This window comes from Monodelphis domestica, chromosome 7, assembly GCF_027887165.1.
Source record: "Monodelphis domestica isolate mMonDom1 chromosome 7, mMonDom1.pri, whole genome shotgun sequence".
Taxonomy (NCBI): domain Eukaryota; kingdom Metazoa; phylum Chordata; class Mammalia; order Didelphimorphia; family Didelphidae; genus Monodelphis; species Monodelphis domestica.
The window spans coordinates 2,399,237-2,467,681 of NC_077233.1; the positions used below are offsets into that span (position 1 = coordinate 2,399,237).

Genomic DNA, 68,445 nt, shown 5'->3' on the forward strand with positions numbered 1-68,445 from the left:
GAGCCCACCCATGCCTTCTCCTCCTGCAGCTAGTTATTGTCCCAGCTTTCCCTAAGTCTTCCATAGAGGACCCTCCCAGCATGGCAGGCCTTCCTCTGGTTCTCTGACTATTTCAGAGCTACCCAGAAGCCCCACTTAATGAGCAGGAGAGACCTCGGCACGCACGGCATTCAGGCATGTTTTAGTCAGCACAGGGGGCCCTCCATGCACACCTGACAAGTAGTCACCCAGCCTCTGCCTCAACAAGAACAGCCCCCACCACAAACTCGTGACTACAATGACAGCTAACAGCTGTGTCGCACTTGAAGTTCCCCATTAATTGTATATGCATGATCCCATTGGAAACTCTCCAGGGAGGGAGAAGCCAGTCCATTCTCCCTTTGGCAGGAGGCTTTCCCAGGCAACAAGCCTAAATCCCCCTCTTTGCTGCTTTCACCCCCTCTTCCTCATTCTGCAATCTGAGGCCAAAGAGAAGCTAATCCGTGCTCCACTGGGCAGCCCTCAGGACACTGGGGAATCCCTGGCACCCTAGCTCCCACCAGTCTTTTCTTCTCCAGACTGAATATCTCAGTTTCTTCAAGTAATCCCTCCCAAGGCATGAACTTGAGGTCTTTTCCTCTCTGGCCTCCCTCCAGGGAGGTCCTGGTGCATCACCAAAGCTGTCCTGAGCTGAAAGTGACCTCAGAAGTCATCTAGTCCCAACCCTTCATTTTACAGACGAGGAAACTGAGCTAGTTAAGTAGCTTGCCTGATGCCTCACAAGTAGTGATGGAGAAGAGATGAAGTTGGATGAAGTTAGCTCTTCTGACTCCACAACCAGCATGCTTTCCAATGAATTATAATACCGAATACTGGCCATTCTCACTAGGTGATGTCAAGGAAATCATTCTGAAATAGTATTGCAATTGAAATTAAGGTGAACTGAGGCACAAAGTTCCGAGCACACTCAATATATTGGTAAGACTAGCAAGGGCCAATAAATGGTTCTCTTGGCTCCACAGTCAGCCAGACCAAGGAGGTAAAGCTTACTGGCCTTCCTATAGATTGAGGAAGTGCAAGAGAACAAAGAACAGGAAGTATTGTGGACGGAAAACAAGATGATTGGTTACAAAAGCTGAGGTGTTCTGCACGAGGGAAAACAGTATGATTGGGTGGAAGTCTGGGATGCAGGGCTAGCAACAATCCCTCCATCCTTCTGGTTGCTATGGAGAGCTCATAGATGGTGTCCACTGTCACAACCATAAGAGACCAGACTTTCTTAAAGGACAGCCAGTGTTGTGGAGATGACTGACCAGGCTCCCTGGCATCCACCTGCATCTTGCAAGGCCCATTAGTAAGATAACAGGTCTCCCTTCATTGTGCATGGCCAGGGAGATGGGGAGAGGGTCGGATAGCTCTGAATGAAGGTGATTTGTGGGACAGCTTCGCTCAGAGAAGAAAGCTGAACATCTATTCTTCCCTCAGAGATAAAGAGGCATGGCTTGGGCAGTCACCAAAGAGAATCAAACAGAACTGGATCAAATGTAAAACCCTAAGTCAGACCAGATCTTCTCAGTAGACACGTCTTGGGGTTTGGGCCCACAAAAGGTCAGACCTCATCTTCCTCAGAGGCTGCCCAGCACACAAGGGGCAGCCAATTGGAGAGCCCTTGCCCTGGTCTCTGCCAATGAAAGCCTCCATCTGGAGGCACACTCATACATGACTCTTTTCTTTACAGATGCTGGTTTGGCAAAGAACCAGGGAACTATGTGGACTACATCTATCAAGGCCCAGTGATCCTGGTGCTCCTGGTAGGTCCATAAGGAGGGCCCATTCAACATGGATGTCTGAGGGGTGTCCCCATGGTGTCTGACCTCTGAGTAAGATGGGGTGAGGAGTCGCTGGAGGAACCTTCCATTCAGGTTTTCATGGGCTCAAACACTGTGCTCCCTGACATGAGTTCTGAGTAGGAGGCCAATCAATCCATCAGTCATTCAACAAAGATATATGGATTCCCTAGAGGAATGTTGGGTCCTGAAAGAGATGATTAACCAACCTGGCTCTGGCTCTGGCTCTGGCTCTGGCTCCCCTTTTTCCCCTCTCCTCCTCCTCCTCCTCCCCATCTCTCCCCCCCCCCCTTTCCCTCTCTGTCTCTCTTTGTCTCTGTCTCTCTGTCTCTATCTCTGTGTGTGTGTCTCTCTCTGTCTCTCTCTGTCTCTGTCTCTCTTTCTCTCTGTCTCTCTCTCTCTCTCTCCCTCACTGTCTCTCTCTCTCTGTGTCTCTCTCTCTCCCTCTCTCTCCTCTCTCTCTCTCTCCCTCACTGTCTCTCTCTCTCTCTGTCTCTGTCTCTGTCTCTGTCTCTGTCTCTGTCTCTGTCTCTCTCTCTCTCTGTCTCTCTCTCTCTCTCTTTGTCTCTCTCTCTCTCTGTCTCTCTCTCTCTCTGTCTCTCTCTCTCTCTCTCTCTGTCTCTCTCTCTCTCTCTCTCTCTCTCTCTCTCTGTCTCTCTCTCTGTCTCTCTGTCTCTGTCTCTGTCTCTGTCTCTGTCTCTGTCTCTCTCTCTCTCTCTCTCTCTCACCCCCCTCCCTCTCTCTCTGTCTCTGTGTCCCTCTGCCTCTCTGTATGTCTTTCTGTCTCCCCACCCCCATGGCACTCTAGGCTTGTCTTGAACTCCTTTTATGTGGGTCCCTGAATCAGCGCCCCCAGATCTGGCAATCCCGCCAGCTCCTAAGCCACCGAGTTATTCTGTTATCCGAGTTCGTTCCCTCCATCTTGTCCACAAAGACACAGTGAGGGACGCCATCAAGTGCTTTGCTCACATCTGGGTAGAGGCTCTCCACTCTCATCCGCCAGTCTAGCGCCCCCTTCTGAAAAGGAACCGAGGTTTGTCCGGCTTGACTTGTTCTTGGTGCTCGGCTCCATGTCAGCTGTCTCAGGGTCAAGAACTTTGCAGGCACTGATGTTGCGCCCCCCCCCCTTGGGCTTCTGCTCTTTGAAACTTGAGATGTCAGCTAGAGGGCTCACAGGTGAGAAGCAGCAGAGCTGGGGCTCGAACCCTTGTCTCGGGGTGCCAAAGCCAATGCTCCTCCCTGTGCTCCCTCCTGTATTCAGCGCAGGTCGAGCTGAGCCACCTTCCCTCTCGCCTCCCCCCAGGGCGGATGGCCCAAGCCCGGCCCTTCATCTGCTTCTGTCATTAGGGCAGGGCAAGGCCAGCCGCCCAGTGCCCTCTGCTCTCAGCAGCCAGAATGCTCCAGCCAGAGGACGCAGCCCCGATTGGGAGATGGGTCTGACGATGCCCTGCTGTTGGCATCACCGGGCCCTTCCGGGCAATATGCTCTGCCAGGAGCATCCTCTCCTCGGGCCTGCCCGGGCCCTCCTTCTGCCTCTCCCTTCTCGCGCTACTCCCCTCCGCCACATTCCCCTGAGGGTTGGCTGGCACCAGTGGGGAGGGGTGGACGGGGCACACGGATGGGTACGATGGGGGTGGGAAGTGGGGTTGATGTTGCTTCAGCTTTGGAGAAAACCTCCAGTCTTGGCGGCCTCCCGCTTTGCTTTTGTGGACGCACAACTGATAGAGGGAGAGATTTTTTTAATCCCTGCCTTGGAATCTCCATCATAGAACCAGTAAGTGTCCGTCCCAGGGCAGAAGAGTGCTGAGGGCTTGGCAACTGGGGGGAAGTGGCTTGCCCAGGATCATGTGGTGAAGAAATATCTGTGGCTAGATTTGAATCTAGGACTTCCTCTCTCTGGACCTGGGTCTCTACCCACTCTGTCACCTGCATTTTGCAGAAGTTACTGGGAGATGTTGTGCCATTTATAGGTAAAATGCCACTTGCAGATAAAAAAGAAGTGACCAATTCTCACAAGAGTTACATAGTCTTCTGGAATGCCCCCGACAGTATGGGGAAGTACACCTTGGAGGGGGAGAGAGAGAGAGAGAGAGAGAGAGAGAGAGAGAGAGAGAGAGAGAGAGAGAGAGAGAGAGAGAGAGAGAGAGACGGGGGGAAGAGGGAGAGAGAGAGGGAGGGAGGGAGAGAAAGAGAGAGACGGAGGAGAAGCAGAATGGAAAGGTCACAGGCTTTGAAGGGAAGGGGACCTGGGTTCAAATCCTACCTCAGATACTTAGTATATGTGTGACCTTGGTCAAGTCACTTCCCACTCTGCACCAGGGGAGCCAGAACCTTTGCCCTCTGGCTGCCAAGGGCTACTCCAGAACTGCCCTCTGAGAATAATTGTCCAAACCCCACTGTTCAAGCTCAGTCACCTTCTGTAATGTCTATCCCCACCCATCTGTCTCTAGGCTGGCAAATACTAATGTGCAGAGCCAGAGACATGGGGCTTCTAAGTCCTCAGAGACCCCCTCTACAGCTCCCCAGGAAGTGGCCGCCCACCCTTAGCTCGGAGAAGCCCACCGCCTGCCTCCAGTGGTAGCCCAGCAGCTTCTTCCTGGTGTGGAGTGGAAATCTGCCTTTTCGAATTCTATTCACGGGTCCTAGTGGCCAAACAAGCCAGTGGAATCCCTCTCGTACCGAGGAGAAGCGTCCTTCTCCCCAGCCCCAACTCCTCTTCTCTCTTCCAAGCGAACGCCCTTCCTTTCTTCAAGGGATTCTTTCCCAGCATGCTCTGTGGACTTGGTCGGCCTCCTGGGCACCTGCCCAGCCAATCAGCGTCCTGCTGGTCATTTGTCCGGTCCATTTCCTGGGCAGAGGAAACAGAAGGAACCTTAGAATGATGAGGCTCTCTGTCCTCTCCATCAACTCTCCTCAAACTGCCATTCAGAGCGTCGGTCCTCTCCTTCCTTTGACCCTTCTTCTCCCCCTAGTTCCACTCCATCGTGCTTGTCTGTGGTCCTCGCTCCTCCTTGGCAGCGACGGGCCATTCTTGTTTTTTAACCCTCACCTTCCATCTTGGAATCACCACTGTGTACTGGCTCCAGGCAGAAGAATGGTCAGGGCGAGACCATGGGGGTCAAGTGACTGGCCCAGGGTCACCCAGCTGGGAGGTGGCTGAGGCCAGATTGGAACCCAGGACCCCCTGTCTCTAGGCCTGGCTCTCCATCCACGGAGCCACCCCGCTGCCCCCAACAGGCCATTCTGAGCATCAGTACCCCAGAACCAAGGCACAGCTCGGATCCACACTCCCGCCTGCCATTGCTTTCAGCTTCTAAGTGGCCTCTTCATGCGCGCTGGCCTTGGTCCTCCCTGTCGGAATCCTTTCTGCCCGGGTCGGGCCAGCTTCCCTTTAAGCCTGGCATTTCCTTGGGCAAAGGCATCCTTGGTGCCTTGTGGAGCCCCGTGTCGCGAGTGCTGGGGGCACGGAAGGAACGCGGAAGGCCCCCGCCCTGAAGCGCTTCCTGGTGTCCTCTTTGGAAGCCGGGTCTCCGGAAGACGGAGGGCCTCCTCCAGGCTTCCCACCTTCCTTCTCCTTCAGTGGCCCAGAGCCCCAGATGGGCTCGCCCGAGGCTTCCGTCCCTTCGGGCCCAGCGTGCCTTCCTCCTTGCTGGCCACCGTCCGGCCCGGAAGAGCCGCGCCCCTGATCGTTGCCTCGGAAAAAGAAAGTCTCGCCGCTGGGCCGAGCGTGCATTCGCTGGCCGCCTCCGGGGAGGGGGAGGACTCGCGGGCGCAGGGCAGCTCCAGGCTCCCAGATCTAGGATGTTTCAAGAAGTCTCTGCTCAGGCAGCTCCAGGATGCCCCGATGCAATGTCGCTCTGGCTTTCCCTTGGTCAAGTCAACAGGCAAAGGGAACAAGTATGTATGAAGCATCCAGCACTGGATCCAGGGGCGCTGAGGGGGCTCTGAGTTCAAGTCTGGCCGTGTGACCCTGAGCCCAGTTTGCCTCAATCCGCTGGAGAAGAAAGTGGCAACGCAGCGCTCGGCTCCTTCTCCTCTGGGCCACACGCTTTAGCCTTCAGCTTTGGGGGACGCTTCTGGCTCTTTCCTAAGGTGGAGAGAGCAGAAGAGTTAGCGGGGGGCGTTCTCCGAGCCCCTCCGCTCCCTTCCCTTAGAGGGAAGCCAGCCAGAACCAGCACCTCACTGGGCCGGCCCTCCAGACCCAGTCCGGATCTCCACCCAACCCCTTGGGGGCTCGCTTGGTGCCAGGGAGAGGCTCAGCCCTCCCCCGCCCAACCCGGAGGCATGTGGCCATCCTGGGCAGCCTCAAAGCCTCTCTGGAGCCTTTGCCTCCGCGTGCCTCCACACCATGGAGCCAAACCACCCCAGGACCAGCAGGGGCCGCCTGGCAGCCCATGAGCTCTTCTCCGACTCCCCAAGCAGTGGCCCCCCCAACCTGGACTCGGGGACAGCCGCCATCTTCCAGGGCCACCCAAGACACATGAGGAGGCCTCCCCCACCCCTCCTAATTCTGCTTGGGGGGATGGGGAGAAAGGCAAAGCATCTATCAGGCGCCCACTCTGTGCCAAGCACTGGGTTAACGCAAGGGCTTTACAAGTGTTATCTCGCTTGGTCCTCCAACCCCTGGAGCTAGACGCCATCAGATGGACCCTATTTTATGTCATGGAGAAGCTGGGACAGAGCGTAGGGGACTTGGCCAGTGTCGGAACCCAGATTTGAACTCGGGTCTTCTTGGCTTGAAGTCCAGCACTCTGCCCCACCTCGCTGCCTGGGGCCCAAGCAGAACCAGTCCCACCTTCTTGCCCATAACAACCTTTGGGGCATCCCTCCTCAGTCCAGGCCCTTCTCCGTGGAAACAGGGATGATGCATCCCCCTCCCGGCTCCCGGCATGATGCGGTGATGCTTCGCCAGCTTGCCAACCCCTTTCCCTAAAGATGTGGTGCCCAGAATGACCAGGGCGGGGCCCCTGTCACCTCCCCCCAGCCTCAGTTGTCATGAGCTCTCGTGCTGCCCCCTGACATGCCAGGCTAGAAGCTCCCCGTGCCAGCTTCTCCCGTGGCACGCCTTTCCCTCCAGTAGACCTCCTTTACAGGGCAGCAAGTGCAAGGACCGACGTCCTTGCTTACGGAAGAGGCATGGGGGGGGGGGTTCTGTCTGAGGACAGGGGAGGCCTTCCCTGCTCTGGCCCGGGTGGCCCGGCTAGCAAGGCCATAGGCCAGCCCCAGAGGAGTGGAGCCATGGGATTCCGGTGATGGCTCCTGCACGGGCTGAGGGATGCTGGATGCTCGCCGTGTGCTGGCACGTTGAGGCCCCTGGGACAAGGCCCGCACTGGGTGATGCCGCATGGCTGGATCGCGTGCCCTACTCCGGGGGCAGTGAGCAGAGGCTCCTAGGAGTGCTGAGCGAGCCGCTCTGAGCTGCAATCCAAGAGCAGACGGGCATAAGCTGGGGCGGGGCTGGAGGAGGCCTGTGAGAGCAGACGTGCTCCGGCCCTTATGGCAGAGACGGCGCGCCGGGCTCCGGGCCAGGCGTGGAGTGCCATTATGGGCTTGGCGGAGGAGCTGCTTTGCTGGAGTCTTCTGAATGCCATCAAGAGGGTTTTCAACAGAAAAAGGAAGGGGAGAAAGAAAGTGGCCGCATTGGCGAGCCAGGGCGCAGAGCGTTGAGAGCGGCAGGTGTGGAACAGAATGGACAAAGCCCGTGTGAATGGCCAGCCGTTGGCAGGAGACCAAATCCCGGAGGAGAGCCACAAAGCCCACAGACTCGGGAAGAATACGGGAAATCAGCGCCATGAAGTAGGGATGGAAATCGGGGCACCTTAGATAGCCTCGAGACTTCCTGGGATGGAGCTCGGCCAGATGCTGGGCCTGTTCAGTGAGGAGGCGTAACAGGCCATGGAGGAAGCCACGGAAAAGGCAACGGCCTGCCTGCTGGGCTCTGAAGAGACTTTGGCCCCCAGACCCCAAGGCAGTACAGAGAGCACGGTCCGGGGCTGGGCGGCCTCCATTTCCCAGATGTCTTTCCCCTCTTCTACAAAATGCATGACTGGGCATGTGGCTTTGTCACTGCAGCCCCCTCCCCTCCTCAGAAACCGAGTCTCACATAAAGGGAGACCCAGAGACCGAAGGCAGGAGAGACCCAGAGAACAAGAGCAGGAGAGACCCAGAGACAGAGCAGGAGAGACCCAGAGACAGAGCAGGAGAGACCCAGAGACAGAGCAGGAGAGACCCAGAGACAGAGCAGGAGAGACCCAGAGACAGAGCAGGAGAGACCCAGAGACAGAGCAGGAGAGACCCAGAGACTGAGGGCAGGAGAGACCCAGAGAACAAGAGCAGGAGAGACCCAGAGACAGAGCAGGAGAGATCCAGAGACCGAGGACAGGAGAGACCCAGAGACAGAGCAGGAGAGACCCAGAGACAGAGCAGGAGAGACCCAGAGACCGAGGGCAGGAGAGACCCAGAGACAGAGCAGGAGAAACCCAGAGACAGAGCAGGAGAGACCCAGAGACAGAACAGGAGAGACCCAGAGGCCAAGAGCTGGAGAGACCCAGAGACTGAGGGCAGGAGAGACCCAGAGAACAAGAGCAGGAGAGACCCAGAGACAGAACAGGAGAGACCCAGAGACAGAGCAGGAGAGACCCAGAGACAGAACAGGAGAGACCCAGAGGCTAAGAGCTGGAGAGACCCAGAGACAGAGCAGGAGAGACCCAGAGAACAAGAGCAGGAGAGACCCAGAGACCAAGGGCAGGAGAGACCCAGAGACAGAGCAGGAGAGACCCAAAGACAGAGCAGGAGAGACCCAGAGACAGAACAGGAGAGACCCAGAGGCTAAGAGCTGGAGAGACCCAGAGACAGAGCAGGAGAGACCCAGAGACCAAGGGCAGGAGAGACCCAGAGACAGAGCAGGAGAGACCCAGAGACAGAGCAGGAGAGACCCAGAGACAGAACAGGAGAGACCCAGAGGCTAAGAGCTGGAGAGACCCAGAGACAGAGCAGGAGAGACCCAGAGAACAAGAGCAGGAGAGACCCAGAGACCAAAGGCAGGAGAGACCCAGAGACAGAGCAGGAGAGACCCAGAGACAGAGCAGGAGAGACCCAGAGACAGAACAGGAGAGACCCAGAGGCTAAGAGCTGGAGAGACCCAGAGACAGAGCAGGAGAGACCCAGAGGAGGAGAAATCTGAGAAGGGCTCATATCTGCGAGAGAAAGGGCTGATGGGACCACAAGGGCTCTGTTTGTAATAGGGACTGGCCTAAACCAGACAGTGCCTTTCTGCAGGCCAAACACAAAAGCCTGCTGAGAAGAAAAGGGAAAGCAGGAAAGAGACCCACATTGGCCGAATCATTAGCTTCTCCTTTGTTGGTTCCCCTCCTGATCCTTTGGGGATGGAGAGAGTCAGCTTCTTCCCTTCTCCATGGGGTGATGCCACACCAGACACCCAAGGGCAGCGCTACCACCCCCGAGTCTTCTCCTTTCCGGGTTAGACCTATGCAGTGTCCTCTACCTCTTCAGCTCCTTCCCCACATGGGCCGTCCTGCTCGGGACCCCCCAGGCTGGATCTCTGCCACTTCCCCCAGCAGACCGTGAGCTCCCTGAGGCCAGCCATCATTGAGTCTTTGGTCTTGTGCATGATGGATTTGTCCCGCCTGGTTACTTCACTGGCCAGGTGAGCAAGAAGAAGCGGGTGGCTCCAAGGAGCACTGAGGCACTGCTGCTCCCCCACACTGCCAGACCAGCCCCGTGTCGCCCTCCACCTCGGCACCTTTGTAAACAGTCCTCACCATGTGTGGGCTGCCTCCCTCCTTCATTCAGCTTCCTCAGTGCCCAGCCACTGGCAGGCGTACCCAGGGTCCCTCCGTTTGGAAGGGGTGGAGAGATGGCCTCCTGTTGCTCCAGGGGCCTGAGAACGGGATTTCCTTCAGGCCTCTGGCTCTCAGGTGGCCTTGGGAGCCTCCTCCCCTTGGTTCTGATTCAGTCTTTAACTCTCCATAAGTCATTCAACTAACTCCTGGGAAGTTCCTGCTATGTGCCAGGCCCTGGGGACACATTCTTGCTCTGGAGGATTCCCATGCAAACCACTCTAAGTAGAAGGTCCAGAGCAGGGGAGAGTGAATGCCAGAGGAGACACCCGCAGCTGGAGGGTGTATGAGAAGAGCTAGAAAGGCCTCCTGCCCCAGCAGTGCCAGGTTCCAGCGTTCTTCCATCTAGGAAGTTCCGCGTCATTGGCAAGCACTAAGGGTTAGTGTCCGAGCCCCCTGGACCTCTGTGGGGGCAGGGCTTTGGAGAGAGTAGTGGGGCTGCTGTCATCCCTGTGCCCCCACCCCGAGAGCTCGGGCCTGCTGGATACAGCCGCACACACAGCCGCTTCCATCCGTATGCTGAGTGGAGACTGTACAGTGTTGGCTCTCCCAAGGCAAGACCATCTCATTTGGGCTGTTTCCAAGGAAATTTGAAGAGGGGGCCCATGCGAATCACTGGGAGGCAAGGCAAGGCTTCCTGGAGGAGGTGGCCACTTCCCCGAGCCTTGCAGGAGAAGAGGGATTCCAACAGCAGAGGGGAAGAGGAAAAGTATTCCAGACAGGTGTTGGGGGAAGCCTGGGCACAGGCTTGGAAGTGGGAGAGAAAAGCGCTCTGATCCAGAAGCTCATGGCTCACTGGGGTGGGACACAGGGTGTGCTGGGAGATGCCCTGGGAAATGAGCCTGGAAAGTAAGGTTTGCTCCCAGCTGTGGAATGCTCTAACTTCCAAGCCAAGAAGTTTCTGCTTCTATTATAAAGGCAAGTAATGGGGAGCCACCGAGGGCTCTTGAGCTGGGTCATGACCTGGCCAGGCTTGGGCTTCACAACAACTCTGCTGGCAGCGTTTAGGGAGCGGTGAATGGGAGAAGGGGAGGAGCAGAAGCAGAGCGAGCAGGGAGGAGGTCCCCGCAAAGGCCCTAGGAGAGCCTGGACTGGGGTGGGGGCCCCCAATGGAGGGGAATTAAAGGACAAATGCCAGAGATGACATGGAGGTACCAGAGTCTATAGCCTAGTCGGTCGCCAAGGAAGGCTGTCTTGTTGAAATGCTGGTGCTGAAAAAGAGTGTTGCGCTTGGGCCTGCCTGTGACTAGCAAAGGCTACCCAGGGCCCCTCTGTGTGTAGATGGGGGTGAAGAAAGGCGCCTTCTAGCCTCTTTTCTCTCCCATGTCTGTGGCTCCCCCAAAGAGGTCTGGGCCGACAGTGTGGGACACTCAGGGTTAATCCCTCATGGGAAGAAGTTCTCGGCTCACATCCAGAGTTGCTGTCCACATCCGCCTGGGCCTCGGCTCTCCCCAAATGAGCTGATTTTCTCATTGGGGCCCAGGCGGCACTGCCAGGGGCAGCTTTCTTAAATGTTAAGCCGATTCTCCCGGGAAAGGAAGAGACGCCCAACTCTTAAATGCCATCTGAGAAGGTCACTGTGGCTGTAAGGTCCCTTCGGCAAAAGGTCAGGTCAGGTCTGGCCCATGTCTGTGTCTAGAGCTGACGCCTTGCAACTCCACGCATTGTTCCCTTATGGAGGGGAAAGAACGTTCTGGATGGGACCGAGGGGAGGAGGGAAAGGAGTGGCTTCAGGAGAGCCAGCAAACACCGTTAGCAAATGAGGTGATGGGAGCTGGCTGCGGACAGGTGCCAGATTGTGGCCAATCAGCAGAGAAGAGCTCATAATCCTTCTTTAGACCTCAAGAGTTCTCCCCTTGCCTGTTTACCCCAGAAGAGAAGACTCCAGAGTCAAGGCCGTCGGAGGCTCTCCATCCACTCAAACCACAGCTTGTGAGCCCCCACCCGTGTTTTATTAGTCAACCAGAGGACATAACTAGCTCAAATGAAAGACATTTGATGCAATGGCGTAGTCAGAAAAGTGGCAACGAAACATCCCCCACAGCCCTCTCTCGGTCTCTGTCTCTGTCCCTGGGTTTTACATGTGTCCTTGATCAGGACCCATTCTTGCTTCTGCTCCTCTCACTCTGCATCACTTCTTGGAGGTCGTTCCAGTTCACATGGAATCCCTCCAGTTCATCATTCCTTTAAGGACAATAATAGTGCATAAGCATCAATACCACAGTTTCTTCAGCCATTCCCCAATCAAAGAGCATCCCCTCATTTTCCAATTTTTTGCCACCACAAAGAGCACAGCTATGAATATTCTTGTACAAGTCTTTTTCCTTATTATCTCTTTGGGTACAAACCCAGCAGTGCTATGGCTGGATCAAAGGGCAGACAGTCTTTTAGCGCCCTTTGGGCATAGTTCCAAATTGCCCTCCAGAATGGTTGGATCAATTCACAACTCCACCAACAATGCATTAGTGTCCCAACTTTGCCACATTCCCTCCAGCATTCATTACTTTCTGTTGCTGTAATGACTGAACTTTTATTTCAATATAAACATTATTTCATGGCACAGAAAGATTCTCTGGGGTGACAAGTTGGCATTCTGGAGAAGCACAGAGCCCAGAACAGAAGCTGACAATCTGGGCCAGGCACCGTCCATGACAAATTAGTGACAAATCAAAACTTGGATCAAATAGCAGCTGTTAGTTAGCAAATGTCTTCATGTCTCTCCCTGCCCGCTTAGCTGTGAATACTTCTGCCATAGATTCCCAGAGATTTGGGTGGAGAGACAGAGACAGAAAGCCTGAGCAGGGAATCGAATGGTCAGACTGTGCCTCGTTGCCGGGTCGCCGCTAGTCTCTGTCTGTCTTCTTCCTTCCAGATTAATTTTGTTTTCCTGTTCAACATCGTCAGGATTTTGATGACGAAGCTTCGAGCGTCAACCACATCAGAGACGATGCAGTACAGGTAAGCGGCTGCTGTGTGGGCAGCCAGTGTGCTCGGCTCCATTCGTCCATTCCCCCGCCTTGTTGCCAGGTAGGGATGGCTGTTCCGAAGCCCCTGAGAGAGCAGGAAGGTGCTTTGACAGGGCCCCAGTAGAGGAGACCCCTACTCAGTCCCCTGTTCTTTGAGGAGGAATTCCTTAAGCCAAAGCTTAAGCCCTTTTGTGTCTGTCTAGCCAGTCCCCGGTGGACCTAGAACCTTAAGAAGAGGGGAAAGGGGGGAGCTAGATTTGGAGGTAAAGGGTCCACTCTGGCCCAGGGGGTATGCGTGACTTTGTGCAATCCCCTTAACACAATTGGGCCTCTGCTCCCAATTCTACCCAATGGGGGCCATAATGCCTTTGCCACCTACTTAACCTGCTGGATAAGAACAAATGGCCTCGGGAAACCTATGGAAATGGCCACCCGGACCAGAGAAGACCCATGGGTGCACTCTGTTGGGTCCTTTCCCTTTTTCTCAGCTTGAAACACAGCCCCTCGCCCCTTGCCAGCTTCTAGCCCTTTGCCAAAGGCTGCTCGGTGCCCTCCTCCCTCCCCTTGGCCTTTGGGCATCTCTTGTCCAAAAGGAGTGAGTTGGTTAGACCCAATGAACTATTAATGAATGAATGAATGAATGTGAATGAATCCCAGTGGGCTTCAGCTGAATTCTCTTCTAAAGGGAAAACCATATTCCTTTGGGCATCACTGAGTCATGAACCAGGGAGGAATTGATGTCATGGCAGCCCCGTGTGGGCCCTGGCTAGTGGCCCAATGTGAGCACTTCCCCCCTCTGCTGTCTGGGATAATGTGGGGGCTCCCAAGCCACTTGAAGTCACTCTTTGGGCATGCGGAATGGAAAACAGCCGCCAACACTGCCCTAGACCCTGCCTTCCCCCTCCCTTGGGCTCCCCTGACCCCCAGGCTGTCCCTTCTGCCTGACTCCAGATGTTTTCCTCTTCTCACTCCTCTTTTCCCTGGAACTGCTCCCCATCCCCCAGCCCTACACCCAGACCTTGAAAATTCTCCTCAGCCCCTGGACTTGCAAGGTCTGCTGGTCAGCCGAGCAACCAGAGGATGTGGCCGCAGAGCTGCTCTCTCCCACTCCTGAGAGAATCCCTCCTGAGGGCAGCCTTGAGCTGTCCCCTCCATGCTTCCCTGACTGCAAGGTGGATGGACAGACCGATGGATGGACAGACGGATGGGTGGATGTGGATGTATTTCAATCCCAGCGCCCAAACCTTTGTCCAACACTGGCAGTGGGAAGAGCTTGGAACCAGGCACAGTTGGGCACTGAGTGTCACTGGGAGCTTCCTGTCCCACAGCAAGATGGGGCCCAGCATGCCCCGGAGACTGGAAGAGGAAGCTGGGCCAAGGGGGGGCCAGACTGTCCTGCTTGCCCGTGACCTTTGGCCTCTCTGCTCTCCTCCCCCACCCAGAAAGGCGGTGAAGGCGACCCTGGTCCTCCTGCCGCTCCTGGGCATCACCTACATGCTCTTCTTTGTCAACCCCGGGGAGGACGACGTGTCCCAGATCGTCTTCATTTACTTCAATTCCTTTCTGCAGTCCTTCCAGGTCAGAGCCTTGGAGCCCCCGGCGGGGTTGGAGGAAAGAGAAGGGCTGCTGTTGGGCTTGTTCTTGCCCACCCGGCAGGGGAGGGGCCCCAGGATTCAGCTGGGAGGGGAGACGGGGCTGGACCAAGCTGGCCTGAGGCTAGCTGTGCTCTTGTGAAGCCCAGCCAGATGCACATGGTTCCTGGGCACGGGTGCAGACCGGGAGGAGGGGAGGCTGCTCCGGTGCTCTGCCCAGGCGTGTGTACACATGCCCAAATGCAGACTGGCACCAGCTCGGAGAGGGAGGGCCAAGCCCAGCCCCACGGCCCCACGCCTGGACCCAAACTGGCCCCGGCCTCCTGAAGGCAGCCCCTCCCCTTGTCTCGGGTCCTGGCGTGGCCAGCCCTGGGATGGGGCTAGGCCTGGGGCCATAGAAGAGTGGAAGCTGCGCTCAGGACCTTGGACAGCGCCTGGCTGGAACTACCACAGTTCCTACTGAATCTGGGCTGCTGCCTGCTAGCTGCTTGCTGCCCCCTCCGTAGTCCTCCCTGCTCCCTGCCCTCCTCCCCCCTTTCCCATGACCCCTTTCTGCTTGCTGCCCGCTGGCCCCTGTGGCCCTCACCGCCTCGCATCTTCCTCCCCAGGGCTTCTTCGTGTCCGTGTTCTACTGCTTTCTGAACGGAGAGGTGAGTGGCCCGAGCCCCGTCCAGGCTCTTAGGGGAGGGACCGGAAATGGCCACACAGAAGCCGGGCTCCAGACTTCCTGGGCGTCCTGACCAAGGGAGGAAGGAGGCTCGCTGGGGAAGGCGCTGGGAGAGAGGGGACCATGACGTAGTCTCACCTGCTTTGGGAAAGAGGCAGAAGGGCTGAGGCTGAGAACCTGAGAGCTAGCAGGAATGGGAACAGGGCAGTTGGGTGGCTCGGTGGGCAGAGCCAGGCCTGGAGTCACGAGGACCCGGGTTCTTAGCTGGGTGACCCTGGGCGAGTCACTGAACCCCAATGCCTGGCCCTTACCCAGTTGTGCCTTGGAGCTGATACTTGCATTGATTTAAAAAAGGAAGCGCTTTAGCAAATTGAAACCACAGCTGTGGGGCTGACAGCTCCCTTAGAGGCCTCTTTGAACCCCCTCTTTGGTCGGTGGGGAGCCTGAAGCACAAAAGAAGACTTGCCCAGGAAGACAGAAGAGATGGACAAGCCTCTGTCCTTAGCCGCCCGCCCAGGGCTGTCAAATTTCTGGGTCTGAGGCCCCCCGGGCAGAGAAGGCTTCCATCAGATGTATGGCAGCACCCAGAGCTGTGAGACCAGAGCTAGCAGAGACCCCCTCCAAATCCCCCGTTTTACATGTAAGGAAACTGAGGCTGGGGAGGGGAAGGAGCACTGGCAGGGTCACTCATTCAGGCAACAGAAGGGTGGGGAAGAGAGCCCCAATGTTCTGGTTCCCAGCACAGTTGCCCTTGGCTCCATCTTCCTGTTCCCTGGAACCCTGAGCCTTGAATGAGGCTCCCCTGAAAAGGTCCCAGAAGCACCTCGGAGGAGAGCCAGACTGGGCAGCTTCAGGCCCCAAGTCTACTTATCCAGACTGGTTGAGGCTGAAGGCAGTGACATGGAGGGGGAGGCACAGAAAGGGCGGAGGAAGCAGGAATCCCGCAGGCGCCCGCCAAAACCTCCAAGGGCTCCCCAGGGCTTCGAGATGCCCCTCGAGCCCTCCATGGTTGTGGGAGGCTCCAACATAGCCACGTCTGCCAAGCACCTGGCAAACCCTGCAGAAACGGCAGCTTCTGTCATTGTCTACATGGTGGGGAGGAAGTTGGCCCAGCAGATGGGCTCAGACCATAGCCTTGCCCACTGAAGCCTCAACCCTGGAGCCAGGTTGACCGTCACCCCTCTCTCCCCCTCTCTGTCTGTCTGTTTCTGTCTCTCTGTCTCTCTCCTTCTCCCTCTCTCTGTCTCTCTCTGTGTGTCTCTCCTCCCTCTCTCTGTCTCTCTCTCTCCCTCCCTCTCCCTCTCTCTGTCACTGTCTCTCTGTCTCTGTCTCTCTCTCTCTCTGTGTCTCTCTGTTCTCTGCCTCTCTCTGTCTCTCTCTCTCTCTGTCTCTCTCTCCCCCCCCCTCTCCCTCTCTCTGTCTTCCTCCCTTTCTGTCTCTCTCTGTCTCTGTCTCTCTCCCTCCCTCTCTCTGTCTCTCTCTCTCCCCCCTCTCTCTCTCTCTCTCTCTCTGTCTCTCTCTGTGTCTCTCTCTCTCCCCCCCACCCTCTGTCTCTGTCTCACCACCCCCCCACCCCCGCCTCTCCCCTCTCTCTCCAGGTCCGAGCAGCGGTGAGGAAGAGGTGGCGCCGCTGGCAGGATCACCACTCCCTTCGGGTGCGGGTTGCCCGGGCCATGTCGATCCCGACGTCCCCCACCAGGATCAGCTTCCACAGCATCAAGCAGACGGCTGCTGTCTGATGCCAGGCCTTGCTAGAGGCTTAGCCCAGCACCCCCCTCCCCCTTCCCCTCTGGTGATGCTCCTCCTCCCCCTCCCCCTCCCCCCTTGCCCGGGCACAGACAGAGGAGAAAAGGCCGGGAAGGAGAGGGACGCCCAGGAAGTGGGAGCACGCGGTCAGCTCCCAGCGTGACTGCAAAGGGTGGCCCAAACCTGGGAGCCCCGTGAGAGGAGGGCAGGGAAGCCTCATCCCACGTCCCTTCTCTGGGCGGCTGCCTGAGGGGGAGCCGGAGGTCCAGGGGTCAGGCTGGGGGGGGGGGTTGCGAGGGGCTGCAGACGGCCTCCCGCCCGGGCATGGCATCCTTCAGACGGAGACGCTGAGGGGAGCCGGCCGGGGCCACGCGGAGGCTCGGCCACGAAGCTCAGCTCGCCCGGCCCGTCCCGCCGCCCTCTTCCCTGGCAGCGCTGGTTTCCCAAGAACCCCCAGAGATGGGCGGCGCCCCCAGGCCCTGCCCCAGCCCATCTCCTGGCTGGGGGTGTGCAGGAAGGGGAGGAGCCGGAGAGGCGCCCAGCGGGGAGAGGGAGGGCAGTCAGGCTGTGCTGTCTGAACCCCGGGCCGAGGCCCCCGCCAGACCCCCCTTCAGAAACCTCGTCTCGTCTGTGCAATAAACCCGTGTGACGTGTCTCTTGTTCATTCCTGGACCCAGCAAAGGGAAGCACATTCAGAGGCTGGAAGTGGGGGGGGGCTGGGGCAGAGCGGGAAGGTCCGCCCTCCTCCGCCCCCCACTCTTCAGAGGAGGCACGTGCGGGGCTCCCCCAGAGCGGGGATGGCTGGGAGGATCCGGGCAAGCCAAGGCCCAGCGGCCCGACTCCGTCCCGGGCCGAGGAGTCTACAGGGAGGGCTGGGGATGGGGGGGTGAATAGGGGGTCCCGAGCAGGGACTCCTCCTGGGAGAGGCCAGCCCTGAAACGAGGCTCCCCGGGAAGGCCTCCGGGCCCTCCAGAGGAACAGGCTGAGGCTGCCTCCCAGGCTGGCTGCTGGAGGGGCACCGGGGAGGCCGCTGCAGTTGGGGCGTCTGCTGGGAGCTGGGGGGGGGGGGGGGCTGGGCCGCCCTCGGAGAAACGCCGCAGGGGCCAAGATGGGTTCTCACTGGTACCCTGACCCCATCGGAGCGGGTGTCGGCCTGGGCACTGGGCCCCGCCAGGGGAGGCACACTAGGGGAGAGGACGGAGGGAGGGAGGGAGCCTGGGCATCCGCGGGGTGCTGGAATCCACGAGACAGGCGAGAGCTGAAAACCCAGACAAGGGCATTGGACTCGTGAGCACCCTCTCCTTGGGTGGGAGCACCAGGCCTGGGCTCAGGAAGACCTGAGTTCAAATCCAGCCTCAGGCACTGACTAGCTGTTGACCCAGATAAGTCCCTTCACCCGTGTAGGCAGCAATAAAAGGCATCCACAGAGCCCGATGCGTGTGCCAGAGGGAGGGCTTGGGTGGTGTCCAGCTCGACCCTGAGGCCTTTCTGGATTCAGAAGGGGGCAGTGGGAGAGGCCCAGCGGGGCTGAGGGCGCAACAGCAGGCCAGGCAGTACTCTGGGAACAAGAGGGCTCTGAGGCTGAGCACAGGCCAAGCCTGGAGTACACAAACACTGAGGCTCCGTCAAGGCTGGGAAGGGCCTCAGAGGCCACTTGGTGCAACCAGCTCGTCTTACGGATGGGGAAACTGAGTCCCCGAGGCAGGAAGAGGCAGATGGCCTGACGGCAGCCACCCCAGGAAGAAGGGCTGCAGAGGAACGCTCTCCTGACCCCCGCTCATCCAGCCTCTGCCTGCAGTCCCCAGGAAGGGAAGGCCACCCTCTTCCCCAAGGCAGCCCATTCCACAGCTTGTGCTGCCCACAAGTTGGTCTGAGCCTGATCCGGCCTCACGGGACTCAATAGCGTCTTGGGCAACCTTTCTCCTCCCCTTAGAAATGCAGAAGAAAAACAACTGCCTGATCACATGGTCGGGGGGACAGGATTGTGGACAGAGACTCTAAGCCATCACTCCAGTGCAAATATCAATAATATTTGATCCATGTCACATGTAAAACCCAGTGTAATTGCTGTTGGCTATGGTAGGGGGGAGAGCAGGGAAAGAACATGAATCTGAACCATGGGAAAATATTCTAAATTAATTAAATAAAATTTCCAAATTAAAAAAAAAAATCTCCAGGCATGGCACCTGGCGCCCCCAATGGGACCAAAGCAACATCCAAGGTCCGGGGTCCCAGATCACCAGAGCAAAGGGAACCATCAGGAAAAGGCTCACCTAGGGGAAGAATGGGACACAGGGGAGGACTGTGGGGTGTCTGGGGAAGGGAGCCACAAACCATCGCCTGGTGAAGGGAGGTCTGTCCACAGGGGATTGTTATCCACCCAGCTCGGCCTCAAGGTCTCCCTTACAAGCAGGAGCTGGCTGCGCACCCTGGGACTTCCTCTGGCCCCAGAATTCATGACCAAGAAGCTTTGTCTGCATGAAGGGAATTGGGGTTTCCAGGGCTACAGAGGTGACAGTCCTTCCCCGTCATGGATCACTTTCCCCAAGGAAGGCTCTGCAGTGGCCAGGGAATGCCTAGAAGAGGCTGACAGGGGTGGGAGAGGAGCTTGTGCCCATGCCACAAGGTAACAGAAGTGCTTAGTCACAGAAAACTCAGAGGGATCCCAAGAGCATCCTTCCACAGTGAGAAAGCCTTTTCTAGAGGGCAATCCCTTCTTCAGATGAAGACACTGGCCCAAACTAACTGAGCTAAGAAGCACCTGAGACTGGAACTCAGGGCCTCCCAGCTCCAGGTCCAGCTCTCTATAGCCCTGAGCCCCCAGCTGCCCCTTTTCCCTCCCTTCTAGTCCAGTTTACAAGGGCCAGGGGCCACCTTGCCTCCAGATGGGCACTGAAGCCCTGGTGAAGTTTGCTAGATGGAAATAGTGAAGCAGAAGGCCCAACATGGGCAGAGGTGCGCAGCCAGTCCATATTAGGTCCCCACTGGCTAGCCAGCACCACACTGGGAAAAGGGGAGGAGGAAGGCCTAACTGGGGTAGGAAAGCAGGAACAAAGCTAGGGGCAGCTGATCAAGGTCACAGGGACAGGGGAAGATGCGGGAAGGAAAAGGGCTAATGTGGGGGCCTCACAGATAAGGGGGGTTGCAAGGAGCCCCACTGAGTCTTTGGAAGGAAGGCTTGCCGACCCGTAGAGCCACAGCCCAATGGAAGGGCCATCCCTCCCCGGAAGCCTTCAAGCAGAGACCACTGACTGGACGTACTGATGGGAGAGGAAGAGCACTAACAGCCCTTACTCTGGGCCAGCACTGTGCCAAGTATTTTTATAGATATCTCATTGGGCATTTCTAATGCCAAGACCTGTGATCCTGTGACTCCAAGGCCCTGGACTTTCTTCATTGTATTCTTTTTAACTCTTACCTTCCATCTTACAATCAATTCTGTGTACTGGTTCCAAGGCAGAAGAGCCGTAAAGGGATTAAGTGACTCGACCATGTTCCCATAGCTAGGAAGTGTCTAGGATCAAATTTGAACCCAGGATCCAGCTCTCTATTCACTGTCCCCATCATTGTGCTTTGAAGAGTTCAGTCTCTAAGGTCTGCATTTGGAAAGTCTTTGAGTACCAGCAAAGTCTTCCCCACTCCCTCCCCATTGCCCACATGGACCATCTGGCCAGGAGCAGACCCTCTTTTTACAAAAATCAATCTATTTCCTGAGATTTTCTAACATCCTCTCTAATGCTTTTCTTCTCATTATTCCCCCCACCCCCCTTTAGAGCTCGTTTTGCTTCAGCCTGATCGTTCCCCCCACCCCTTCCCTCCCGTTTCCCAGGTGACGAAGCACGTCTTTTTGGCCCTGCTCTGTGTGTATCTGGGTATTCTGCCCTCTCTCCTTTGGTCAGTTGGGATGATTTTGAGGCTCAGGGGTTGGCTGCTCCCCCCACGGGCCTGCTCTCCTCATCCTGTAGATGTCTTTCTTTCAGATCCCGATGATGTTCCATCGTCCCCCCAGTCTTCCTTTCTCCCTTCCCCTCTTCCCATTCCCTTTAAATGGTCAGAGCAGCCCAGAAACCCCTGGCCAACCCTCGAATTAGCCTCCCTCTGATCCCTGGTGATGAGAGTTCTGAGGGGTTACGAGGAACATCTCCTTCCCTGCATTCACAAACCAATGGTTCGCCCTCGTGGCGTCCCCGGGCTGGGCAACAACCTTCCTGCCTGCTCCAGCTCAGGATGGGGTGGCTGCAATCCTTGGGTGGGGGGCGGGGAGGGCTGGGCCTCCATCCGGACTCTGCCTCCCATCCCCAGGCTCGATAATTGTGAGCTCGGGGAGCGTCCAGCACCTGCGGTCAGAAGGGAGCCGTAACGAGCCGACTTGCTCACGCTGTAGAGACGTGGTGGGGCTGCAGAAATAAGTGGCTTTTAATTAATTGGGTCCCTGCCCAGCGCCAGGCCCCGCACAGCCTTTTATCCCTAATGGAAAGTCTTCCTTCCTCTCACCCACAGATGGGCGCCGTGACAGCCACTTCAAAGTCCGAGCTCGCCTGAGCTGGAAATCTCTTGGAAACGGGCCGTGCTGGACCCTTCCCCGTCGATGCGTGTAATTCGCAGGCCGAGTCAGCCGTCCAGATGCCGGGTAGAGGCAGGCCCGACCAGCTGGCTGCGGGCCAGCCATGATCCCGGGTCGTTTGGCCCTGCCAGGAAGGGGGTACGCCGGGAGGGGTATGCTGGAGGAGGGCGCCCCATGAGCCCCTGCTCTGCTCTAAAACGGAAGCACCGGCGGGCTGCAGCCCCCTTGGCCTACCTTCTTCGTCCAGACCGGACACAATGCACCTCGCGGCCCAAGGAAGGCTCCCTCTTTTCCCAACATGCCCAAACAGATGGTGAAGGGCTGACACAGGATGGTTTAGTTACCCAAAATGCTTGCCCTTCCCTTTCGCCACCAACGCGATGAAGTCACTCACTGGCTCTTAATGAAGCTCCGCCAAGCGTGGAGAGCAGCCGTGGCTGGTCTCTGGTGCCCCGCGTTAGCACAGGGCAGCCCAGACTCGCGACCCCCCCCCATGCCAGTCATTGTTCTTCTCCCTCCCAGGCACCCGCTCTTGGAGGAAGGGGGGAGGGCAGGCAAGGCTGGCTCGGGGCTCTCCCACTTCGCCAGCCTCTGCCCCCACAAGCCTTTCCTGCTGAGGTGAGTGACCAGTTTGGCTGAGAACTATGCCAGGCTCCTCCTGCCCTCAGCCATGGAGGAGCTGCAGTGAAGGGGGGCTTCTGCAGCCCTGGGGGAGGGCCTGGATCAGAAATCTGCCATCATGGCGCCTGGGTCAGGCCACCTCTTCAAGACTCATGAGGGGTTTCTTGGCAAAGAAAGTGGAGAGATTCACTATTTCCTTCACCAGTTCATTCATAAGGAAATGAGGCAAAGAGGGCTAAGTGACTTGCCCAGGGTCACCCAGTCAAGGTCTGAAACCAGATTTGAAAGCGGGTCTTCTAACTGCAGGCCCATCACTATCCGCAATGCCACCAGCTGCCTAAAGAAGACTCTGGAGCCTTCAAATGGTGAAAGCCTGGGGGGTCTGGAGGAGGGTCAGACTGCTCAGCTGCAGCCCAAAGAGGGAAGCCATGAAGGCCCGCAGCGGATAAGAACTTCCCAGCAAGGGCTGTCCAATGGGGCAACCTCCTCCCGGGGATCCCTGGCGGGGTTGACCTGAGGTCTTTCCTGTGTTCTGCCTCTGCAGCCGCCCAGAGATGTCTTGCTCATGCTCCTTTCTGTCCTGTGCTTCTCCTCTTCCCCTAGAAGGAGCTCCTAGCACCAGGCCCAGCACCTCCTTCCATCAGGACCGTGTTCACCCGCTGTGGGTTGGGGCCCTTGCTTGGGCCTGTAAAAATGGAGATTTGAACCCCAGACTTCAATCCCCAGAAGTCCTTGGCAGTTCCCAGAATTCCCTATAATCTCACTTGTGTAAACCTTAAAATTTCTTAGACTTATGAATGTTGGAAATTTCACCATTGGGAAATTTCATACTTGGAAAAAATTTCCTACTGATAGTAAGAACTCTATTGGAATGTGTAAACCCTTGGCATGGGAGGGTCCTTCTCCTCCCTACTTAAGACTACTTTAGGACAGAAACCTTTTGCTAAACAATGGAAAGGGCTTTGACCTATGCTTAAGCATAGAACAGGAAGTTCTTTGAGTCATGATTGATTTTAGAATTGATACAATAGAGATACTTGGAATGACAGAACCAGGTCTTGGAACTTACAATCTCCACCCTACTCAGCCTAACAGGATTTAGGAAGGGCTGCAGCATAGATCAAGATTTAATTATTTGAGAATATGACCTACAACAGACATGTGCAAAGGAAACAGACCTCTGGGCGGTCCTGGGTTAAGCTAGAGCCACCATTGGCACAGGGGAGACATCAACAGTGATTGGTAGATGTGAGAACTGAGGGGAGTGGACTTAGATGGTTTCCTTAAAGATAGTGGGGTCTGAGGAGAGAAGGAGGAGAGTTTTTTGCTCTGAGAAGTTTTGGCTCTGAGGAGGTTTTGCTCTGAGCGAGGTAGCTCTGAAGGAGGACTGAGGAGGTTGCTCTGTGGGAGGACCAGGAGAGAAGGCTGGCTCTGAAGGAGGAGAATTCTCTGGAAACATTTCTTGAAAGGAGGCTCTCTTGAAGGTGGAGCCTGAGGCTGGCATGAGAAGCCTTACCTAGAGAGATCTTGGGTGAGTGATAAAACCAACTGACTGATTTATTCATTCTTATTTCTTTCTTACTTTCTCTCTTTTTCTATTGATTAATCAGTGTATTATAAATTAAATTTCTCTATAAAACCAAGTTGGCTTGGTCATATTCATAAATTGGGAATATATTCCCTGGTGACCATCTTATATTTCTATAAAACCAAGACACAGTAGAAAACATATTTCAGCGGTCATAATTGTTATATATTTCCCTTGCTCCCAAACATTTTAATTATCACACTTGAATCGCCCCCACCTGGGCCCAGAACAAAATGGGTATTTAAACTGACTGTACTGCCTGCTGGCTCTCTGCTTCCACTTATAAGCACACGTGGCTCTCAAGATGTAGTAAGTGAATTGTGAATGGGCTAGTGCTCTAGGCACGTGCCTTCTTATTTTGTATTTCTTTATCCTTGATTTCTAATCATCTTTAATAAACCTCTAAATAAATATAATACTTTTAATAGAGAAACTAATTTAATTTTTACAGTTTGGCTAACCACATCGGTTGTGACAAAATACCCTCAATCTTCTTAACTTTCCTAAATCTTTCCTCTACTGTGACTAAATTCAGTTTTAAATAGCTACTGCCTAGATTTTTTTTTTAAGCCAAGTTTCTCCAAGGCTTTTCAGAAAAGCACCTTGATCAGCTCGCTCCTGCCTGCTTGCCACTCACCTGGTCCCAGCCCCTCCCACCAGGTTGCTGCGTGTAATCCTGTTCCCAAACCCGAACCTCCTGGCCCAGCAACTCTAGCCTCCAAGCAGATCGCTCATTGCCCCAGGCCCAGGACTCACTTCCACCAGCTGGTAAAAACGGGGGTGTTTTTTTCTTTAGGCTACAATTAGCCTCCACGTGGACTGGGGACAGGAGATCACAGTGAGGGAGAAAGAGGGAAAGAAGGAAGAGACTTTTCCAAACAGGAACTGACAAGCATGGCTACTTTAAAAGGATATCTTTTGACTGTATTGATTCTTTCACTTAGCTCACCTGGGAGTCAGGAGAGAATTTCAACTCCCTGCAATTCTTTGGCCAAATTTGAGATTCCAAAAACCCACCCTCACTATGGGGAAGCAGCTCAGTGGCTCAGTGGATTGAGAGCCAGGCCTAGAGACGGGAGGTCCTGGGTTGAAATCTAGCCTCAGACACTTCCTGGCAGTGTGGCCCTGGGCAAGTCATTTAACCCCCACTGACTTCTGGCAATAGGCATCTAAATGGATAATTAATTTTTTTAAAAAAGGAACTTTAAAGACTGGAGGTTACATTTTAAGGCATTTCAGACTCCAATGTTTTGTAAAACTCTCTGTATTCTATTGCATTTTACTGATTGTTTTGTTTAAGATTTAACTTTGTGATTTTAAGTTCATATATTACTGCATTCAATACTATCCTGTTACACTGAATCATTTTAATATACTGGGTTTAAACTACTGTTATATTCTGTTGCTTTTCCCCTATAACCCTACTGAACAAACATTATTGAGTAAGCCCATATAAAAACAGCTTTTGTGTTTTGACTTTGTAAATTGTCACAGAGGATAGATGGACTCCATCAGAAAATTGCTACAATTGTATAACCACCTTTGGGAAATTTAATGAGCTAAATATCTCAAATTGATTTTAAGGGGTCTTTAGACATGATTTTTAGAAATTTTCTTAACACTCTCTAGTCATTTTGCCTGCCCCTAACAGGACAGGTAAGGCCCGTTTTAGTAGCTGAAGTGAAATACAATTATAACCCCCACCTCCCACATTTAGAAAAATGTGAACGGAAGCTAGGAAGTTAATGCCAGGGTACCCATGGATGGCTCCCCAAAGAGGAGCATGTCTCATTTAACTCTTCAGCTCACTTTATTTCCACCAGAATGATATCTAGATTTCTTGATGATGTTCTAAACCCAAAATAAGTTTTACTTTGTAAATATGTTTACCAAGGTTGAAAGATTTGCTACATTTGTAAAAATTGTGACAAATATCCATCAGTTCATAGGCTTTTAAAAATTCTATACAGCAACTCATGTAAAAAAATGATAGTTTGTTTGCTATTGTAATTAACTGGGCTATTGATAATTTGGGGGATATTGATACCTACATATTTGTACTACTGTCCTTTATAAAAAAAACCTTGTAAAATTCATTTGCTTGTGCTCACAGTGGATCATAGCCAGATATGAAGAGGAAATGGATCTCATTTCTGGTGAGAAAATTGCATTCTATATTTTCTTAGCTGACACAGTGTCAATGATTATAAGCTACATTTTTGAATTTTTTAAAACTCTTTTATTATTATATTTTGCTTGCATGTGCAATATACTATTTCAGTTTATTTTTTCTCTCCTTTTTATATTTGAAGCACATGTCACAGTATTAAGAACCTAGTGTGAAGGTTGCAATGCTTAACATACGTCAAGATGCAGGACACCTTGTATCCACACTCTTTGTGAAAATACAGACAAGTATCCCAAACTTGGCTCCTATAATCTAGTCCCTTTTCTGCCTTTCATCGTGTGGCGACTTTCTATAATCCTGGCTACAGACTGGGTAAATGCATCATTGCTTAAATCATTTTGATTGGGCCCTGATTCAAGGACCTGTTATAGATTTACTTTTCCTTACTTGGAATTTTTACACATAAGATTTTGATAGTTTCTATTTTCATCCAGAAATTGTCTTTTTTTATTTGGATTTTTCTGATGTCTTTTTAATTTCTCTTGCCAATTGATTCATATACCTCATACCTCAGCCATGCATCCCTAAGTGATCCTGTGTTTTTCAATCACCCTCTTCAAGGGGGGAATGCAAAATATTATTTTAAATTGCAAAGTTTAAATTCCTTTTAAGAAGAATTTTAGGTAAAGAAGATGCTACCTCTCCGAATCCAGAAACTGAACTGTTTGGAGAAGACCCCATGAAGATGCCTGCAGACCACAAGCTGCATGAGAAGATCAAGAATGAACTTTGGGTGTGGTTGATTGAACATTTACTTGTATGTATACTTTCATGACCAAGGGGGCTGCCCCCTAACTGGCTTTTTGGCAACGCGTCCAGCAATTATTGGTTTTGTTCTTTTTTCCTCTTATGCTCACATTATTGTAATCTTTGTTGTTTTCATGACCCTTTTTGGGGAAATCTTTCCCAATAAGGATCAAACAGGGGAATGTAAAAAAGGAGGTTTGAACCCCAGACTTCAATCCCCAGAAGTCCTTGGCAGTTCCCAGAATTCCCTATAATCTCGCTTGAATCTCCACCTGGGCCCAGAACAAAATGGGTATTTAAACTGACTGTACTGCCTGCTCGCTCTCTGCTTCCGCTTATAAGCACACGCGGCTCTCAAGATGTAGTGAGTGAGTTGTGAATGGGCCAGTGCTCTAGGCACGTGCCTTCTCCTTTTGTATTTCTTTATCCTTGATTTCTAATCATCTTTAATAAACCTCTAAATAAATATAATACTTTTAGAAGAGAAACTAATTTAATTTTTACAGGCCTCGTCTCCGGCGGCCGTCGGGCTGTCTGATGGGCATTGGCTGGCGGCCCGTGCCCAGGCTCCCGCCTCTTGGGCCCTTGGGAGGTGCCGGGCGAGAAATGGTGGCACTCGCGCCAGCCCATTGGCTGACCTCCGGTGTTGCTTGTAGGCCGGGGCCAGTCCGGGAGGATTCTAGAATCCCGCCTGCCGGCCCATCTTCTTCCTCAGCTGCCCCCTCCCTGTGCCCCCCCTCCACTGCACCCTCCCTCCGGCTCCCGAGGAAAGCACAAGCCAGAAGCGGAGGCAACCCGCGACCGAGGGCGCTTCCAAGCCCAGCACAACCGGTCCTGGGTTCTGGCCCCCAGGGTTTGTCCAGGCCAGCTGGCCTGCTGGGGGACGTCCTCCTTGTCCACACTGGTCACGGCACGCACTGGAGAGGATGCGGGCGGGGGTGGCACCAGGCAGGCCCCCCGGAAACTCACAAAAAGGCACGAGGGGTGTTGAGGGGTGCTCGAGGCGCCTTCATTAGGGCGTCTCGGGAACCCGAGCGGAGACCGACGGGCCCCCCCTCGTGTCTTCCAAAAGCTGCCCCGAGAGCTTCTGCTGGGACCCGAACTCATCCCCGAGAGCCCGGATCAGCGGCCAGGATCAGGAAGGGGGTTCCCCCTCGGACAGAGAATGGGGCCGTGGCCAGGGGCTCCCCCCAGAGGGTTCTCCGGGAGGCCGCAAGCCCCGGCTGCGCGGCCACCATTCGCTTCTCCCAGGCCAAGCCCCCGAGCTCCAACCCGGCTTCCCTCCCCTTCAGGCCAGTCGGGCCGGCGCCCCCAAAGGGTCAGGCATGCAGGGGGAACGTGGGTGCCCCACGAAGACCCCAGCGAGCTCTGAGCCCCTCCCCCACAGCCCAAACGAGGTCGGGAAGACCCTGGTCCCTGGAGCTTCCTGGTCTGCAAGGCGTCCAGCAGTCCCCGGGGCCGGCCGCGTGTCGGGGGAGAAGGGAAGCCGGAGCCCGAGAGCCCCCCCACCATCCAGGCCTTTCCAGAGGGGACGGGCACCCCGGAAAGCCTGCCTGCCCCAACGGGTGGGGTGAGGGGCGGCTCGGACCCTCTCCCGCCTCACCTCTGCTCGCTCCTCCCCAGGCCGGGCGGAGGCGCAGCCCGACAGACACAAGCAGACCGAGGCAGCCTCATCTGTTCCACACCTTTAATTTAATCGTCATTCGCACATGGGGAGACCCCGGCCCGAGGCAGACGGTCACATGATAGGCGGCGACGGGGCGGCAGGGCGGGAGAAGGCGGCGGCCGGAGGCCTCAGTCCTCGATCGCCTCCTTCTTGCCCGTCTCCTGCCCCTCGAACAGAGGGTACCTGGCCTCCACGTCGGCCCAAGTCATGGTGCCGTTGGCCAGACTGCACACGACCTTGGGAAGCTCGGAGATCTGGGGCGAGAGCAGGGAGAACGCGGGGCGTCGGGCCTGAGTCGGCTCTCCGTCCTCATGGGGAGCCCTCGGGGGGCCGCAGACCCCCCGCCGGCTCTCCAGAAGCCCCCTCGCCTCGGCCACCGCCCCGCCCCGCCCCCAGGAGCCCGACCGGCCCGGCTCCTCCCCCCGGGAGCCCCCGCGGCCACGGCAGGGAGCTACCTCGGCGCGGATCTGGCGCATCGAGTCCCGGTCTCGGAGGGTGGCCGTGTGCGGAGTCTTGTTCACGGTGTCGAAGTCGATGGTGATCCCGAACGCAACCCCGATCTCGTCCGTCCTGGCGTAGCGCTTGCCGATGGAGCCCGACGAGTCGTCCACCTTGTGGGACACCCCGTTCCTGGTCAGGGCTTCGGCTGCCGGGGGACACGCAGAGTGAGGACCCGCCACTGCGGCGGACCACGCCAGGGAGCCCTGCCACGTGCAGGGGAGCCACCAGGGGAGCCCTGCCACATGAGGGGGGGCCACAGCGGGGCCCTGCCACGTGAGGGGGGCCACCAGGGAGCCCTGCCACGTGAGGAGGGGGTCACTGGGGGAGCCCTGCCACATGAGGGGGGGTCACCAGGGGAGCCCTGCCACGTGAGGGGGGCCACCAGGGAGCCCTGCCACATGAGGGGGTCACTGGGGAGCCCTGCCACATGAGGGGGTCACTGGGGAGCCCTGCCACATGAGGGGGGCCACAGGAGGTCCAGACATGGCTATCACAATGGCCCATCCCCAAAAGCCTTGGGGGATAGCAGCAGCCACCACCCAAGAGGGCCCAAGACATCCCCCAAGGGAGGTTCAAGCTCAGGCAGCTTGCACACTTGCACACACACGCTTGCACTCACACGGTCATGCTTACATCACTCATGCTCACCCACACTCACTCATTCTAGAAAGTCCCTTCCTAAGCTGGCACACTCACCCTCACCCATGCACACTTGTACACACTCACACTCATTCTGGAAAGCCCCTCCCCCGAGCTGGCACACTCACAGAGCTCCCTGACGAAGGGCGCGAACTCCTGGTTCTGGCTCAGCGGGAGGACGGAACACTTGTAGGGAGCGACGATGGCCGGAAAGCTGAAGAACTGGATGGAGCACGAGGGCCCCTGAGTGCCCGGCCCACACCCACTGCACGGGGAGGGCCTCTGGGGGGCTCAGGCCCGCTCAGAGCGCCCCGGCTGGGCCCCTCCGGCACGTCAGGAGGCGCCCGATGCCCAGCAGCAGAGGCCCCGGCCTCCTCCCAGCGTGTCAGGCCCTGCCCCGAGGGCGACGACGAGATGCGGGCACCCACGGGGGAACCGGGCAGGGATGACCAGCGCTGGGCACCCGCGGGGGCCCCGACACAGAAAGGCCGCAGAGGGACGAGGCAAGGCCTGTGGCAGAGCCGGGCCGACGTCCCCAATGAGCCCGGCGGCTTGAAGGCCACGGCCAGGGGCTGAGCGTGTGCCGGGGAGACGCCCCCCCCCCCGGATCCCGCCTGTGAGCGCCGCAGGCGTCGAGAACCCCCCTGGGATGGCCCATCTCCCTGCCGGGGATCAACGCTCCGGCGAGCCCCGGAACCCACCGTCCTCTGCTCGTCTCCCTCTCGAACGCGGAACGTGTGCTCGAACACCGTATACATGATCCTGCCCAGGCCGAAAGAGGGCTCGATGACGTTGGGGACGATCTCCTCAACTGGAAGGGAGAGCACAGCCCCCCTCAGGACCACGGGAGCCCCCCCAGATCATGGGAGCCCCCCCTTACCCTAGGAGAGCCCCTCTCAGGACCCCAGGAGAGCCACCCCCCAGGCCATGGGAGCCCCCCTGGACCCCAGGAGACCTCCCCCCCAGGGCCACGGAAGCCTCCCCCCGGACCCCAGGAGAGCCCCCTCAGGACCCCAGGAGAGCCCCCCCAGACCATGGGAGCCCCCCCAGACCCCAGGAGATGCCCCCCTCAGGACCACAGGATCCCCCCCAGATCATGGGAGCCCCCCTTACCCTAGGAGAGCCCCCCGGACCCCAGGAGAGCCCCCCGAGACCATGGGAGCCCCCCTGGACCCCTCAGGACCCCAGGAGAGCCCTTCCGGCCCCCCCTCTCAGGACCAAGGGACCCCCCCAGACCACGGGAGCCTGCTTCCACGGAACAGCCCAAGAGGAGCTGGGCCAGGCCTGGGCAGGGCGCGCTCCCCCTCACCGTGGAGCGTCTTCTGCGAGCGCTGCACGCTGACCATGTCCTTGGTCACCTGGAACGTCTTCCCCTCCGTCTCGATCGTGAATTTCCTACGAGAGCCCGGCACGCGCCGCGTCAGCGTGAGCAGAGACCCAGAGCTCTGTGCGTGTGTGACACATGGGCGTGGAAGCGTGTGCGTGTGCGACACGCGTGTGAGCACGCCCGGGCGCCCCCGTGCCCGCTCACCCCTTCTCGTGCAGCAGGCCCTCCATGGCGGACACGAAGGCCTCGTCGCAGGCGGCCAGGTAGTCGAGGACGAGCCGCGCGTCCTTCTTGTAGGTCCGGCCGATGGCGGCTTTGCTCGCTTCGAACTGCACCACGTTCACCGTCCTGTGAGGCTCAGTCAAGGAAGCCGCCTGCCCGGCGCTGCGCCCCGTGATTTATGCCCCCCCCGCCCGGGGCCTCCCTCCCGGCGCCCCCGAGCCCGAGGCAGGATATGGGCTCCCGGAGCAGCTTCTCCGCCACGAGCGGGACTTTGGTGGCTCTCGAGTGGCACGTGAGGTCGTAGCAGGAGCGGTCGGCGCAGCCCACGATCTCGATCCAGCCCTGGGGAGAAGCGCCCGCCGCGGCTCACCACCCGGCCCCCCCCGGCCGGCCCGGGGCCCCCGCCCGGCCCGGGGGCGGCTCTACTCACGTAGGACGTCCTGGCCTCGGCGTCCCAGCAGTCGCAGGCGTAGTGCGCCATCTCGTTGTCCATGTGCTGCCGGAAGCGCAGCCGCTCCGCGCACACGCCGGCCTTGGTCAGGAACAGGTAGATGCGGCCCAGGAAGTAGCCCAGCACGGAGTTGTTGATGACACCCTGGAGGGAGCGGGGGGCCGGGGGGGTCAGGGGGGGCCTCTCGGGCCCCCCCCACGGCGGCCCGGCAGAGCCCGACGGACACGTGCAGGAGCCGCCCCTCACCTGCTCCACGGCGTCCCCGAGGCGCATCTTGTGCGCAGACTGGCCGCTGAGCTGGGCCCGCGCCGAGTACAGGCAGAGGCTGAGGTCCGCCACGCTGTCGAACTTGGGGTGCTGCTTCTCCTTGGGGTCCACGAAGTGCTCGATCTCGGCCATCGTGAACTCCCTGGAGGCAGAGCGAGAGGCGGAGCCTCGCACCCAGGACGCGCCGGCACCGGCGCCAACCCCCCCATCCCCCGCCGGGCGGACCTACCGGACCCGGATCAGCCCCGAGCGGGGGGAGATCTCGTTCCGGAAGGAATTCCCAATCTGGGCGGCGGCGAAAGGCAGCTTCCCCTGGTTGAACTCGAGGAGCCGCTTGAAGTTGAGGAAGATGCCCTGCGCGGTCTCGGGCCGCAGGTACCTGGGAACGCAAAGGCCACCCGAGCGTCGGCCAGAGCTGCGGGTTCGAATGCCGGCAGCACGGCCATCCCCCCTTCGAAGGCCTTTTCCTAAGGGAACCGCTTCCTCGTCAGCCACCCCCCAATCCCGGCCGGGCCACGCACCCCGGCATGTTCCCTCCGGGCCCGATGAAGGTCTTGAACATCAAGTTGAAGGAGGCCGGCGGGGTCAGGTCGTTGCCGGTCAGGGGCGACTTCACGTTGTAGTTCACGAAGAGGTCGGCGAGCTCCTCCTGGCCGTAGTTGTCCAGCTGCGAGGCCACCGAGGGCCGGCGGTTAGTTTCAGAGGTCCATCGAGACCGCCCAGCCCCCCCGCCCCCCCCCCCTGGCCCCCAGGCCCCCCCCGCCCTCCAGCCCCCCCCCCCCCCCCGAGCGCTCGCCTGGATCAGGACGCCTTCCATCTCGGACCTCTTCTCGGCCGAACACTTCTTATCGGACATCAGCTTCTGCAAGTGACCTGTGAGCGAGGAAGGCGCCCGTCGGTCTTCCTGCCTGGAGGAGGAGGCCCCACAGGGAGGGGCTGGGCTGAAGGGGGGGAGAGCGGGAGGGGGCTCCGCCCCATCCATCAGGCTGGAAATCAGACGGAAGACAGCGAGCACGAGCGAGCTCGGCCCGTGCCCCCCGCCGCGTCCTCCGGGAGGACACCCCGAGAACAAAGCCGAGGGGGGCAGCTGGGGGAACCTGGTTCTGGCCCCCGGCCCAAGCCGTACTTTTCAAGAGATGGTCGGCGCGGAAGCACTCGCCGCTCTTCACGTCCTTCACCATGAAGTCGGCGAACTTGTCCACGTGGCCGGACGTCCTGAAACGAGGGCCCCCGGCGGTCAGCCACGAGGCGGTGGGGGAGCCCGAAGCCCGGAAGGCGCCCCCCGCCCCCCCCGCCCCCCGTACTTGAGGACGGGCTCCGGGGTGAGCATGGTGCAGTCGATCTCGAGGATCTGCTCCTCCTGGATGAAGTGCTGCCGCCACAGCTGGATGACGTTGTTCTTGAGGGCGCAGCCCACGGGCCCCAGGTCGTAGAGGCCGCTGACCCCTGGGGAGGGCCGGCGTCAGCCAGGGAATTCCGGCTCCCCGCGGGGCCCCCACCCCCTCCCCGGGGAAGGGACCGCCCGGGCAGGCCTGGAGAGAGGGGAGGGCCCTGGGCGGAGACTTGAGGTCAGCAGCTCCAAGGGTGGCTTCTGGCATCTGGGGGAGCAAATTCTAGCCACAGCTAAGCGGCCGCCCGGAGTCGTCCCGAGGCAGAGAAGGGCTCGGGGCCAGGCGGGGCAAAGCATCGGAGGGACCCCGGAACCTGCGACCTCCCGTCTCCAGGCCCAGCTCTCTGGCCACCCTAAGCTACACCGACGGCCTGCCAGGCTCTGGGGAAGTCTGAGCACGCTACGGTCACTGGAGACGGCCCAGGGGGCCAGCGAGCCGAGCCCCGGCCCCTCGCACTCACCTCCGTAAATCGCAAAGGCCTGGTCGTAGAAGAACCTCCGCTTCAGGGTGTCCTCCATCTTGACCCGGTCAACAACGTCATCTTTGGGCTGCAGAGCCAACTCCTAGGGGAAAAGGAGGAATGCTATGAGGGCTGGCCTGAGCCCGGCCTCCGGGCCGCTCCCCTCCCCAGTGACCCCCGAGCCTGTAGGGGAGAAGAGAGTCCACGGCCGGCCCGAGCCGCGGCACACACAAAGGCCTCTCACACCGGCCACCCCCGAGGAGCTTCCCTCTCCCTGGTTCAGCACGGCCCCACCTGACACCTCTCACGGGAGGACCCCAAGGGTCGCTCCTGCCTCAGACGTGGCCCTGGAGGGCACTGGCCGGCCTCACCTTGGCCTCAAGGATCCTCTTGCGTGCCTTGAGCTCAGCCACAGCTCTGTCGATGTCGGCCTGGGGCGCTTTGTCATCCTTCAGCTTCCTCACCAGATCCCCCTATGTGACATACAGAAGCGGTCAGCCCAAGGGCACATGGGGGGCACCAATGGCCCATCATGGCTGGCAAAGGCAGAGTCAGACAGTGCCTGGTGAGGAAGTGGGTACCAGGGAGCCAGAGGAGGGCACAGCATGGCTCTCAGAGCCTGATCTCACCAGGTCTCATGGTCTCTAGGCACTTGAGGGGAGAAGGCTGGGAGTGACTTGGGGGGGGGGGGAGTACTTCACAAGGAGCTGTGGAGCCCACAAAAAGAGAAATGATGGTTGAGACAGACTGCACCGATGAGGCAGGAAACATCAGGTACCACTGCCCCACTCACGAAGCAGGGATGACCCACAGCAAGGCATGGGGCCCAATCAAGGCAAAAAAGAAGCAGCCCTCACTTCCAGAACTGAAGCTGGGAAGCCCAAAGGGGTGAAGGGGCTATTGTGCTGAAAGGAGTGATGAACTGGAGGGATTCCATGTGAACTGGAAAGACCTCCAGGAACTGATGTAGAGTGAAAGGAGCAGAACCAGGAGAACATTTACACAGAGACAGACACATTGTAGCACAATCGAAAGTAACTGACTTTACTACTAGCTACAATGCAGTGATCCTGAACAACCGGGAGGGATCTATGAGAAAGAACACTATCCACATCCAGAGAAAGAACCGTGGGAGCAGAAACACAGAAGAAAAACAACTGCCTGATCACATGGGTCGATGGGGATATGATTGGGGATGTAGACTAAACGATCATCTTAATGCAAACATCAGTAATATGGAAATAGATCTTGATCAATGACACATGTAAAACCCAGTGGAATTGCATGTCAACTACGGGAGGGGTTGGGGGAGGGCAGGGAAAGAACATGAATCTTGTAACCATGGAAAAATATTCTAAATTAACTAATTAAATAAAATTTTCCCAGAGGGGAGAAGGGAGGCCAGAGAGAGCAGGAAGAGCATGAAGAACATCCACAGAAAGCACCTCAAAGCCTGAGACTGGTGGAGAGATGTCCAAGGAGCTGTGGACCCCCCTCTCACCCTAAGCCCCCGCACTACCACAAGGCCATACCCTGCTTTGGTCTGCACAGAGACACATGCAGATAAAGACACTCAGACACATCCTGGCTGTGTGACCCTGGACAAGTCACTTCACACCCACTGGCCAGCCATTACTCCCTCCTGCCTTGGAAGCAATAATCAGTATTGACTCTAAGACAAAAGGAAACGCCCATAGGCAGGTTAGCAATGGTCTCTCTTGCGCCCCCTCCTCCTGAAGGGCAGGGGGCTCCCTTTAACATGGCATCTCTGTAACCCCAGAGCCTGGCTTTCAAGAGATGGTGGGAACCAAAGAGAAGGGAACAAAGAATGGCCACATGTGGCTCTCAGGCAAGAAAAGCCCCATCCCCCTCCTCCTGTGGGGAGCCTATAGGTGAGGCGCACTGCCCACACTGTCTACACTGGCCTTCCACCTCATTCTCTCTGACTCTGTTACGAGGGATGGTGCCCTGGGGGAGCTCCACTGAGAAATGGAAAACCACTCTCAATCTGCACCTCGACCCGACTTCCATCTGGCACTAAGGAGCAGCAAGGGGTCAGGAAGAGCTCTGACCACAGCCTGGTCCAGGGGAGCAAGGTGAGAGGACAGGGAGAGCACACGCCACATAACAGCCTCAGAAGGGTGCCGGGGCTAAGCACCAGGTGCTGGTGCAGGGGACACTTCCTCGGTCCCACCTGGCATCACCAGCCGCCCAGAATCCAAAGGGGAATCACTCGTCCAGAAGTGCTGGACCAGGCGGAAGCTGCAGAGGACCGCACTCCCCCTGCAGTTCTTCCTCACCCCCAGGGCAGTCAGATCCAGACTGCATGACACCCCAACACAGCCCTCAGGAGGAGCCTCACACATGCTGGCCAACAGAGCACAGACTGGCCTTCAACAGCCCCTGCCCAAAGTCTCAACTCCTTTGGAGGCTTTCAAAGGCCTCATCTCCAACCTGTCTCCAGCCTGCCCCCTTCCTCTGGCACATCCTCAGCTTCTTTGACCCTAGCATCCCCCCAGGGTCTCATTCTGACAGCCTGCCATCTCCCCCTTCTTTCTTTCTTTCCTTCCTCCCTCCCTCCCTCCCTTCTTCCTTTCTTTCCTTCCTTCCTCCTCTTTTCACCCTCCCTCTCTCCCTTCCTCCTTCCTCCCTTTCTCCTCTTCCTTCCCTCCCTTTTCTTTTTTCCTTCCTCTCCCTCCCTCCCTTTCTCCTTTTTCTCCCTCCCTCCCTTTCTCTTTTCTCTCCTTCCTTCCCTCCCTTTCTCTTTCCTTCCATCCTCCTTTCCTTTCTTTGTCCATGTCCCATCATCTCTGTCTCTAGGATGCTCCCATCCCACCAAGCTCCCAGATCTTGCTTCCAAGTCCAGCTCTCACTACCAAGCCCAGAACCCACAGAGCCCTCAAGTCCTCGGTGCTTCTGCAACAACTCTACCCTCGTACCCACAATTAAGAACTAAATTATAGACGTCCCTCGCTTTATATGCATCCCAGAACAGAGTGCTAGCTGCCACTGACCCTCTTCCAAGATCAAAGTGCCCAAGAAGCAGGCTCCAAAGCCTCTTCCGAGAACTCTGGGAAGGAGGCATGCTTATGATCCCCATTCACAGATGAGCAAACCGAGTCTGGGGAAGTCTGAACCAGGAGACGATCAGAGCTCTTCCTGACTGCAATCCAATATGCTTCTTCCTACAGGTCCTTTAAAAGCTGGACTAATGAATGGGATGTGGAAGGAGTCCTGGCACCAGAATCTAAGGTCTTGGGTTCAAATCCACTCCACCTATCTGAGGCCTTGAGGCCTCTCTGGCCCAAGGGTGGTAAACTTGGACAAACCACCCCAGAGGCCTCTTGGGGAGCTGATCTTCCCCCAGTTGGCAGCCTTTTGGAGAAGTGTCTTCTGGAGAGCCAACATTTGGGGGTGCCAGGAGTCCTTAAAGCCTCCCCCTCCTAATGACAAAGAGTTCTCAAGGGCTGCCATTCCCAGAGAGAAGCTGTTCTCTAGGGTAGAGGGAGACGCCTTAAGTTTCTAATGAAAAAAGCATCGGCAAGAAGGAAGCCTCCAACCTCCGCCCTGGCCCGTCCTTCACAATCCAGGGAGGCAGGAACAGACAGGACGGAGAGGGCCAGGAGCCTCCGCAGGTCTAGAGCTGCCTTCCCAGAGTGCCTCCTACGTCAGCTTCTAAGCACGTGAAGAAGTGGGAAGAGCTGATTCTGCAGAGCCCAATTCCTCCCTCACAGAGTCTGTCCTTCAAGGAGATGTACTCAGTGCGCAGGGTGGGCCAATGAAGGGCCAGCCGGCACCGGCTCAGCTCGCCTCATTCCCAGGGGCCACATCTTCATCATTTTCAATTTAAGTGACTGCTTTTCCCCAAGTTGGCCACAAACAGCTGGTCTGCATTGCAGGCACAGGCTAACGTGGCAGAAGGAGGGATTTAAATGCAATAAAAATTTTAGGGAAAGAAAATCCCGTGCCGCCTTCCAAAGGGAGGAGAATGAAAAGCAGAGTCACACGGGATCGCCAAAGAAACCCCGGCCAAGCCTCCTGACTGAGGAGTGGATCTTCACTCAGTGGCACCCGGCAGGGCCATGGGTGAGAAGGGCAGACGGGTTCCCCCCGTGGCCTCTACTACCAGTGCTGAAGAAAGGGGGACCACCGGGAAGGCTGCAGAGCTGACACGAAAGCAGTGGCCTTCCCAGCCTGCCGTGGAGCAGGGTTGACTCCTGCTGGTGCTGCAGCCTCAGCCTCAGAGGCTATGACCCTAATGAATTGTTGTTCCCAGGGAGGACCCACCCTGTTATTAGATTGGGCAGAAACTGATTGCATCAGGCATCTACCTCCCCAGGAGAAACCAGTTTGAGTTTGGGATCCTAAATGAATTGGGCTGTAGGTATCTTCCGATTAAGAGCTAGCCACATTTTGCTGTGTTTCCAGAGGCAAGACTGGGGATGGGATTAAATCCCCTTACCCAGGTCTGATTACAGAAAGGCCCCCTTAGAAATGGCTATTTGCCACCTAGACCAGACTGAGGCACTGCTTTTAATTAGTTCCAAGATGTTCCTTCCTAAGACGGGCAGAAAAGCAGCCTGGTATAGTGGAAAGATGGGAAGTCTAGGAATCACACCCGACTCAAGTTCTGCATTTATCCAGCCCTAAAATCTCTGCAGCTCTCTAGTTTCAAATCTCTATAAATAACTACTGGACATCTTGAAGCAATGGTCCACTGCCACCTTCAATCAAATATGCCCAAACTGACCCATTCCCTTTCCCCTCAAACCCTCCTCCCTTCCTCATTTTTCTCTTACTGTCAAGGGATACCACCATCCTCTCAGGTACCCAGGCTCACGTCCTAAGTGGTAACTCCCCTCTCTCTCACCTCCCAACTTCCCAGATCCAAGCACTAGCAAGGGACTCCACCTCTGCCATCTCTCTCATCCATTTCACCTCTGCCACATCCCTCCTCAATTTCATCTCTGCCACATCCCTCCTCAATTTCATCTCATCTCATCCATTTCACCTCTGCCACATCTCATCCATTTCACCTCTGCCACATCCCTCCTCAATTTCATCTCTGCCACATCTCATCCATTTCACCTCTGCCACATCTCATCCATTTCACTTCTGCCACATCCCTCCTCAATTTCACCTCTGCCACATTTCTCCTCAATTTCACCTTTCCAGCCTCCCTCCAATAGACCCTTCTCTCCTCTGAAACTGTCTCTACTGGTACGGGCCCTTATCACCTCATACCTGGATCATTGCAGTGGCTGCTGAGGTTCTGCCTATCTGTCTCTCCCTACTCCAGTCCATCCTCCATCTAGCCACCAAAGTGATTTTTCCCAAAGTACAGGTCTGACTATAAAATCATGTTTGGCTTTTAAAGTCCTTCAAAATCTGGGCCCTTCTTACCTTTTGGGTCTTCTTACACCTTAGACATCCCCAAGCATTCTGCAACAGTAACCCTGGCATCGTTCATCTTCCTCAAACAAGAGATTCCATCTTTCAGCTCCAGACATTTGGCCAGGAAGGCTCCCCACTACTTTACGTCTCAACTAGAATCTCCTCTTCTACAAGAAGCCTTCCCCAGTCCTCCTGAAGTCAACTGTGTCTCCTTTCAGTGATGACTCCCAGAATACAGGGGCTGTCTTGTTGGCATGGTATCATTCCACACCCCCCCCCAATTATTGGACTGTGAGCTCCTGCAGAGCAAGGACTGGCTTCTGTCTTTCTTTATATCCCCTTATATCAGCATAGGGTCTGGCGCATAGTAGGCTCTTAATAAATGCTTGTCCACAGACTAACAGGGTGACTGGGGCAAGGAAGAACCTCAAAGTGCCCCAGGAAACTCTCTAGCCTTCCCAGTTGCAGGGGAAGTTACCCACTAGAACTTTATGACTGAGAGTTCCCCAACAAGGAGTTCCCCAGCTGTATGGTGACGTCATAGGCCCAGAATGCAGATCAGTGCCCCCCTCCTCCTATCCACAACATCTGGACCCTTCCTGAGTCCCAGCTACAACAAACCCCAACATTTTTTTAAAGTCCCATAGTCACACTTTCCACTGGAAATTGAAAAATCCCGCTAATTCCTGACCCCTTGATTAGATGAGATTCCAAAAAGTGGTGGGGAGGAAGCATGGAGCCCCCACTTTCAGGGACAAGGATGGCAAGAACTTCAGGGCAACCTCATCACTAAGAAGCCTGGCTCATGTGGTTGCCTCTCATTCGGACTCTGAGGGACCCCTGGAATTAGATGGGTACCTGAGAGAGCATGACAAGGGAGGCTTAGAGAAGGAAGTGCCACAGCATGACCCCAGAGCCTGATGCCCGTGGTCACCCTGCCCCATGCAACTGCAGGTGCCCATTTATTTGCTGATCTCTCTCCCACTCCCACTCAGTCCACAAGCTCCTGGCAGGTGGGACCCACTCTTGCTCTTTCCTGGCATCCCCAGCACCCAGCAGGATGTGTGGCACACAGTAGGTGCTTAATACACTCTTCCTGATTGAAGGAAGGTAGGTGGCTGCCTCCACCAATGAGGAGAGACCTGGGAAAAGGGCAAAACCCACTAGCAAGCTCGTGTAGGAAAAGAGGGTCAGAGTCACCCAAGAGGACACAAGGTCACAGAACTCCAGGGCAGAGTCTTACTTGGGAGCTTGCAGAGCCCAGGGGCTGGGAGCTAGGACTAGGAGGGCAGGGAGCCCACACTCAGGGCTCATACAGGGAGTCTGCCTGGCCCCAAGGGGGTCTGGGAGAAGGAGGGGACAGGAGGGGAGGAGAGGGGGAAGCCCCAAAAGGCCTCACTGGCATTGTCTCCCTTTACAGGAGGGAATTGATGGCTGGGATGAAGGGACTTCACAGAAGGAATCTGGACACAGAGCGAAAGAACCAGCAGGGCCATCCAGTCCCAGCCCTCAAAGGTCCTGTCCAACAGAAGTGGACACTGAGGCTCGGAGCAACTGATTCAAAAGCTCAGTCCTAGGGCCCGAGTCTGGTCGGGTCTCCTCACTGTACAGATGAGGAAACTGAGGCCGGGGGGAATGATATTCCTTCCTAGGATCCCAGCCACCGCCTCCCTAGTACGAAAGGGTAAACTGAGGCCCGAATGGCTGACACACACACACATTCTCCTCCCGCCCCCATTGTCCAGGGGTAGACCGAGGCCCGGTCGGCTGACCACCCACTCTCCGGACATACAGAGAGGTAAACTGAGATCTAGGAGGCTAACTACAGCCCCCTCCCGCCCCCACTGCCCAGAGGGGTAAACTGAGGCCCAGGGGTGGCTCACCTGCTGCCGCACGGCCAGGCGGAAGGGGCCGAGCGCGGCCTCGGTCTGGGCCTGGGCTCCGTCCATGTTGCTGCCCGACGGCCGCGCCCGCGAGGAGGCGGCGGAGGAGGTGGACAGGCGGACGTGCGCGGGGTCGATGACTCGGAGCAGGGGGCGCGGGGCCGGTGGATGCAGTCGCTTCACAGCCGGCAGCACCGGCAAAAGCAGCAGCAGCAACGCGCGGCGCGATCGCATGGACTCGAGGGGGCGGAGGGGTGCGGGAGGGCGCAGGGCGCATGCGTGGCCTGCCCGGCTGATGAAATCCACGCCGTGGATCCGCCCCACTCCTCCTGCGCCTGCGCCAAAACCGCGGCTTCGGCCCCAGAAAAGCAGAGGAAAGACAGTGTGCGCTTGCGCTCTACGGAGTCCAGCCCACTGAGCCCTCGGGATTCCCTCCCCCAGCCGCGGCCAGCCTGCGGGCCTCAGGGCGCAGTCGCAAGCCGGCTAGTTTGGAAAGACTGGGGAGAAACTGACGCGGGGCGGGGCGGAGCGATGTTCTCTCCCGGGAGTCTACTGCCTGGGGCTGAAACTTCGGGTCCGAATCTCAATGACCTCCTGGATCTAAAGAGTGGAGGCCGCCCGAGAAAGCCTCTGTGGCACGTGACTCTGGGTCTCGGTTTCCACATCTGGGAAAGGATTGGACTTTCCCCCTATCCCTCTAAGTCCAGGAGCCTGGGAGGGCGCCCGAGGCACTGGGGCATCACCCAGGGCTCCCAGAAAGTGAGCTCAGGCCTCTACCGACCTACCGCACCAGCTAAGGCTGACACAAATGAAAAGGGAAAGGGCCACTTCATGACCAGTGAAAAGGAAATGAAAGCAACAGTTTAGGCAGCTTCTGGCCAATTCTATGCTAAGCAATCTGATGCTCTGAGCCTAGAGGATGAAATGGGCCAGAAGGAAGCCAACACAAATGGTCCTATTCCCTCCCACGTTCCCTGTGCCTTTAATCATATCCCTGCCTCCTCCTTGCCTCTTAGAAACTCCAGGGAGGGCTAGCAAGAGCCCGGGTGGGATCTAACACTGCATCATCAAATAAGCCCCATCTGGCTAGCAGTGCTGCCCAGCCAGGAAAAGATCTGGCCAGTCTAAGTGGACTGCAAGTTCCCTACAAGTTGTCAGTCTAGTGAGGCCTCCAAGAAAGCCCTGTGGTCTTCACCAGTGGAGTAGTACTTTTTTCCCTACAGAAGTCCCACTCTGATGATTCATCAGAGCAAGCCAAAACCCTTTTCTGGGAGCCAGTCTAGCCACTCAGAGAAGCACAAGAACCAGTGGACTGGTTGCTTGGTGGGCCACAACTATTCATGAATGAGAATTTTGAACAGTCCTTGGATCCAGGCCGGCCCTTTCTGCTTCTGCAATGACTGGCTGGAAAGGCACTTAGTGGAGGGGGCCAAGAATCACAGGCAATGTTAGCCTGCCCATTGTCCTCTTCTTTAGGTGCCCCCTTATCCCCACTTCAAGGAAGTGCCTGTATACTCCCTGTTTCCTGTTAGTTTACCAGGGTGACAAAACGCTTCTTAATTTGCCACTGAGGGAAAACTGAGTTTTTGTACCAAAAAAATTCCAAGGGGTTATTTCATTCTCTCCTGGAAGCTTGCAGAGGGAGAAGGAAAAGGACAGAGATCCTCTGATCTGAGAAATTGGCTCCTCCCCTGGCTTCCATGGGGTTATGAACACATGGCTCTCCTGTTTTCTAGATTTGTTCTTTCCCCAGTAGAAGTGACTGAGTATTTGGAAACAGCTGGTTACAGAAGGTCTAGCAACTCAAGTCAGTAATAGAGTCAGCCTGGAACCACAACAACCAAGTCCAATGAGGAGTCTGGGGAAGATGGGGTGCCACACCTGGGCCACCTTCATGGCTTTGTCCAGGAACAAGGTGGCGGCTCAGCTGAGGAACAGAATAGCACATCCTTTGAGTATACCATACCTAGAAGTGAACTTGTTGGCAGGGTGTGCCCAAAGGGAGAAAAGGGCTCCACAAGTGCCCTATAGGTGTGTTTCAGGCTTGAGCCCAGAGATTAAGTGTGTGCAGGAGGGTGGGTAGACCCAGAATGGAGGGATGTCAACCACTGTGGTCTCTCCTGTACTTTCTGAGCAGATATCACTCTGTAAAAGCTCATTATTTGTGTGTGTGCTTGTATGTAGATTGATACATAGACAGACAGATAGGTAAGTAGGCAGACAGAAAGATAGACTGACAGACAGATGATAGAAAGACAGACAGACAAAAAGACTGACAGGCAGAGAGACAAAGAGACAGAAAGTTAGATAAATAGGGAGAGACAGAGACAGAGAGAGACAGACAGAGAGAGAGAGACAGAGACAGAGACAGAGAGAGAGAGAGAGACAGAGACAGAGAGAGATATAGAGACAGAGACAGAGAGAGGAGGGGGGAAGAGAGGGAGAGGGAAGGAGGGAGGTAGGGAGGGAGACAGAGACAGAGATAGAGACAGAGACAGAGACAGAGAGAGACAGACAGAGAGAGACAGAGACAGAGACAGAGACAGAGAGAGACAGAGACAGAGATAGAGGGAGAGAGACAGAGACAGAGACAGAGACAGAGACAGAGACAGAGACAGAGACAGAGACAGAGGGAGAGGAGAACTTTGAAAAACACAGAATCACTAAAGTAGTTAGAAAGACCAAGTCTTTAATCAAGACAAGAGACAGTGCTCAAGATTGGCCACCACACAAAAAATGGAAAATGAGGGGATGTCCTCTGATTGGGGAATGGCTGAACACACTGTGGTATCTGATGGAAATGGAATACTATTGTGCTCAAAGGAATAATAAAGTGGAGGAATTCCATGGGAACTGGAACAACCTCCAGGAATCCATGCAGAGTGAAAGGAGCAGAACCAGGAGAACATTGTACATAGAGACTGATACACTTGTGGTACGATCAAATGTAATGGAATGCAATGATCTAGAACAATTCGGAGGGATTTATGAGAAAGAACACTATTCACATCCAGAGAAAGAACTGTGGGAATAGAAACACAGAAGAAAAACAACTGCTTGATCACATGGTTCGATGGGGATATGACTGGGGATGGAGACTCTAAACCATCACCCTAGTGCAAATATCAATAATATGGAAATAGGTCTTGATCAATGATACATGTAATACCCAGTGGAATTGCACGTTGGCTACTGGGAGGGTGGGGAGAGGGAAGAGGGGAGGGAAAGAACATGATTCCTGTAATCAAATAATAATGTTCTAAATTGACTAAAGTTTTCAAAAAAAAATGAAGATAGAGCTAAAAAAAAAAAGATTGGCCACCACATAGAGTCAGAACTTGCCCTAGGGAGGTCCCAGACTGACCTTGTCTTAGTTTCCGAAGTACCCAATGATCAAATCTGAAGTGCCCTTTTGTCTTAGAAGTTTCTCCCATTGTTTCAGAGGTTTCTCCCAAGTGGTAAAGCCCTTGGCTGGAATGATCCTCTTCTATTCATTGTAAAACATCAGTCTCTCCCAAGTGATCCATCTCTGAACTCATTCTCTCTTTGTATAATATTCCCGTCTCTGTCGGTCCTTTGATCCAGCCACTGCTGGGTTTATACCCAAGATAATAAGGAAAAAGACTTGTACAAGAACATTCATAGCTGTGCTCCTTGTGGTAGCAAAAAAACTGGAAAATGAGGGACTGCCCTTTGATTGGGGAATGGCTGAACACATTGTGGTATATGATGGTGATGGAATACTATTGTGCTGAAAGGAATGATGAACTGGAGGAACTCCATGTGAACTGGAAAAACCTGCATGAACTGATGATGCAGAGCAAAAGGAGCAGAACCAGGAGAACATCGTACACAGAGACTGATACATTGTAGCACGATTGAATGTAACTGACTTCACTACTAGCAGCAATGCAATGACCCAGGACAATCCTGAGGAACTTAGGAGAAAGAATGTATCCACATCCAGAGAAAGAACTGTGGGAGCAGAAACACAGATGAAAAACAACTGCTTGATCACATGGGTTGATGGGGATATGATTGGAGATGTAGGCTCTAAATGATCACCCCAATGCAAATAATCAATAATATGGAAATAGTTCTTGATCAATGACACATGTAAAATCCAGTGGATTTGCTTGTTGGCTATGGGGGGGGGGGGGGATGAGAAAAGAACATGAATCATGTAACCATGGAAAAATATTCTAAATTAATTAATTGAAAAATTTTCAAATAAAAAACAATAATAGTATTTCTGTCCTTTATTTCTGGATTAAAACCTGTCTCCAACCCTTGTAAAAATGTTGATTCCTTCAGGGAAGCGTGATTATGTCAGGATTCTCCTATATATAAGGGGTGTTTCTGTACCTTTTGGGGCATTTGGCTTAGGTCAGTGACTCAAGGCAGTATCCCACATTACTCTGTAAATCTTTGCAGGGCATTGCCCCACATTTCTCTGTATGTCTCTCTGTCTCTGTCTCTGTCACTCTCGCTCTCTGTCTGTCTGTCTTTCTCTGTCTGTTTGTCTGTGTCTCTCTCTCCCAATAAAGCATTGCATTTTAAGTAATGGTTTTCCCTGGTCTTGTTTTGAAAAGTGACTAAAGAGGGTACATCTTGATATTTCAAGGCCCCCTTAAACTTCCACTTCACGAAGTGGGAACTGCATCTTAAAGGAAGATGGTGGAAGAGCAGCTAGGTGGCTCAGTGGATAGAGAGCCAGGCCTGAAGATGGGAGGTCATGGGTTCAAATGTGGCTTCTTGACACTTCCTAGCAAGCCACTTAACCCCATTGCCTAGCCCTTCCCACTCTTCTGCCTTGCAACGAACACTCAAAATTGATTAAGGATTTGGGTGGGGTAAGAAAATGGTGGGCAGGAGGGTGTGCATTTCAAATAGGGAACAGCCAGGGCAAAGACATGGATATGGAAGAGGGGGAATTCTACAAGAGGGACCAAGAAGAGGCCAGGTCAGCTCCCACCCTGAAGTCCCTTAAATTGACCTTAGTGGGAGAAGGACAAGGACAAGCCCCACCCCCCCTTTCTCCTGCTCATCGTCTCCCTCTTGGCCCACTCAGCATAAACGTCCAGAGCTTCAGCAGAAGACTCGGTTGTTGGGTTTGCCATAGGAGCATTTCTAAATGTGACCGTAAATCAGGGTGGGGGGTGGGGGTGTATGGAGGAACCTAGGACAGTTTAGGCCCACTGAGGAAAAGCAGCCATACAGACATGCTTGCAGGCTTGCCTGAGATTCTTGGCAAGGCCAGCCTCGACTCACAGCTGTGAAGTGCCTAAGCTAAGGAGGGCCCTGGGAGGATCCTCCTCAAATGGTCATCATAAGACCTTGGCCTACTCCTTGTTGTGAAGACCAAAGAGGCTTTGGGAAGCTCATCACCAAACGACCCAGACTTTCCTTTCCCCAAGCGCCTCGGAATGGATCGGTGGCCACTTTTCCTCAGTTGCTCGGGTTGCAGAGGGGCTCTCCAAGCGTTTGGGGGGTCTTTTCATAACCGCTATTCGGTGGGAAAGAAAGGCCTCCTACTGATGTCATGCTTGGGGCTCTCCTTCCCAGGAAAACCTTCGTCTTTGTCATAATGAGCGCAGTTGAGCTTTTCCTGCTGGGAGCCTCTCTGGTCGCCCGCTCCGGCTGCTCCTGCTCGGAGCCGGGCTCTTTGTAAGCTGACACTCTCACCGAGGCTGCAATGGCAGGAACTGGCCCCGGACCCCTGGCCCTCCCGGTCAGTCGTTCATGGCCCCGCAGGGGTCGGGGCCCACCCAGCAAATCAGGCCTTCGTTGATTGTTTGGTTCGCGGTCTGCCATGGGCCGAGGGCTACTGGCTGTCTGGGGCCATGCAAGCCGGGCGGAGGCCATATTTGACCTGCCGGCCTCAGAAGCAGCAGAGAGAATGCCAGGGGTTCAGATCGAGCCTAAACTCTGTCCTGGGCGCGCCTCTTTTTCTTTTGGGGGAGTAATTGTAAAGCATGGCCGAGGGTGCCCCGGTATACGGCCCCACCTCAATAACTGGGCCCCTCCCGTTGGGGGCGGCTCAGTGGACGGGGAGCCGGGCCCAGAGACCGGAGGTCCCGGGTTCCAATCAGGCCTCAGGTACTTCCCCGCTGGGTGACCCTGGACAAGTCCCTTGACCCCCACGGCCCAGCCCTCACCACTCTTCTGCCTTGGAGCCAATACACGGCATTGATTCTAAGCGGGAAGGCAGAGATTTAGCCCAACAATGAGAGCTTCCTCTCCCAGACTGCCCTCCACTGCGATGATGTTGGGGCTGCACGGGGCCGCCTGCTGGGCCTCTTCTTCCTCGGAGAACGGCTGCCATTGTCGGAGCGCCCCGGAGGTGGAGCTCTGAGTGTGCCCATTCTGGACGCCAGGAAGGGAACTGGCCCGGGAGGACCTCGGGCGCAGCGGCCTCTTAGCTCCTGGGCGGCCGAGGCCCTCCCAAATCCCCTGAAGGACCACGCGGGCCGCCGCAGGGCTCTGTCCGGCTCCCCTGAAGCCGGCTGGCTGGCTAGACGCTGGCCAGGGTCCTTGCTGGGGCTCCCAGGCCTGGCCGCCATCATGGGCTTCGCAGGGCTTCCCGGCCTCCTTGGGCCTCCGGAGGGCCTTCCCTGGGCAGGGCTGGCCCGAGCCGAGGCACTGGAGGCCCCTGCGCAGCATTCGGGCTCCTCCCTTCCCCCAAGCTCTCTGGGGCTCCTGGATGGCACAGGGTGGCCCATGGCACCGCCCCTTCGGGAGCCTTTGGGCACAGAACCTTCCCCCAAGCCCGCCTGCTTGGGAAGCTCCCTGCGAGGCGAGACCTTGGACAAGTCACTCCGGAGCCCCACGCAGTGTGTTGGGACCTGGCGGGCTGCAGGGAGGGACTTGGCTCGAGAGCCTCTTGGAGCCAGAACCGGCTGCGTCTCGCCAGCAGGGGGCAGCAGGAGCTCGCCGATCGGAGCTCAGGCCTCCAGCCTTGGCCTTCTCCCAGCAGGAGAGGCTGCCCTGGGCCTCTCCTCCCCACAGAGGAGCCCCGCCTGGTCCCTCCCAGGTCAGCCCCGAGGCGGGGGAGGGGGAGGGGATTGGCGCGCCCCCCCTGAGGGCGGGGCAGAAGGGAGGCCCCCCCCAATCCCGAGCCTGGAGTGCCGCCTCCGGTCCAGGGCTGGCACCTCCTCTACCTCCCCTGTGAGCCCTCCAGGGCCCACCTGCGCCCTTCATCAGACCAGCCTGCCCGCCGAGGCCCCGAGTTCCAGTTCTACTGTCGGCCTCCATTTCTTCAGCTCGGGCGCTCGCTCGGCCCCTCCATCCTCCTCCCGTGCGCTCGCGGGTCTCAGCTCTTTGGTGCGCGTCTGCATGAAGTGAGGCGGCTCTTCTGGACCTCAGTTTCCCCCCCCTGTAAAATGGGGCTGGAGCCATTGGCTCAGCGAGCACCTGCGCAGCGGCCTCTTCTAGGCAGGCGCTAAGGATGCTCAAAGCCTCTCGGAGCAAAGGGGGGGCCGAGAACTTGCACTCCACGGAGGGCCCATCTTCCTAGTCCATTTCCCCCAGTTACACGTGGAGTCCGGTTCTTGTCTGCCTCCCCTTCCGTCTTGGGCCGGGCCATGGGGTCAAGGGACTGGGCCAGGCTCACTCGGCTGGGAGGTGTCTGAGGCCACATTGGAACCCGGGACCTCCCGGCTCTAGGCCAGGCGCTGCCCCCCTCATCTCCCTGACAGCTTTCTTCTCCCTGGGTCAGGAGCCCCTTTCTCGGCAGTCGAGGCCTCGGGGCAGCCCCCCAGGGCGCCGTCCTTTCAGGAGGGGGGAAGCCCATCAAGCACACAGGGAGGTCAGCATCCAGGGCAAGCCTGGCCTCCTTCTCTCGGCCTCCAGCTTTGGGTGCAGAGCATAGAAGGGCCCGAAGGCTTTTGGGTCTCCTACCTATCCATGAGCCTAGACCCCGAGGCCATTCAGACAGGGCAAAAGGAAAGAGCAACTGAAGATCTGAGTTCGAGTCCTGTTTGGACAACTCTCTTCGCCCGCTTAGGTCTTTGCTCTTGTTGTTCAGGCCCGTCAGCTGTCTGACCCCTTGTGGCCCTCCTTTGGGTCCCCATTTCTTTCTCCAGCTCGTTGGACAGAAGTTGAACAGGGTCAAGGGACTTGTCCAGGGTCTCGCAGCTGGGCAGCATCTGAAGCTCAGCCTTCCTGACTGTGCCGCCTGGCCCTCCCCGCCTCTTGACAAAGGGGCCAGAGAATCGCAGCCGAGGAGGAGACGTGCATCTGGGCACACGGTGGGTCACCGGGAGGCTCCCACCTAAAATCCGAAGAGCCTCTCCTGCCGCCACTTCCTGGGCCTGTCCAGCCGCCTGGGCCGGCCCTCACCTTCCCCACCTGCCTTTTGGGGCCAGAGCCACCTCCGACCACCGTTCTGGAAAGGCTGGTCTAAGGCAGCCGGACGGGCGCCGGGAGGCCGCCTCCCCCAGGCTGGCCTCCTGGATCACCCTCCGGCCTCCGACTGTCTGCAGCGACGTTTCTGTGCTGGCCTGTGAGGGGGGGCCCCAGGCTCGGCGGCCCAAGAAGCCTGGCCAGCAAGTCCTGCTTGCCGGACCTACGCTTGGGCCTCCGTCTTCTCATCTGCAAAATGGTCCGAGAGCCGGAGGGAGCCGGAGCCCAGGGAGGCCCCGGGCGGCTGGCAGCCCCCATCGCAGCCCAGCCCAGCCTTGGGACTGTGCAGGCACTGGGGGGGGGGGGGCGGCCCCTGCTCCCTCCCCCCCACGAGCCCAGGGCAGCGCTGCCCGGCCTGCTCTTTACTGCTTTCCTGTGCTCAGTCCTTGGCAGGAAGCCTCAGCCGAGGGCTATCGTGGCCGGAGAGCCATCAGGAACGCAGTGACCATTCTAGAGTCGGGCGCCGAGCCCAAAGGGCAGACAGGACGGTGCCTGGCTGCCCGCCTTAGTAGTCCTTGACAGGGCCTCTGGGCTGCCCCCTCCCTGTCCCTCCCTGCTCGCCCCTGCCCCTCCCTCCCTGCCCCTCCCTGCCCCCCCTGACTGCCCCTCCCTGCCCGCCCCCTGCCCCTCCCTGCCCGCCCCTGCCCGCCCTGCCCCGCCCTGCCCCTCCCTGCCCCTCCCTGCCTGCCCCTCCCTGCCCCCCTCCCTGCCCCTCCCTGCCCCTCCCTGCCCGCCCTGCCCCTCCCTGCCCCTCCCTGCCCCCCCTGACTGCCCACCCCTGCCCCTCCCTGCCCGCCCTGCCCCTCCCTGCCCGCCCCCTGCCCCTCCCTCCCTGCCCCTCCCTGTGCCCCCCCCCCCGTCCCCCCCTGACTGCCCACCCCTGCCCCTCCCTGCCCGCCCCCTGCCCCTCCCTCCCTGCCCCTCCCTGTGCCCCCCCCCCGTCCCCCCCTGACTGCCCACCCCTGCCCCTCCCTGCCCGCCCCCTGCCCCTCCCTCCCTGCCCCTCCCTGCCCCTCCCTGCCTGCCCCTGCCCCTCCCTGCCCCACCCTGCCCCTCCCTGACCCTCCCTGCCCCTCCACTGCCAGTCCAGGCTCAGCCCTTCGGATCTGGCCCAGGGAGGCCCGGCTAAGCCTCGTCCGCTTTCGAGTGAGTCTGAGACGGTCCCGACTTCCCCCAGCGGGCCGGAGAGGGGACAGACCGCGCAGAGGCCGCCCTTGGCACCGATGCCCATCGGGTCCTGGAGCTCCGGCCCAAAAGCCGGCCACCTCCTCCTGCCCAGCCCGAAGGACGTTGTCTCGGCCCCCTCCCCCGACCCTCCTGAAAGCTGCGGCCGGGAACCGGGTCCACACTGACCTGCCGGCCCTCCCCCGACCCTCCCCCAGGAGCCGATTTCCCCAAAGGGAGGGAGGGGCGCCTCGATTCTGGGGTTTGGGCCACTCCACACATTGGCCCCCCAGAAGGCCCCCCAGTCCTGTACTGGCCACCGTGGCAGGACAGCCACCTTTGCCTTTCCGTGACTGCCCCAAGGCCGCCTGGTGCCCTTCCCTGAAGGGCCTTCCATTTAGACAGAGATCGAAGGCCATCGCCCATCCGTTCTCTTAGTCCCGGCAGGCTTCCTGGAGGAGGAGACAGGCTGGCAGGAGCAGCTTGGATAAAAGAGCAGAGAAGGCTTGGCATAAAAGCATCGTGCCCGACAATTAAGACACGGGCAGAGACTGGCACTGAGGGGGCGAAAATCTCTGATTCCCTGTTTCACCCCATCTGCACCCCCCAACAGGCAGGCGCAGAGCACGTGCAACTCAGTCAGGAGCCAGGCACGTAGGCAGCCGACCGCCCCCTCCTTTGTGCTCTGACGGGCCTTCTCGAGGCTTTCCCCTTCCCCCTCCTTCGCCCGAGCTCCCACACGCCTCCGTGCTCACCCGTGCCCTCCCCTGGAGTGCCAGCAGCACCCCCGGGCAGCCCGCCTCTTCCTGAACGAATGGCACCCCAGTGCGAGCCCGCAGAGGGCAGGACAGCGAGCGGGCAGCCCTCCGGGGGGCACCAGGGCCTGTTGGTGCCCGCGGGCACGTCAGGAAAGCTCCCTCGTCCGGCGTGGGCCGGGGGCTCCTCTGGACCCGCTGCTGGGAGGCAGGACATACGCCCCCCCCGGAGCGCCACCAGCGTGAGAGGAGCCCCCGCTGCCCCAGGCTTGGCCACCCCCGTCTCCCACCGTCCCCCACAAAGGGTCGGCCCCCCACGGTGCTCCCCCCAGAGGCAGGACATCCGGGGAGGCCGGAGTCTTCAGACAGCCAAAACGAGAAGAGGTTGTGGATTAGGAAAAAAGCCAACGACAAGCCGCTCTGTGCCAGCGTCTGTGTCCGTCTGTGCCCGCGGCTGGCGCCTCGTGAGCCCTTGATGAGCTCGGATTGATGGATTGGTTGGCTGGTTGGCTGGGGGACGCCCAGCCCTGGCTGTGTGTAAGACACACCACAAACACGGTGACTGGCCGGACAGTACCCTCGAGGCAGGCTCTCTGTGCCAGGCCCAGAGGGGCTTCCCTAGGGCAGGAGGACCACCCAGAAGGGCAGAGATGGCCGGAGGGGCTTCCTTTAGGTGGGAGGACCACCCGGAAGGGCAGGGATGGCCCGGAGGGGCTTCCCTCGGGCGGGAGGACCACCCGGAAGGGCAGGGATGGCCCGGAGGGGCTTCCTTTAGGCGGGAGGACCACCTGGAAGGGCAGGGATGGCCCGGAGGGGTTTCCCTCGGGCGGGAGGACCACCCGGAAGGGCAGGGATGGCCCAGAGGGGCTTCCCTAGGGCAGGAGGACCACCCGGAAGGGCAGGGATGGCCGGAGGGGCTTCCTTTAGGTGGGAGGACCACCCGGAAGGGCAGGGATGGCCCGGAGGGGCTTTCCTCGGGCGGGAGGACCACCTGGAAGGGCAGGACCTCATGGCTGAAGAGGCCTCACCTCCTCGCGCTCGGCCCCAGAGCGGGAGGGCCAGAGAGGCAGGTTTCCATTGGAGGCCTTTCGGTTTTGAACCCTCCCCTTCCACCAAAGAATCGATGCTGTGGCCTGGCTTTAAGGCAGAAGAGGGGGGAGGGCTGGGCCATGGGGCTGCCTGAGGTCCCACAGGTGGCAAGGTCTGAGGTCACATTTGAACCCTGGACCTCCGGCCTCTAGGCCTGGCCCACAGACCTCTGAGCCACTTTCAAAGCAGTCCTGCTTGTGTGGGATCCTCTGCAGCCTCCCTTCTGCTCGGACGGCCCGCTGCTCGCCTCTCTTCTTTTGGGGGGGCTGCCCTGTCCCCCCTTCTCCCCCCTCTGGAAGAAGCCCCCCATGTTCTTGTCCCTGGGGCTCTTCCTGGCAGGTGTCCCCAAGAGGCTGGGCGTTTCCTTCTCCAGCGCCCTTGACAGATGAGGAAACTGAGGCTAACGGCTCACCCAGCGAGGAAGTGTCCGAGGTCAGCTGTGGGCCTTCCTGACTGGGCCGGGCGCGCCCCCCCGCCTCTCCGCACGTCCTTCTCACCCCGCGCCAAGCCTCCAGGCCCGGCTCTCGGGCAGAGTGGAGGCCCCGAGGCCGGGGGCTGAAGCGCTGAGCCCCGGAGCCCCGAGAGGGCAGGGAGGAAGCCCTGGCCCCGGACGGCTCCCAGGACAGACCCCGGGGAGGCTGGAGGCGCCCACAGGCCCAGGAGTCAGGCTGAGGCCCAGAAGCTTCCCCGGCCATTTGGCTCAGGGGCCCTCCGGGATCTGCGGGGACGGAGGGAGGAGGCGGCCGGAGGTGGGAAGGAGGACGGGGTGAGCGTGCGGCAGGCGAGCAGGCCGAGGCACGCCAGGGAAAGCGCGCGGTGGCCCCCGGCAAGTCCCCGGCCACGCCCGTGCCCCTCCTTGCCCCCCCCCCCCCGCGCCCCACATTCCTGGGAGCTCCTCCATCGTGCCGAGGGCTGCCCGAGCAAAGATCAGCCTCGGCTCTCTGCCCGGAGCAAGGAGGCAGCGGGCGGCCCTGCTGGGGCTCCCAGGAAGGCAGGGCCAGGGCGAGCCGGCACGTGCCGAGGAAGCCTGGCCAGAGGCCCTGCGGCCAGGCCTCGGCCACACGCTGCCCCCAGGTTCCCGGGGAAGGAGCCGGGGAGCAGCCCCTCTCCTTGGAGGCAGACGAGGCCACGAGGCCGGGCCGAAACTCCTTCCAGCTCTGGCCGGCCGGCCCCTGAGGAGGGGCTCCGGGATCGCACCCGGGACCCGGGGCTCTTCAGCCAGAAAATGCCCGCGGGAAGGGGGAGAAAAGGCTCGCCTCGACCCCTGGGGTGGCGGGCCTGGGAGCCGGCTGGGGGACATGGACGAGGGGCCCGCAGGCCCCTCAAGAACGGCCCATTCCTCCTCTCTTCCAACCAATGACCAGCCTCTGCCTGAAAGCGGCCTCAGAGGTCACAGTGGCCAAGCCCCCAAACCCCCAGTCCCCCCAGCCCTCAGCCCCCAGCCCCCAGCCCCCAGCCCCCGGCCCCCCCCAACCCCCAGTCCCCCCAGCCCCCAGCCCCCCAGCCTCCCCAACCCCCAGTCCCCCCAGCCCCCCAGCCCCCCAGCCCCCCCAACCCCCAGCCCCCAGCCCCTGGCCCCCAAGCCCCCTAGTCCCCATCCCCCAAGCCCAGCCAAGAAGGCCGCACGCACTCCCTTTGAGGAAGAGCAGGCCCCAGCTGGGGTCCCAAGACCCCTGTGCACGGGCCCCCCAGCCATCCCCCAGGAAAGCGAGGGAGGCTCCGGAGGGGGAGGCGAGCAGAGGTGGGATCCCTGCGGGCCGGGCCAGGTGGCCCCGCCTGAGAGCACGGCCAGAGGGGGACGACTGTCTCTTCGGAATCCCAGAGCTCTTCTGGAAGGAGCCGGCAGCGGCGGCCCCCCTGGGCCCAGCACGGTGGCCTCCCAGGGCCTCCACGCTTGGGCGAGCCTCTTCCACTCCAGTTGAGCAGGTCCAACTTCCTGTGGCCGGGCCCCGGGTCAGCGTAGGGCTCAGGGGCTCAGGTCAGGGGAGGGCCTCATGCGTAGGCCAGGCCAGGGCAGCCTCCCTTCTCCCCCAGGCTACAGAGGCTGGGCCTCCTCACCCCAATGAGGAGAAGCCCTGCCTGGAGGCAGGGGGGTGCACTGTGTAGCCCAGCAGGCTCCTTAGAGCAGCAACACTTGTCGGGCCTGGACTGGGCCTTAGGGATCCTGGGGGTGAAGCCCGTCATTTAACAGATAAGCAGACGGAGGACCAGGGAAGGATGACCCTGGAGGTGGGGACGGGGACAACGGAAAGAGGACTGCTGCTTGCTTACCTTCACCTTCTGTCTTGGAATCAATATTGGCTGACAGTTCCAAAAGAGCGGCAAGGGCCAGGAATTGGGGTTAAGGGACTTGCCCAGGGTCACACAGCTAGGAAGTACCTAAGGCCCTACTTGAACCCAGGACCTCCCATCTCAGGGCCTGGCTCTCTATCCACTGAGCTACCTCACTGCCCCCGTCTTCCAGTATTTTGAGGAAGGATTGATCATCCTTGCTCCACTTGGCCCCAGAAGGCAAATTCAGCCTTGATGTCCAAAATTACTTATGGCTCACAGAGGGAATGAGCTCCCCATCACTTGCTAGTTTTCTGATGGGAACATTTAGATGCCTAAAAACATTGCTCCTACTCATCCAGCAGAAAGAGGGCTCCAGCCTGCCTCCTCCCTGTCTTCCTGTGTGCTGGAGGGCCTCAGGTTTCCCTGCTGTAAAGAGGGGGCTGGCCGAAATGGCCTGGGCTCCCCTCCAGCTCCGAGGCCAGGATCTGAGCAATGGGCTCTGAGGTGAAGCCAGGGAAGCCAAAGGAGCCTTCATCTCCCGCGGGGAACCGCCCACGGCTACAGCCTGGCCCCTCAGCCTGTCTAGACAACTCCCCTGGCCGCAGATACACACTGACCTGGATGGTGATCTCAGCCGCCAGGCCTCCACTAACAACCAGCAGCTGCCTTGGGATCTCAGAGGTTCTGCCCAGGGAGGGCCCCCACTTCACAGGTAGATGGCTCCTGCGGACAGGGGCTGAGAAGGTCATTGCCACACAGGGAAGCGTGTTCGGAGAAAATCTCCCTGAAAGGCAGATGGGGCGGGGAGGGGAGGGAAGTGGAAAGGACCCTGAGAGGAATGGTTTGGGAGGCCCTTCCACACATTTTAGCTTTCCACTAAAAGTCAAGGAAAAGCCGAAGCTGTGAAAGGGGGCATGAAAGCCAGCCAGGTTCATGAGTTGACGAAAAGAAACATTGGAGGCCATCAAGTCCTACCCTCTCGTTTTAGGCAGGAGGAGAGTGAGGTCTCAGGCAGCCAGCACCTTGGCCAGTCACCCAGGCAGCAAGTGGCAAAGCTGGGATTCAAATCCAGCCTCTCACACATGATCCACAGAGCCTATCCTGGTACAGCTTCCCCAGGGTAGGACGGGCTGTTCTGGGCACACGTTGCCCTCCAATATGGCCTGAGCAGGATCGCCAAATGGCCAGTCTCCAATCTTCGGTCTACTCTCTCTTTGTGACAGCTTTCCAAAGAGTCGCCCACCTCCAGATCAAACTAGATAAAAGCACTTTTCACAGCAGCGAAAAGCCTAAGGGAAGCCAGTGTTCGCCAAGGGAAGAATGTCTGAACCAGAAACAAGGAACCGGGAGAATTCCGAGAAGCATGGAAGACCTGCCTGAACAGATGCAGTGATGTCCTCGGGACCAGCAGAGTAAAGCTACCAGCAACTCTGTCTTCAAAAAGAAAACACGGAGGGAGTCTGGCTGGGTGGTGGGAGGGACCGTCTCCACTCTAGAACACACACACCCCTCTCCTCGTCAGAGAAGGCAACTCCAGGAACTAACAAATGCACAGCTTTTCGCTCAGCTTTTCTTCTTACAAAAGCAGTGCTGGGACGGGGAAGGTACAAGATGTCAGAAAATGACAGAGATGTAAAGAACGAAGGCATCAGTAACACTTGGCTGCAGTTCTTTTTCTCCCACTGTATGGCAGCTTAGACCTGCTACCACGGAGCTTCCAGCTGGCTAAGTCTGGCAGGGATTGTTTCAAGACATCCCCAAACTCAGATGTTCATAGTTATTGTTCAATGGTTCGACTTTGTGACTTCACAACAACCCTTGGGGACAAGAATGATTATAATCCCTGTTTTCCAGTTGAGGAAACTGAGGCAGAGAGAAGTGAGGTGTCCAGTAAATATCTGAAACTGAATTTGAACTCAGGACTTCTTGACTCCAGACCCAGTATTCTGTGCACTGTGGTGCCACCACCTAGGCTGGGAAGTCCATCATCCAACATTTTGCTGGGCTGAGCCCTCCAGATTAGGGACCAGGGCTATCCTGGTGGCTCAGTCCTGGGTCAGGGACCAGGCCAGGATAAAGTCCTACCCCTTAGCCCCGGGATGGGGGTGGCTCTGTCCTTGTGGTCTGTTAGCTGACCTCTGCCTTAATCCCACTCTCTGCCAAATAGCCTCTTCCCTGCCCCCTTCTCTCCAACAGGGGCTCCAGACCCCCACTGCTGCTCTGTCCACACGTGGCAAGTACCACGGTTTTTTCTTCACATTCCTGGCTCCCAGCAGGTATCATAGTGCTTCGGCCGACCACTCTCCCTGCTGGACTTCGAGATTCTCCCCATGAAAGCCACTGTCCCCCACGGGACTCTGACTGTTCTCCAGGGCGCCCACGCTCTGAGTCTACTCTACTGTCTGCGCTTTGCTGTCTCATGTCTGCCAGGAAGGTGTGGAGGTCTCCCCCTCGTAGCTCCCAGGGGTCTCCCTACTCTGAAAGCGGCCGATCCCTGCAGGCCTCGCCCTTCCCACCCAGGAGCAGGGAGGGGGCTGCTCTCCTCAGAGAGAGAGGGAAGTGACAGCACCCTGTTCCCCGGAGCCCGGCTCTCATCCTTCCACTGGGCCACCTGGCATGGGGAGCGGGTGCCGTAAAGGCTGCTCTCACCCTCATTCTGCTCTCTGGTGGAAGGAAATGAAGCATCTCCACCACTGCCACGTGATGGCATTGAGTGAACGGGGCGCCTGGGAGCTCCTGAGCCTTAGTCTGCTGACTGGCCCTTCACCGGGCCTTAAGTGCTTGGGAAATGGGAAGGAGCGCTGCACGGGGGGCCACGAGACAGGCACTTTCCAAGTCGGTTCATTGGCTACCGGATCCAATTGTGCAGTCAGGGCCTGGCAGTGACCCTGGCTGGAGATGGCCTCGGGGCCCTTTCCCCAACTCTCCCCCCATCACTATCCTAGAGAAGACACGCTTGGACTCCAGTATACCTGTGGGAGAGAGAAGGGCTGTCCACAAATGTTGGGGTATCCACTTGTTCCCTGGGCAAAGGGAAAAGAGGACAGAAGTCTTCAGGCTTTCATGGTGGCAGTGGGAGGGTTCCCATGCCTAAAGATCCATGATAGAAAATGGAGCTTCAGGAACAGCTAAGCGATTCAGTGGATCAGTGAGCCAGGCCTGGAGTCAGGGGATCCTGGGTTCAAATCCAGCCTCTGACACTTTCTAGATGTGTGATGGCGGGCAAATCACTTAACTCCAATTGCCTAGCTCTTCTCCTTCTTCTGCCTTGGAACTGGTACTTAGTAGACAGAAGGAAGGAAGGAAGGAAGGAAGGAAGGAAGGAAGGAAGGAAGGAAGGAAGGAAGGAAGGAAGGAAGGAAGAAAGGAAGGAAGGAAGGAAGGAAGGAAGGAAGGAAGGAAGGAAGGAAGGAAGGAAGGAAGGAAGGAAGGAAGGAAGGAAGGAAGGAAGGAAGGAAGGAAGGAAGGAAGGAAGGGAAAGAAAAAGAGAACTGAGCTTCATCTGTGGCCAGAACACAGGAACTGTGACCTTCAGAAATTTTCCTAAGGAACCAATGCCCACAGAAATGTCCACTTGGATGACCCAAAATGAATCTGCTCTTCTGGAAAGCAAGGGGAAAGTGAGTACCAACTAGGTTGTGAGCATGAGGATCTCCCCTAGGCCCTGGTTCCTCAGAGTCCCAGAGGAAGCCCACACAGAAGGAACAGGAATAAACAGGCCGAAAGGCTCCTACCTGTTCAGGGTCTGGATCCACGTGGCCCAGGGCTCATTCCCGTGGCTGCCTTATTCTGTTTTCATTGTACCAGGGACCAATTTGGAGATTTTTCTCTCCACTTTCAAAGGGTGTGGGGGTCCCATTGTAAGACTCTAGACCCTCAATCATAAGCATTTCTGTATGTTACCAACAAAACACAGCAGGAATAGACTGAACAAGAAATCCCATTTAAAATCACCCCCGAATATATAAAACACTTCAAGGTCTCCCTACCAAGACACTGCAGAACTGTGTGGCAGCAGTTATGAAACGCGCCATCCAGAAATCAAGGTAGACCTACATGCCTGGAGAAGGGCTCGCTGCTCTCAGGTAGAACAAGACAAAATAATAAAAATGCCAACATTGCCCAGTTATGTTGCTCATTCGATGCCAAACCAAGCCACGTTGTAAAGTATGACTTTGTAGAATGAAGAACAGCAACCACAGAATTCATCTGAAGAAAAGATCTCCAGAGAAATAATGAGCGGAAGCCAGCAGGGGGAAGGAAGGCCCAAACTCCCATACAAAGCAGTAGCATGCCAGGGTTCTGGCTCAAAAGGAAAGTCTGGTCAGGGGAGCAGATGAGGTTCATGGCACAATGAGGCTCCCAGAGCAAGGAGTCCCCCCAGCCGGCTACCGAGCCACGGACTTGTGATTATTCAGCCAAAACTGTTGGTCAAACTCGAAAGCCGCCCGTAGGAAGGGGATTGAAGCACTTTCTCCAAAGGCTCCGTCATAATGAAGTTAGCAGAGCAGGGAAGGCACAGCAACAGACAGGAGGCTAGAAGGGAGAGGACCGGAGAAGAGGGAGCAACCCAGCCTTAGTGCCCGTCATCCCGAAGTTTCCACACAAAGCCACCCAGGCAGCTGCAGGGAGAAGGGAGACGGTCCACAAGCAAACGCCTCGGTAGCCAGTTCCTGTAAGAAAGGGTTCGTGCCCAAGATCCGTGCCTGATTCCCATTCACAAGAATAAGAGCCATTCCCCAGTGATAAATGGTCAAAGGCCTGCAGCAGACACGTTTCATCCAAAGGGAACAGGACCAGGAAGCCAATTTGTACGATGCCAGCCATGCTGTGCGGAAACACCTTGGAAAGCCCGGTCAGCACAAGGACCAGCCGTGCCTGCACAGGGCTCACCTTGAAGCCCGCCCGTCCCCGGCCTCCCAGCGGACAGCAGAAGGCCAATGTGGGAACTGCGAAAAGGCCTCGATTTCCCTTTTGCCTTTAATTGCTGCGGGGAGGCAGGAGGGAAAGAACAGACGGCGGATAGCTGCGGTAGGGTGAAAGCCCAAAGAGTCATGACGCTGGGTAGACCTTCTGACTACCCTGGAGTACCACTGCCAGGCTCCCTTCCCAAAGGGACCGAGCAAACGGGGAAAGAGCTCATCGCTATGCAAGATTTCCAGCAGCTCTCTTCATGGCGGCCAAGCCTGGCAAACCGAGGGGACGCCCCTCATTTGGTGATGGATGGAGGGGACGGAGCACTCCTGCTTCACTGAGACATGACGAACACGTTCATTTAGGAGGAAGAACCCCATGGGAAGACCTACAGGAAACGATGAAGAGCCGAGCAAGCGGAGCCAAGAGGACGTTCTAGGCGGCGACTGCAGTAGCATTGGAGGGTGACTTGTGTCAAGCAGGACGTCACTCCCTAAGTACATGTGTCCTTGTTGTCTAATGGGCGAGGGGAGGAGGGGCTGACCCGAGTATTTTAATATAACAAGCAAATAAATACATTTAAATTTGAAAATAAAAGAAGCCAAATCAAATCAAAAGAAGACGCAAGGCGGTGACTTAGTGGATAGAGCCCTGGGTCTAGAGTCAGGAAGACGTGAGACCAGATCTGGATTCGGACACTTACCAGAGGTGGGACCTTGGGCAAGTCACTCAATCTGTTTGCTTTAACCCACTGGAGAAGGAAGTGGCCAACCCCCCTTGCCCAGAAAGCCCCAGGACAGCCTGATCTATGGGACCAGGAATAGTTGGAAGTGACTGACAAGGAGCACAGAAAAGGACGTGATCTAAAAACCACAGCAATTCTGGGGCGATCTGGGCCCCAAAGAAAGGAAACGTGCATTTCTGGCCTGTTTCTAGAAGCTCCACAAACCCTCTGCAGGAGAGGAAGCCCGGCTGGCCCCTTCCCTCTGCCTCCCTTGGGCTGGGAGGGAGGCCAGGCTGGGGGGCCCTGTGGGCAGGAAGCTGGCTCCCCCCGTGGTGTGCCGAGCCTAGCAGGACAGGATGGCCATGGAGCTGCCGACGACAGCCGAGGCGGGTGCAAGAGCAGACTCCCCGGAACCGCTCCTGGCGGCTCGGGCCCGAGAGCGAGGGGGAGCCTTGAAGAAGCGGGCCTGGGTGCCCGCTGGGTGCTGGGCTGAGCCCAAGGGGACACGTTAAAGCAGGCGGCCAGGCCCTGCCTGCCCCCGAGCCTTCCGTTCCAAGGGGCAGCTGGGAGAGCTGGGGAGAGGGAGGGCACGCGCGGCAGGTGCCCTGGAGGCCCGGGCACGGCTGGAACAAATGGGTCAAAGGCAAAGCTGCCCCCTCCGAGCCCCAGGGCCGAAGGTGCCGTTGCCAGGGGATCCGACGCTCGAGATCCGGCCCCCATGGCGGTCTGTCGGAAAGGAATGTCGAATCGGCCCAGCCAGTGACCAGTCTGAGAACAAACAGCCCAGGGTGGGGGGCATCTGATGGGGCCGGCAGAGGTCAGGCCTGGGAAGAATCTGCGCCAGGGCTGAGCTGGGCTTCGAGCTTCTCCCGGGCCTCCCAAGAGGCAAGAAAGCCCTCCGGCGGGAGTGTCAAACCCAGACGCCGGCCCAGGACCCCAAGAGCCTTGGGAGATACAGGGGCCGAGCCAACGGGCATGACTCGTGAAATCGGCCGGAAATGGGCCGATGGTGCCCCGGCGTCCAGAGCAGGAAGCCCTGCGAGGCTCTGTTAAGGGGAGCGCTCGGGAACACTTCCTCCAGTAGGGCTTCCCTGGGAGCCCGAGCCCCGCTTCAAGGCTGGTCCAGGCCATAGGCTGAGGCCCAGCAGTGACAGAGGCTGCCCACAAGGGGGAAACGGCCCCACAGCTCTGTTTCACCCCCCCATGGGAGTCAAGTCAACAAGGATTTGTTATGGGGGAAAGCTAGGAGGCAGGAGGTCCTGGGTTCAAGTGTGACCTCAGACACTTCCCAGCCGTGTGACCCTGGGCAAGTCACTCCACCACCATGGCCAATTCCGAGATGGAAGGTCAGCGGAGAACAAAACCAGCCCAAGTATCTGCTGCGGCCTTGCTGTGCGCCAGAGCCCCGGCTGACTTCTGGGAGTCAAACACGAGGGGAAGAAAGCCAGGCCTAGCCTCCTCCTGGGGAAACCCCCCACAAGAAGGGAGCTGGTGCCGGCCCCTGGGAATGCTGGGAGAAGGCCGGGCAGAGGACTTTGATTTGGACAGTCTAAACACGAGCTCGAGGGGGAGGACGCTCGTCCAGTGGCCAGGCCAGAGACACAAACCGCGCTGCACGGACGGAGGAGCCGGCCACCTCCCGCACGGCAGAAGCCACCCACGTGGACCCTAACCCTAAATTCGGGCTCCCGGCTCCTCCCCAGGAGGGGAGTGCGAGGGCTCCCAGCGCCGGGCCAGGGCGGGCCCCACAGCAAACGCTATCAGGTGCAGCGCGGCAGCAACAGGCTGGGGGAGTCGAGGGACACTCGGTCTTCTCGCGAGCAATGAGGACCCATCGCGGCCGCTTGGGGGGAAGCTCCAGCCATAACTCCATGTGGCTGACTGGAGAGAGCAGGGAGTGAAGGAGGCGCCCAGGGAGTCCACAGGAGCCCGGGCCCGCCGTGCCACGAAGCCTTGCCTTAAAAGAGGGCCGGGACCGGCCACTGGAGCCTCGGGCCATTCCCTCCTCAGGGGCTGAAGGCGGAGATAAAGGGGCTTGGCCAGGACAACACGTGTGAGCGTCTGTGGCTGGACTGGAACACAGGAGCCATCCTGCCGAAACTGCCCTGGTGAAAGAGACGGCGTGGCTGGTCGCCCAGCAAATGGGAAGACAGCGGAAAGCAGAGGCCCCTCCGGCAGCCTCCAGTGACAACAAACGATAAATGGAGAACGGAAGCCGTAACTTGGAGGATCGCCGTTTCCTGAGGAAGTTTAGTGGAGGCCCATCAGTTGCCTCAGCAAGGAAATGGCCAGAGCCTCTGCCACAGGTAGTAGCAACACTGGCACCCGGCAGAGGTTCAGCGAAGAGCGGAGCAGTGCAGAGGAGGCCGACGGAGCGACCTCGAATGATGGGGGAGTCGTCTTTGGAGGCTGCGGGGGGCCTCGAGCAGGCCTGGTCCCCCAAGATCGTGCAGGGTGAACTCAGAAGAGCAGCTAAGAGTGCTCCGACCACGGGCCATTTTTCCCCGGGGACGCCACTAGCAGCTCGGACAGAGAGCGAAGCCAAAGCCCTGGGGCATGTAGGTGGGCTGGGGGTGCACCCTGCCCTTTCCCAAGCCCCGAACAGCCTCCCAAGTTCCACTGGTGAAGGTCCAGAGAGTTGAGAGTCCCCTGACACACCCTGGCTGGGGGCCTGCTTTTTCCAGGTCCAGCACTCACGAGGTGGTGGGGGTGGCCTGAGGAAGGCCTCCTGCAGACGGTGCCCTTTGCACTGGCTTTTCCAGATCATCTTTCAATTAAGAAGCATTTCTTTGGGCTCCTTTCCCTCCCGCTCCCTCTCCCAACTGGAAAAAGAAAAAAGGAAAACCCAACACCCTTGTGACAAGTCCCATGGCCGCCATTTCCAAAAAGGTGCATCTCCTTCCGCATAGCAAGCCGAGCAAAGATGGAGGCACCCGGGGGAGATACCAGGGACCTGCTTCTGGGAGGACATTCTGGGCTCTCCTGCCATGTGCGTGGGAAGATCCTCTTTCCAGGGGGCACAATGGAGAGAGTGCTGGCTTTGAAGGCAGGAAGATCCATCTGCCTGAGTTCAAATCCAGCTTCAGATACTTCTTAGCTGTGTGATCCTGGGCAAGTCACTTCACCCTGTTTGCCTCAGTATCCTCATTTGTAAAATGAGCTGGAGAAGGACATGGCAAACCAATCCAGTATCTTTGCCAAGAAAACCCCAAATGGGGTCAAGAAGAGTTGAGTATGATTAAACAACAACGTCTCCTTCAATTGGCTGAATTGCTGAAACTGGTTGTTACATCTGATTGCACTCACACTCTCTGTCTCTTCCTCCCTCCCTCCTTCCCTCTCCCTCCCTCCCTCCCTTTCTCTCTCCTCTCTCTCTCTCTCCCTCCCTCTGTCTCTCTCTCCCCTCTCCATTTCTCTGTCTCTCTCTCCTCTTTTTTTCTCTCTCCCCCATTTGTTTCTCTCTCTGTCTGTCTGTTTGTCTCTCCCCCTCTGTCTCTCTGCCTGTCTCTGTCTCTCCATCTCTTCTTTCTTTCTCTCTTTTCTCTCTCTCTTCTCCATTTCTGTCTTTCTCACTCTCTCTCCCTCCTCTGCTTCTCTTTGTCTGTTTGTCTCTCCCCCTCTGTCTCTCTGCCTGTCTCTGTCTCTCTTGTTCGCCTACACCAAGCAGGCAGGGGCAGGACGCCTTCCCACCGCCAAGGCCTTGGCATTTTGGTCTGTTTCACTCATCTTTTTCAATTCTGGGCGCAGACCTGGGAGCTTGAGGATTCCAGGATGCTGGGCCCAAGGCCAAGGATGCTCTGAAGCTGGAAGCGGGGGGAGGGGTGGGGTGGCCGCTCTGTAGGAACGGAGCTAAAGTGTAATCTCTCCCCTTTTCACTGGAGACTGAGGGGGTTTCGAGGGGTTCTGCCCTGGCCTGGTAGAAGACGCTTTTGTAGATCTTTGCCATATCTTTGAAGTAAATAGTCTTTTCTAAGTGATGGTCTGGCTGTTCACTGCTTAGCTGAAACAGGGTGCTTGGACCCTTGAAATTGTGGGAACACAACTGGCGGGACTTTAGCCAACAGTAGAAACAAGAGATGTTCCCCCTCCCCCAGCCTTCTTAAGGGTAGGGAGACTCCTGGGGAGGAGGGAAACCTAACTGACCTGGTCTTCAGGCAGTGGGGGTCAAAGCAGGGGCTGGGAGGAACCAAGATGGCGGAGAAGGCCGGGCCCGTCTGATTTGTACCGAATCACCCTGAGAAAGCAATGTGCTACCGCCTCAAAATGAAAAAGACGAGGGAAGGAATTCTCCAGCCCCAAACCACTTAGACGGCCGGCATCAGGGATCTAGGGCAGCTGGGCAGACCCCACGGAGGCAGCCGAAGCAGCAGTCGAGGCTTCTGGAACTCCCAGCCACAGATGGGGAGGGAGGTCGGACAACTGCTCAGGGCCCCTTTCCTGGCTCTGGGTACAAGACTCTCGTCACTTTGCTCGTACCCCAAACCAAGTGGCAGCCGTGGGGCCCAGCCGCAGGGTGAGGAGGAGCACTAGGAGACAGCAGCCCTTGCAGCCCCAGGGGAGCAGGGAGCCTGGTTACAGTCCTGAGGGGTAAAAGAGAGCTTGGGGTCACTCACAGAGCAGAGGACGGGCCCGCAGAGTAGCCGACACGCTCTCCTTGTGTCACTCCACTTTGGAAGAATGGAAAGCAGAGAGACGCCCCGATCCAGCTCCGAAGGGGGCTGCACAAAGAACCTGAGGCTTGGACCAGTGCTTCCTTCACCTCAGGTACGGAGCCCAACGTGAACAGTTTTTCAACTAAAAGAAAAGAAAAAGGCAGAAAATGAGCAAACAATAAAAAAGGAAGAAACTCACCTAGAAAGTTCTTTTGGTGACAGGGCAGATTCAACCTCAGAAGAAGATAACAGTGTTACCACTGCTGCATCCAAAGCCTCCCCAGAAGAACACAAACACTCCCAGAGCCAAAAAGAATTCATGGAGGAGCTCAAAAAGGATTTAAAAATTTTTATTTATTTCCTTTGATTAAGTATTTTTCCATGGTTACATGATCTATGTTCTCTCCTTCCCCTCCTCAAGTTGACATGCAATTCCACTGGGTTATGCATGTTATCACTCAAAACCTATTTCCATATTATCCATTTTTATAAGAGAGTAATCTTATAAAACCAAAATCCCAAATCATATATCCATATACACAAGTGATAAATCATGTGTTTTCTTCTGTGTTTCCACTCCCACAGTTCTTCCTCTGGATGTGGATACATTCTTTCTCTTAAGTCCATCAGGATTGTCCTGGATCACTGCATTGCTACCAGTAGCAAAGTCAGTTACATTTGATCCTGTTACAATGTATCTGTTGTTCTCCTGGTTCTGCTCCTGTCACTCTGCATCACTTCCTGGAGGTCTTCCCAGTTCACATGGGATCCCTCCAGTTCATCATTCCTTTGAGCACAATAATATTCCATCACCAACATATACCACACTGTGTTCACTCATTCCCCAATTGAAGGGCAGCCCCTCATTTTCCAAATCTTTGCCACCACAAAAAGTATAGCTATGAATATTTTTATGTAAACAGGTCCTTTCCCATTAAAAAAAAATCTCTTTGGGGTACAAACCTAGTAGTGGTTTGGCTGGATCAAAGAGCAGGCACCCTTTTATAACCCTTTGGGCACAGTTCCAAATTGCCCTCCAGAATGGTTGGATCAATTCACAACTCCACCAGCAGTGCATTAGTGTCCCAATTTTGCCACATTCCCTCCAACATTTATTATCTTCCTTTATTGTCATATTGGTCAATCTTCGAAAAGGATTTTAAAAATCAAATGAGAGATAGAAGAAAAATTGGGGAAAAAATGAAATTGTCATAAAAAGAGTCAACAGCTTGATAAAGGAGGCACAAAGATACTAAAGAAATTTAAAAAAAAACAGAATAGACCATTTGGTAAAAGAGACACAAAAATCCAAAGAAAAGAAGGACTTCATAAAAAGCAGAATTGGCCAAACAGAAAAAAGATATGCAAAAATGCACTGAAGAGAGAAACTTCTTGAAAGATAGAATTGGCCCTTTGGGAAAAGAGGTGCACAAATTCATGGAGGAAAAGAATTCTTTACACAGTAGAATTGGCCACATGGAAAAGGAGGTACAAAGCTCACTCAAAAAAAAAATCATGCGTTAAGAATTAGGGTTGACAGGAGAACACGGTTCACAGAGACAAATACACTGTGGTATAATCGAACGTAATGGACTTCTCCATTAGTGGTGGTGTAATGTTCCTGAACAATCTGCAGGGATCTAGGAGAAAAAACACTATTCATAAGCAGAGGACAAACTGTGGGAGTAGAAACACCGAGGAAAAGCAACTGCCTGACTACAGCGGTTGAGGGGACATGACAGAGGAGAGACTCTAAATGAACACTCTAATGCAAATATTAACAACATGGCAATGGGTTCAAATCAAGAATACATGTGATACCCAGTGGAATCATGCGTCGGCTACGGGGGGTGGGGGGAGGAAAAGAAAATGATCTTTGTCTTTAATGAATAATGCATGGAAATGATCAAATTAAATACTATAAAATTAAAAAAAAAAGAATTAGGGTTGAGCAAGTACAAGCTAATGACTCCATGAGACACTGAGAAACAATCAAAGTCAAAAGAATGCAAAAATAGAAGAAAAATGTGAAGTATCTCATGGGGAAAACAAATGACCTGGAAAATCAATCCAGGAGAAAGAACTCAAGAATTATTGAACTACTTGAATGCCATGATCAAAAAAAAAAAACAACTTAGACACCATCTTTCAAGAAATCATCAAGGACAACTGTTCTGATAGTCTAGCACCACAGGACAAATAGAAATTGCAAGGACCTACCCATCAGCTCCTGAAAGAGATTCCCAAAGGAGAACTCCCAGGATTATTATAACCAAATTCCCAAACTCCCAGGTCAAAGAGAAAATATTACAAGCAGCCAAAAAGAAATAATTCAAATATCATCGAGTCACAAAATAACACAAAACTCAGCAGCTTCTTCAGAAGGCCCAGAAGAGGATATTCCAGAGGGCAAAGGAGCTAGAACTACAACCAAGCATCACTTACCAAGCAAAACTGAGCAAAATCCTTCAGGGGAAAAAATGGGTATTCGATGAAACAGGACTTTCAAACCTTCCTGATGAAAAGGCCAGAGTTGAATGGAAAATCTGACTCTCAAATACAAGGCTCAAGAGAATCATAAAAAGGGAAACAGGTAAGAGAAATCAAAAGACAGTCAATAAGGTTAAACTGTGTGCATCCCTCTGTGGGGAGATGATTCTGATAATGACAAAGACCTTGGTCATTCTCAGGACAGTTAGAAGGAGTCTGCATAGAAGGTGAGGGTGTGAGTTGAATATGATGGGATGCTATGCAAAGTCAATTGAATTAAGGCATTGGGAGGAGGGGGGTAAATTATTGCACATAAAAGAGTTTTCTGGGTAGAGGGAAAGATGGAGGAGAGTGGGGGAGAGCATATATGAGGCTTACTCCCATCAGAATTGATTCAATGAGGAAACAACATGCCCAGCTGGATTCTATACTGGGTGGATGGAAGAGGCAGAGTTGGTAGATGGAGTGTGAGGAGCAGACTGAAGACACCCAAGTATAAGAAGACTGGAATGGTAGGAAGGGCAGGCAGGGGTACAGGTCTGATCGCGTGGGCTCCCTTTTATCTTTAGGATCAAACATAAGGTCCTCTGACTTGCCCGTGAAGGCCTTCCCAGCCAGCCCTCTCTCCAGCCCGGCCCAACAGGGCTTTGGCTCTTCCTCTGCTCCTCTCCTGTCCTCCCCCCTCCCCAGCAGCCAGTGCCTCCCTCATCCTGAAAAACCCAGAGCTTGATGGGCCTGGATGTTGTGAACACTTGCCTAGACCCAGCGGGTGTCTGGGGAGATGGCAGCCCCCCTGAGGACAGACTTCCTGGGTGCTGCCTCTGCCGTGCCTGATACCAAGCGGGGCTCCCTGAAAATCAAACGGGTTCAAAGTTCTCTTCTGAGTTCAGGGAAAGGAGAAAGGGGAGGCCGGCTGTTCCAGTGAGAAGGCTGGAGGGGGGAGGGGGGGAGAAGTGACCCCTGAAGCTAAGGGGCAGAAGTGGAGCACCTCAGGACAAGCCTGGGTGCACTGAAAAACCTCCAGAGCCCCTGGGGGCCAGCCAGCTCTGGGGGACTTACTGCATACTCTGTCTCCTCCTCGGCTGGGGAATGAAGGAATGGAAGCTCTTGGAGGGGAAGCCTGGCTCAGTGCCTGCTTGTGGCCAGAATGCCCACTGAAGGGCTCTCTGGGGCCCGGGTGTTCCTGCCTCCACCGCCCTTCCAGCGACCTGGCCTGTCCGCCCCTTGGGGCAGGGCTTGTACCAAGCCTCTCCCCAATGGCTTTTGTATGGAATCAGATTTGTCACACCTGCCGCCTCCCCTTCCCCCTGCACCCTTCTAGTAACCAAGAAGCCCGCCCGAGGGAGAAAGGGAAGCCCTGGGGCTCCCTGCCAGCCTGCTGGGCCCAGGCTAGGTCTGCCCTCGGCTGAGCCCCA

At 56.7% G+C, this 68,445-nt stretch overlaps 2 protein-coding genes across 4 annotated transcripts in view; one reads left to right on the forward strand and one right to left on the reverse strand.

The window, feature by feature from the left end:
• CRHR2 (corticotropin releasing hormone receptor 2) overlaps nucleotides 1–17,309 on the forward strand; it is a 73,521-nt gene extending 56,212 nt beyond the window's left edge. For all 3 annotated transcript variants that reach the window (XM_056804080.1, XM_056804081.1, XM_056804079.1), the window contains 5 exons: nucleotides 1,718–1,790; nucleotides 12,558–12,643; nucleotides 14,094–14,229; nucleotides 14,852–14,893; nucleotides 16,509–17,309. In XM_056804080.1, the coding sequence (XP_056660058.1) occupies nucleotides 1,718–1,790; nucleotides 12,558–12,643; nucleotides 14,094–14,229; nucleotides 14,852–14,893; nucleotides 16,509–16,649 (478 nt within the window). In that variant the 3' untranslated portion in view covers nucleotides 16,650–17,309. The remainder of the gene's footprint in view (nucleotides 1–1,717; nucleotides 1,791–12,557; nucleotides 12,644–14,093; nucleotides 14,230–14,851; nucleotides 14,894–16,508) is intronic.
• Nucleotides 17,310–28,037: 10,728 nt separating this feature from the next.
• Nucleotides 28,038–40,891, reverse strand: GARS1 (glycyl-tRNA synthetase 1). Its single transcript, XM_056804082.1, has 17 exons — nucleotides 40,566–40,891; nucleotides 33,660–33,761; nucleotides 33,289–33,391; nucleotides 32,742–32,883; nucleotides 32,564–32,652; nucleotides 32,234–32,310; nucleotides 31,959–32,104; nucleotides 31,667–31,816; nucleotides 31,417–31,579; nucleotides 31,150–31,314; nucleotides 30,953–31,061; nucleotides 30,702–30,846; nucleotides 30,480–30,565; nucleotides 29,872–29,981; nucleotides 29,299–29,392; nucleotides 28,486–28,676; nucleotides 28,038–28,284 (listed from the first exon to the last, which is right to left on the reverse strand). Exons 1-17 carry the CDS (start codon nucleotides 40,797–40,799, stop codon nucleotides 28,159–28,161), a joined length of 2,232 nt encoding a protein of 743 aa, XP_056660060.1. The 5' UTR covers nucleotides 40,800–40,891; the 3' UTR covers nucleotides 28,038–28,158.
• Between the last annotated feature and the right edge of the window lie 27,554 nt (nucleotides 40,892–68,445).

What these genes read in the sequence shown, in the direction of transcription:
- GARS1 (XM_056804082.1), bottom strand. Translation starts at nt 40,799, where the DNA reads ATGCGATCGCGCCGCGCGTTGCTGCTGCTGCTTTTGCCGGTGCTGCCG. An exon ending in CGCCGACCATCTCTTGAAAA is followed by an intron (nt 32,311 to 32,563) that starts GTACGGCTTGGG and finishes CCTCGCTCACAG; the next exon opens with GTCACTTGCAGAAGCTGATG. An exon ending in AGGGAGACGAGCAGAGGACG is followed by an intron (nt 29,393 to 29,871) that starts GTGGGTTCCGGG and finishes TGCTCCATCCAG; the next exon opens with TTCTTCAGCTTTCCGGCCAT.